The 72089-nt window shown below is 42.8% G+C and overlaps 1 protein-coding gene and 1 non-coding gene across 2 annotated transcripts; both read right to left on the reverse strand.

Annotated features, from left to right (window-relative positions):
* Nucleotides 1-22978: 22978 nt before the first annotated feature.
* Nucleotides 22979-23053, reverse strand: Trnat-ugu (transfer RNA threonine (anticodon UGU)). The gene has a single exon. It is a non-coding gene; the product is annotated as a tRNA-Thr (tRNA).
* A 31401-nt stretch (nucleotides 23054-54454) lies between these two features.
* On the reverse strand, nucleotides 54455-55657 carry LOC126335860 (CARD- and ANK-domain containing inflammasome adapter protein-like). The gene has a single exon (XM_049999332.1). It carries the CDS (start codon nucleotides 55655-55657, stop codon nucleotides 54455-54457), a length of 1203 nt encoding a protein of 400 aa, XP_049855289.1.
* Nucleotides 55658-72089: the final 16432 nt, after the last annotated feature.

Here is a 72089-nt window from a genome sequence, read left to right on the forward strand (position 1 = left end):
CACATATTAGAGTTCAGATTTGTCAGAATTCCCCTTAACCACATTTTTGAATCAATTGCAATTACAACTCCTTTATTTTATTTTGAATTATTTGCCCCACTACCACGTTCACATTTTGAACTAACTGGCCCACTAACATCATATGAACTACACACACTGGGGACTGCTTAATCACTGGAAACTCCATTCTTGACAATGGCGCTGAGTTTCATACATTTTAACACTGTCGGAGCAAGTACTCAAATTCCGGTCACGCTGGCTGCTTCGTTTGTGCCGCTGCTGCCCGAAGTGACGATGCTGATGAAGTCACCGCCGGTGGTCCATGTTGCCGTGACCACCACTGCGCTATGCCACCATCGAAATCTCCGTTGTTTGTGCCCGCTGCAGGCTGGACGTCAGTATGCCACTGCTTAGCCTCCTTCTTCTTCTTCCTTGAAGTTCTGTGTCGAACTTACCCACACTTAGCTTTTGCTACCGCTTCCCAAACAGGCAATTACTGCAAAATCGTATTCTCAAAGTCCCCACGAATACTATCATGCCATAGATTTAATATTTGTATCATAGAGTATTGTAAAGTGTCAGAATTACAACTGCAGATGTAAAGGGATTAGACTCATGTGGAGGACGGACTCCCAATTGCGACGGCACCTAAATGTTACTACTGAGTGTAGTTGCTCTTCCAAAAAGCATCCCATACGAGTAAAACAGCCACCAACTCGTACAACAATTTAATGTATATAAAGAAAATAAAATTATGAGATAAATTTGAAGCCGACGGTACTGTTCAGGATGTGCATAAGGAAAGGTCTGGCCGACCAAAGGTATAGATTTGTCCAGCTTCCAGCGCCGCTGTATCTGCAACTCAGTTCACCTCAAAAATTTGTGAAGCAGGCTGCACGTGAAAGCTGGCTAATCGGATCAAGTATGCGACGAACCCTGAAGGCTGCTGGGTGGAAAGTGTTCAAAATGGTTCAAATGGCTCTGAGCGCTATGGGACTTAACATCTGTGGTCACCAGTCCCCTAGAACGTAGAACTACTTAAACCTAACTAACCTAAGGACATCACACACATCCATGCCCATGACAGGATTCGAACCTGCGACCGTAGCAGTCACGCTGTTCCGGACTGAGAGCCTAGAACCGCTAGACCACCGCGGCCGGGGTGGAAAGTGTACATTCCCACACTACAGCATGCTGTAAACGAGAACACTCGGGATAGAATGAGTACTGCAACTGGTTGAAGGCATGCTTCGCGAGGATGAACGGTTTGCAGGGACAGTTATCTGGTCTGACTAGGCGCAATTCAAACTAAACGGTACTGTCAGCCGCCACAAGTGCTTTCACTGGTCTCCTGAAATTTCTCACATTCATGTAGACGTTCACGTTAATCCACAGGGCGTTAATGTGTGGTGTGGCCTGTAATCACGCAGTTTGACTGACCCATTCTTCATTAAAGGTACCGTAAGCTGGTGAGATGTATCTTTACAAGCTGCAAACAACGATTTTACCTGCCATATAACAGGTGTTTGGAAATGAAAGATTTTACCTATCAGGAGACAGATCTTTGCTTATTACCACTTGAATGAAAATCTACCTAGACGATGGACAGGTCGAAGAGAAGTACCTACCACAGTCTCCATACCTTACATCTCTTGGCTATAGGAAACCTATGAGGGACCTTGGAGACTCGAGTTTATCAAGAGAAGTCAGCTACACTGAGCGAGCTACTAGAAACCATTGAGGCCTCCTGTGTGAGTGTCATACCGGCACACTGACAGCCTTAAGTCGGTCAACAGTTCAGTGTCATTGACGTTGTTTAGCTGCTTATGAGAATCACTTTGGACACGTAAACTAGGCTTTCTTCATGCGAGAATTGTAACTGTATGTCATTTTGTTCCATAACATCGATTACCAAAGAGCGTTATATTTTTCTCGTCCCCACTGTATATAAAAACTGTCTTAACGAAAATGAATCTTTCACATTTCAACAAGCTGTGTGGTAAAATGAAACTTATTTGTGTAGAAGCTTAAAGATACAATTAATTAAAATATTTTGTTTTAAAGCTTTGTTTTTAAAACATGGCAATAACAATTCCACAGTTGAATAGACCTGTAACAGATGTGCAAACGTACTAATATAAAAGCTCAGTTCTTTTAGAAAAATATCGTTGAAACTTCCTGGCAGATTAAAACTGTGTGCCCGACCGAGACTCGAACTCGGGACCTTTTGCCTTTCGCGGGCAAGTGCTCTACCAACTGAGCTACCGAAGCACGACTCACGTCCGGTACTCACAGCTTTACTTCTGCCAGTATCCGTCTCCTACCTTCCTAACTTTACAGAAGCTCTTCTGCGAAACTTGCAGAACCAGCACTCCTGAAAGAAAGGATACTGCGGAGACATGGCTTAGCCACAGTCTGGGGGATGTTTCCAGAATGAGATTTTCACTCTGCAGCGGAGTGTGCGCTGATATGAAACTTCCTGGCAGATTAAAACTGTGTGCCCGACCGAGACTCGAACTCGGGACCTTTTGCCTTTCGCGGGCAAGTGCTCTACGAACTGAGCTACCGAAGCACGACTCACGTCCGGTACTCACAGCTTTACTTCTGCCAGTATCCGTCTCCTACCTTCCAAACTTTACAGAAGCTCTTCTGCGAAACTTGCAGAACTAGCACTCCTGAAAGAAAGGATACTGCGGAGACATGGCTATACTCCATACAAATACTTTCAGAAACGACTTGCTGACACTTAAATCTATACTCGAAGTTAACAAATTTCTCTTTTTCAGAAACACTTTCCTTGCCATTGCCACTCTACATTTTATATCTTCTCTCCTTCGACCATCATCAGTTAATTTGCTCTTCAAATAGCAAAACTCCTTTACTACTTTAAGTGTCTCATTTACTAATCTAATTCCCTCGCCATCACCCGACTTAATTCGACTACATTCCATTATCCAAGTCCTTTGCTCTCTCTGACAGAATTACAATGTTATCGGCGAACCTCAAAGTTTTTATTTCTTCTCCTTGGATTTTAATACCTACTCCACATTTTTCTTTTGTTTACTTTACTGCTTGCTCAATATACAGATTGAATAACATCGAGGAGAGACTACAATCCTGTCTCACTCCCTTCCCAACCACTGCTTCCCTTTCATGCCCCTCGACTCTTATAACTGCCATCTGGCTTCTGCGCAAATTGTAAATAGCCTTTCGCTCCCTGTATTTTACCCCTGCCTCCTTTAGAATTTGAAAGAGAGTATTTCAGTCAACATTGTCAAAAGCTTTCTCTATGTCTACAAATGCTAGAAACCTAGATTTGCCTTTCCTTAATCTCTCTTCTATGGTAAGTCGTAAGGTCAGTATTGCCTCACGTGTTCCAATATTTCTATAGAATCTAAACTGATCTTCCCCGAGGTCGGCCTCTACCAGTTTTTCCATTCTTCTGTAAAGAATTCGTGTTAGTATTTTGCAACTGTGACTTATTAAACTGCTTGTTCGGTAATTTTCACACCTGTCAACACCTGCTTTCTTTGGGATTGGAATTATTATGTTCTTCTTGAAGTCTGAGGGTATTTCACCTGTCTCATACATCTTGCTCAACAGATGGTAGAGTTTTGTCACGACTGGCTCTCACAAGGTCGTCAGTAGTTCTAATGGAATATTGTCTACTCCTGGGGCCTTGTTTAGACTCAAGTCCTTCAGTGCTCTCTCAAACTCTTCACCCAGTATCGTATCTTCCATTTTATCTTCATCTACATTCTCCTCTATTTCCATAATATTGTTCTCAAGTACATCGCACTTGTATAGACCCTCTATATACTCCTTCCACCTTTGTGCTTTCCCTTCTTTGCTTAGAACTGGGTTCCCTTCTGAGCTCTTGATGTCCATACAAGTGGTTCTCTTTTCTCCAAAGGTCTCTTTAATTTCCCTGTTGGCAGTATCTATCTTACCCCTAGTGAGATAAGCCTCTACATCCTTCCTTTCGTCCTCTAGCCATCCCTGCTTGGCCGTTTTTCACTTCCCATTGATCTCATTTTTGAGAGGTTTGTATTCCTTTTTGCTTGCTTCATTTACTGCATTTTAAATTTTTTCCTTTCAACAATTAAATTCAATATTTTTTCTGTTACCCAAGGATTACTGCTGGCCCCCTTCTTTTTACTTACTTGATTCTCAGCTGCCTTCACTACATCATCCCTCAGAGCTACCCATTCTTCTTATACTGTATTTCTTTCCCCCATTCCTGTTAATTGTTCCTTTATGTTCTCCCTGAAACTCTGCACAATCTCTGATTTAGTCAGTTTATCCAGGTCCCAACTCCTTAAGTTCTCACCTTTTTGCAGTTTCGTCAGTTTTAATCTACAGTTCATACCCAATAGTTTGTGGTCAGAGTCCACATCTGCCCCTGGATGTGTCTTACAATTTAAAACCTGGTTCCTAAATCTCTGTCTTACCATTATATATTGTATCTGATACCTTCCAGTATCTCCAGGATTCTTCCATGTGTACAACCTTTTTTTATGATTCTTGAACCAAGTGTTAGCTTTGATTAAGTTATACTCTGAGAAAAATCCTACCAGACGACTTCTTCTTTCATTTCTTACCCCCAGTCCATATTCACCTACTATATTTCCTTCTCTCCCTTTTCCTATTCTCGAATTCCAGTCACCGACGACTATTAAATTTTCGTCTCCCTTCACTACCTGAAGTAAAATGTATGAAATTGTGAGTAAAATTTATGAGATTATTTGAAGATATAGAACAAAATCATAATTCACTTACTGCTCACATTAAAAAAAATGGTAGAAACTCTCAACTTCGTTGCAAACTGAAGGTGATAACCCATTTCATATATTACGTTGATTTAGTTAGTAGGTCACATAGTTTTCTGTGCTGGAGACATAGCACATTCAGCCACTGTAAGTACTCGAAATTTTACAAAACGTTACACATTACATTACCCTCTTTTCCAAGCAAAACATATGGCATTCACAAACCATCATTTTATAAAGAAACAACAAAATATATTGTACATAACAGATCAGCCCACACAATATCACTAATGCTTTAAAGATCAGTAAACAGAATATACAATTCGAACTTATTATTTTTCAGTTTCTTTCTACAGCTGAATGACAGTTTATTCTCATGAGTTTTTCAAGAGCTAAGTCACCTGAATTATTGAAAAATCAGTGCTCCAGTAAAGGACTATCACTTAGAAGATATCGTGATGGAATCTGAATCAGGGTTCCTTCAACTCTGTCTTACCCTGTTCTTACCAAAGACAAGAAAATCGTCCATATCATATTGATATAAGCCTCTGTCAATCAATGTTACAAATACTGCCTCTGGCACTTTCTTTCAAAGTAACCTTCGTCGTAGTTAAATTACTTACTACAGGTAAGGAAATGCGGTCGTTCTTGATTCATGTAATGTAGGGCCAACGTAATGAAAACGAATGAACGTATAATGTGGTTACAACTGATAGTACTGTTATGTGACTGACTAAATGTAACGACTGAGTAAAAATCGTAGTATATTAAGCTTAATTATTATTAATTTTTGTATGCTGCATTCAGAAGAGAAGGTACAGATTTCTCATGCCCCTCTGTATCTATGTAAATAAGGAATACATCTGAAACCCTTATTCTTACGGAATGTTCCGACAGAATGGATACTTTGTTACTACACAAACGTTATATTGCATGTGTAGAAGTATGAAACTGAAAATTCCCTACAGATGGTACTAGCCGTCAGTGTAGGGCCCGTGAGATCGCCTCTGCAGCGACATCTCCTTCCTGTGACGACTGACGACGAATGCCAACACACAGTAACCCAAACTCCACCCATCGGTACCTCTTTCAAACCGGTAAAGAGGTCGAAGTTTGTCCCTACGAACTACGATTTGCGAACAGCGTTAGTTTTCTGTCATCACTTGAAGAAAACTACTGCAGAATCGCTTCGAATGCTTGTCGAGGCTTTCGGCGTATATGATCTTGGAAAAACACAGTGTTTCGAGTGGTTCAAAAACTTCAGAAGTTGTGATTTTGACATGAGAAACAACGACAGCGGGAAACCACCGAAAACGTTCAAAGACAACGAATTGCAGGTCTTATTTGATGAACATGATACTCAAACTCAACAGGATGTCGTGGAACAATTGAATGTGATGCAGAAAGCCGTTTGTCTTCGGTTGAAAGCTGTGGGAAATGTGCAGAAAGTGGGAAAATGGGTTTCGTATGAACCGAATGAAAGCAAGCATATCGATAGACCACTTGTGAAATGCTCCTCTCCAGATACAAAAGAAAGTCGTTTCTCCACAGAATAGTGACAGGTGATGAAAAATGGATATATTTTGAGAATCCTAAGCGTCGTCAGTCATGGGTGAATTCAGTCAAACCATCGACATCCACTGCTAAACAGTGCTCTGTGTTTGAAGGGATCATAAAAACCTGGTGAAACCGTTAACACTGATTGTTACCAACAGCAAATGATCGATTAAAATCGAGAATTACGTGAAAAAACAACCGGAAAATGTAAAAAGGTAATAACACAAAGTCATATTGCTCCATGATAACGCCCCATCAAACACAGCCAAACGCATCAGGGATACGATTGAGGCGTTCAGTAGGGAAATCCTAGTGCATTCGGCTTGTTCTTGAGACTTAGCTCTGTCTAGTCATTATCTATTTGCATCACTGGGACACGTGTCGCTGAACAACGCTTCAATTTGTATGAAAATGTACGAAAATGGCTCGCTGAATGGTTCGCTTCAAAAGAAGAACTTTTTTTGGCATGACATTCATAGCCTGCCCGAGAGGTGGGAGAAATGTATAAAAAGCAATGGAGATTATTTTGAATAAAATATTACTTATGAGTTTCAAACTACAGATGTGTAATTATTACATGCAAATTCCGGATTTTTACTGCTACACCTGGTAAATTCACATAGTAAAGCCTGTCGTTTTGTTAAAACTTTGTTTTTTCGTCTTGGTAGTCATACTTCAGCTGTGATGTGAACACACAATGTTCACATTCATTTAAATCTTTACAAACTGTCCATATAGCGACCCTTGATACTTTCCTAAATTTACAACACATGGAATCAAAATGCTATCACAATCACTGTATATACTAAACAAAGAATTACAAATTTTTTTCATAAATTTTCATCAAGTATAATTTTAATTATTAAATTTTAATCTTTGATAAACCTCAGTTTACCATGTGGCGATGCTACTTAAATATTCAACTATCCATTCAACAAAATAGTAAATTAGGAGTAATATTAGTGTAATTATTGAGAATCACAGCTGAGTATTAAGCAACATAAATGTTCAAACCAATCAACTAAAAAATAATTTTCTTAGAAGTAAAGACTGATCAATATTTTCCCATTTTCCAGTGTATCTCTTTAATTTGATATTTCTTATCATGGTGACAAACAGTTCATGTTGGCAGGAATGAAGTTCTAGGAGATGGTTTAACTAAAATCTTCTCATTTATACATAAGCCATCTTTCGGCTAAGAGCTCTTTGGCCATTGTCAAGGTGTAACAGACCGCAGTGTGGTGAGTGGCTAATCCTTACATAGCTGTGATTCCTACTGTGACGTCACCAGTACTCCGTCCATTACAGTATAAGGCTATGTTTTCATCCCGCGTCTGAAGTAACCTAGTGATTGCTGAGTGCCACGCAAACCACAAACTTTATTGAGAATTTCAATAGACAATATGATTTCTGTAGCTCTTTTATTGTTCTCTGTCAGAAATAATTACCCATCATGTTGGAAGAGACGTCAGTGAACACAGTTTTATGCCAGTTTCCAGCAACCGCCGATCCTCATGGATGGAGTAGTCGACGACTAATCTCACGTCCAGGCAAGTGTTGTTCCGTCGTGCACGTGGTCTCCCAGATGTAATACTGTGAGCAGTCACATGGTATTTTCTAAACTCCGTTACTTCTGGGGCTTGAGAAATGCATTTTAGGCTACAGAATTCCTGCGGTTTGCAAAAGGCAGTAAGTCACTGGAAAATTTCAAAGTTCGAAACAGATTCACTCGAGGCGAATTGTATGTCCACAGCACAAGCTCACATTTTTAGTCTCAGAGTTAGCATGAAAAATAATTCAAAGTCTATACGAGTGAACTACAGATATCCCACAATGCAGTGAATTCCAAGCTCGTGCCAAGTCCTTTCCTTTCTGAATCCTTTTGAAAAAAGTCACACTTGATAAAAGCGTCTAAGTCATCACACTCCACAATCGGGTATCATACTTAGTTTCACAAATGTGCGCAACCTTACTGCCACCATTTGACAGAACTTTTTCCTCTTAAACCCTATTTACATGCTATCCCTAGTACTGCGAACTTCCCACAGCACCTGAAAGCAATTTTTTTAGCTTATAAATTACAAGTGCTGCATTATATTAAAAACATCAAACGAGCATGCCTATGTGCCGATATTGGTGATGCTAGTAACGTAAGTCTTATGCACGTCTCAGTAACATTAACGTGACCACCTGTCAAATGCCTGAATAACCACAGTTTGTAGCGCCGACCGGTGTGAGATGTGCAGGAAGAGAGTGAGCGAGGTTCTGCAATGTACCGACAGCGATGTGGAGCCATATTGAATTCCAGCGCCCTGGCCATCTGAGCTAGGTTTCACGTTTGAGAATCCACGGTGCGAACAGCCCCATCGACATGGGCCCATAGTTTTTCTACTGGATTCAAGTCCGGGGAGTTTGGTTGCCACGGGAATACAGTAAACTGATCCTGGTGTTCCTCGACCCATGCACGTACAGTGCAAGCTATTGGGCACTTTGCGTTGTCCTGCAGGTAGATGACATCGTACAGGGGAAAAATAAACTACAGGTAACAGTGAACAAGATCCCGAATGATTGATGCATATTTGATCCACTGTGCCTTCAACAATTATGATGTCACCCAGAAAATGACATAAAAAATTATCCAAGCCATAACGCTTCATTCTCCGGTCTGGACACTTCGGATGGTTATTGCAGGGCCTTAACGCCAGAGGTCATTCACAGTCTAATGGAGCATAAAACGTCATTTAGGTGAAAAGATCACCTTTTTTCCATTCAGTGGACATTGTAATGCTCACCTAGTCGTAGATATTGCTAACTGCTGTAATCGCACTATTTCACTCCCATTTACGGAGCTTTTTAGCATTTGATGTTAGGTTGGCACCATTAAAATGCATTGTAGTAATCGCTGCTGCTTGCTGGATCGCTGCTGTCTCTCGATGTTGATGCTGCCTCTAAATCTGGTTGTCTAGGGGTAAAAAGATGAAGTCCCGTGTTTTTGATATGCTCTTGATGATAAATAACGAGCGAAACCCACAAATAATTAAACTTCAAATATTTATTACTCTGGTGGCATCTTAATTCCACTGTCCACCAAAGACAATGACACAACACAAAGTAGTACTTCTTTTATATGTTCTTTGCATTGTTTATCCACCTCACACAATAACACACATAGTACTCACCTTACCAAAGTGACATTCCAACTGCGCTCCCAACCCTTCTTGGTGCTTGTATTTATAACATTGTCAAAGAACTACTAAAAAGAGATATAGTTTATAAGTCACATGTACATCTGTTGTCTTAATTTGTGCAGAAAAGTTATTAATTTACATCAAGTGACATAATTTAACATGTTATTAAAGTGACAAACAGATTTGTTGACTTGACAGAATAATTCATTGTTACAAAATGACCGTTTTTTAGAAGTTTGTCAATTGACTTCTCTAATTTGCATAAATAAGTAAATAACATGAATTATTAAGAATTACATTGGTTTTCGTCTAAAATAGGATTGATTACGTGAATACTGAGTTAAAACGCTCCTAGTGAACAAACAGGTTTCACTGGGTGATTTTTATTTAAGAAGATCCAAAATACCTAAGTTGGCCACTAGTTTTCGTACTTCATATTAATTATTTAAAATGAATTTAGTGTTTTTACATGATGACATTTGCTGCATCAGTGATCAAGTGATATTAACTTTTGTGTGAGTCAGTTATTCAGTATAATTTAATGGGTTGACTGTTTATCGAGACATGTTATGCAATCATTGTTAACATACAGAATAACTTTTCTATAATCATAAATACTCGTTAAACTGGTTGAATTTGGAGGGTATCGCATACTTCGGTAAAGTAAAGCCTTTAATATGTTCCGTTAAAACATCCAGCTGTGGTTCTCGCGACCAAAATCGAGCCTTCGTCGTCGATGAATTGTAGTCATCATGTGTGAATGAAACAGACCCTTGTTGCAGAGGTCCTTACGCGTCAATGTTCGCTGATGTCCGTTGAAGACACTGTTCTTAGACCCTACGTTGAGCTGGGTGGCCAGTTGTTCAACTGTTCCACGTCCATTTGCCTGGTCGAATTCCAGCAGGTGTGGTTGACTCTTGGCCTTTAGTGCACCACAGTTTTCTCAGCGCTGGTTTTGGATAGCGCCATTTTTCCACGCCACTGCGGCACGGGAACAGTTTACAGATATCGCCGTTTCGGAAATGCTTCCACCATAGGCCCGAAAGTCATGGTCAGACCCTTTTCCCATTACCACAAGTTATATGTCACATTAATGTGACTTTGCCATGTAGTATAAGGTCTTCCAGATGATACTTAATTGCAAGTTCTCACAAGGCAGTAGACACTCGCTACACTAGTCAGTAGAGCAAAAACATACTACAGTACCTCACCGTAAGGATCCGCAACAGCTGATGAGAGTGCGATGATAATGAAGTGTCTCAGTGAATGTGGTTTCACTTTTTGATGAGACTTTAGAAGCAGCAGCGTCTGATAATAGACGGATTGCCTACAGTAATACACACCATGTTTCATCAGGGCGAGTTAGAACTAGCACTATTTCATTTAACCAGCTAACAACGCAAAAAATTTATTTCGCATAAGATAAGTGTCAGCAGGGAGAAAGCCGGTAGATAGTTACCTGTATGACTTTGAACGAAATAGTGACGTACACTATGCGGAATGTGACAGTGTTAAGCACTGTACGTGGACAACAACCGATGGAATGAGCCACGTTCACATGTGTAACTATACTACTTCGCGTCAGCCTCGAAGTGGAAAAGAGGGGGAATATGAGGCACTGTGCGGTTCTGAATGCTTACAAATCACGTGAGTTGATGGCCATGTGGAAACTGATTTAATTTGACGCTTGAAATTGTTTGTTTTACAACCGACACAGTAAGTCAGGAAATCGATAGGGTGGCAAAATGTGGTGGTTCGGAGTGGAAAGTATCGGAAAAATTCGAACAGGCTCAGCAGCAAGATGGGGTGTACGGTTACTCAATAATGTGCATTTCCTAACAGTGGCTAGGAGAGAGACAGGAGGCTGAGATAAGTAGTTCACCGAAATGGATTCCAGGTTTAGCATGGGAATGAGTCAGTAGTGGTCTTCGCTGCTGTTATAATCGTGAGGAGCCAGAAAATCACTTTTCTATGGCGTTAGAGGTAGCATTATAGCAAGAAAGCCAAATTATTTTCTCTGAACAAAGTGGAATGACTTGTTAGTGTGAAGTATTATGAGTAAAAGTGTATCTTTCTTTCACGGTTTTAGGGCGCAAAACTGCTACTGTCATTAGTGTTCGGTCTGTGGCTTAGGGAAAGGTAAAAAAAGAAACAAATTGGAAATCAGCAGCAATGGGAGCGAAACTCAAGAAGTGGGGAAACTAACAAACAGAATGAAAACTTAGAAAACCACTATAGAAGGGGGGGGACGTTGTTTTCCCCAAAAATAGCTTCAAATGACCGACGTCATCTCACTGACACTGATAAACTCGAGGACGCGATCGGCTGAGCGCGTGTCATCTGCTAAAATGGGAGATATATCAGGCGACAGCTGTAGACGGGCGCGTAGCGGAGTAAAATAAGGGCACTCAAGTAAAAGGTGTCTCACCGTCCACAGTTGAGAGCAGTGGGGACAAAGCGGGCTCCCCCGCCACTTAAAAGATGTCGATGGCTAAAAAGACAGTGCCCTATCCGGAGTCTAGTTAAAATTACCTCCTCCCGACGACGAGTCCGGGAGGAAAAGGTCCAAGCACAAGGTTGTATATTAAGGAGGTCTTCGGTAATAAGACAGCAGACAATTTTCGAGTGCGACCGAACGGCACTACACAGTATATTAGAACAAATCCATATGGCACTCCCGATTCAGACTGATAACAGTTTTGCAGAGGATCTCGCGCAGTTGTACTTTATCATTCAAAGTATCAAAATTAGCTAAGAGGTAAAATGCGTCACATCACATTATCGTCTGTGTCCAAACGTATAGAAGGCATGAAAATGAAAACATGTTTACCAGTAAAACAGTAGAGAAGCCTGATAGGCAAGACTTTGAGATCGTGCGAATACATCGCGCATGAATACAGAGGCGCCGGTATGTGGTCGAAGACCGCCTAGCGCATTCCGTCTGTACATCAGGGACCCAGTATGTGCGTCGGAGGCCTAGTGTGGGACGCAAAGAAAGGGGGGTTGTCTCCCTATAATTGCCCAAACACTTAGTGACTGAGCACGAATAACTTGTTTCAATTTTCAAAACATCTGTCGTCTGCTTGGTCGATGTACCGGGACGTCGCCCGTGCCTTACGACAGACCAGAGTGAAACTAATTACGGAATACTGCGGCAAGGAAGGAGCAGTACCTCGTTGTTGTTGGATGGAAAAGATGAGACAGTTTCGGAGATCTTGGAGCGACTCATTTTACATTATTCTGGGCAAGTGAGTCCTCGACAAAAGAAGGAAGTACAAAACAGAGTTGGTAACGTGGCGATAGGGTAAAAAATTCAGAGGGTAACTCAAAAACTTACTGCAGTTGCACGCAGTTACGGCTACGCGGCAGAATGGATACGCGCAGCGTGCACCATCAGTTGGCGTGAGGAACCGCGTTATCAGAATTCATTCCCGTTCACGCTGTTCAGCGTAGGAACAAACGAACACTCCCCCACATGTCAACTAGCAAACACGGTCTCTCCAGAATAGACCGTTTTCTCAGCATCACGCGTCATGGTCACTCAATGATGTTATGACAATCTGATCTATTGTGTATGCGCCTATAGCGCAGTAATGTTGTTAATGAAATCACCCATCATAGGTTTCGCTTGTCGTAGTTAACGACTGCAACCTCTTATAGAAATAACCCGCGCTAACTCGGCTCAATTAGAATTGTTGCCCTAACCCAAATCAAAGGGGAATATGACAATTCCCTTAGGGTGTGCGTGTTCCATTTCAAATCCAACACCCTGACAAAGTATCCCACAAGAGAAAACAGTAAATCACTGAATCAGTCACAACAGTGTAAGTGAAGTTAAAGTTAGAGGGAAGATTATCCGTAACAGTGCTATGCATAATAATCAATATTGGTACCTAGAGCAGCAGGAAATGGAAGAGGATGTAGATGAAGATGAAATGGGAGATATGACACTGTGTGACGAGTTTGACAGAGCACTAAAAGACTTATGTCGAAACAAGGCCCCGGGAGTAGACAACATTCCATTAGAGCTACTGACAGCCTTGGAAGAGCCAGGCCTAACAAAGCTATTCCATGTACTGACCAAGGTGTACGAGACAGGTGAAATACCCTCAGACTTCAAGAAGAATATAATAATTCCAATCCCAAAGAAAGAAGGTGTTGACAGATGTGTAAATTACCGAATTAGCAGTTTAATAAGCTACAGCTGCAAAATACTAACACGAATTCTTTACAGACGAACGGAAAAACTTGTAGAAGCCGACCTCGGGGAAGATTAGTTTGGATTCCGTAGAAATGTTGGAACACGCGAGGCAATACTGACTCCATGACTTATCTTAGAAAGTAGATTAAGGAAAGGCAAACCTACGTTTCTACCATGTGTAGACTTAGAGAAACCTTTTGACAGTGTTGACTGGAATACTCTCTTTCAAATTCTAAACGTGACAGTAGTAAAATACAGAGAGCGAAAGGCTATTTACGATTTGTACAGAAACCAAATGGCAGTTATAAGAGTTTAGGGGCATGAAAGGGAAGCAGTGGTTGGGAAGGGAGTGAGACAGGATGGTAGCCTATCCCCGATGTTATTCAATCTATATTCTGAGCAAGCAGTAAAGGAAACAAAAGAAAAATTCGGAGTAGAAATTAAAATCTATGGCGAAGAAATTAAAACATTGAGGTTCGCCGATGAGATTGTAATTCTGTCAGAGACAGCAAAAGACCTGGAAGAGCAGCTGAACGGAATGGACAGTGTCTTGAAATCAGGATATAAGATGAACATGAATAAAAGCAAAACGAGGATAATGGAATGTAGTCGAATTAAATCGGGTGATGCTGAGGGTATTAGATTAGCAAATGAGACGCTTGAAGTCGTAAATGAGTTTTGCTATTTGGGGAGCAAAATAACTGATGATGGTCGAAGTAGAGAGGATATAAAACGTAGACTGGCAATGGCAAGGTAAGCGTTTCTGAAGAAGAGAAATTTGTTAACATCGAGTATAGATTTAAGTGTCAGGAAGTCTTTTCTGCAAGTATTTGTATGGAGTGTAGCCATGTATGGAAGTGAAACATGGCCGATAAATAGTTTGGGCAAGAAGAGAATAGAAGCTTTCGAAATGTGTTGCTACAGAAGAATGCTGAAAATTAGATGGGTAGATCATATAACTTATGAGGAGGTATTGAATAGAATTGAGGAGAAGAGAAATTTGTGGCCCAATTTGACTAGAAGAAGGGATCGGTTGGTAGAACATATTCTGAGGCATCAAGGGATCACCAATTTCGTATTGGAGGGCAGCGTGGAGGGTAAAACTCGAAGAGGGAGACCAAGAGATGAATACACTAAACAGATTCAGAAGGATGTAGGCCGCAGTAAGTACTGGGAGATGAATAAGCATGCACAGGATAGACCATCATGGACAGCTGCATCAAACCAGTCTCTGGACTGAAGACCACAACAACAACAACGGGGCAGCAGTGGACAAGTCAGTTCTTCCAGTATTGGTTCTGATGCAATTTCGTAGTTATCTTTTATTTCTCAAACTCTCTAACTTATGAAAGCAGTTCAGAAATGACAGCCTCCTATGAGGTTACTGATTGCCATATTTACGTCTCGTGTTATCATTGCTTGTTGAGTCCTACGAGTAAAGAAAAACAGGTTTCTTGCATGTGTTTAAACTGTTACTGGTTCTCTCATACGCTCCCTTACGGACTCTCCTATCGTCCTCGACTTACCTGCGATTATAACAATCGGCTGTGCTGGACCGACGTCTCTCGTAGGCAGCGTCGATAGTTGTTCGGTGACGGTGTGTAGATCGGAAGTTTCATACCGGTCGACGAATAAAGGCGGCTCAGTCATAAACAATATGCAAAGTCGTTTCTCAAAGTTGCATTTGATTGACTTGGTGCGTACAGTGCATGTTGTGTACCTTTAATCTAATAAATCAAAGTAATTTGTATCATGAATATCTAATTCGTGTTCAAGTGTTAAGTGTGTCATGGTACTAATAATAATATATCAATCGGTTTCCCACTGTTGGGTTTAGGTGTAGTGTTGCAACATGTAATTCATCGTCAGTGTTTTCAGTAGTTACTTAAGTTTCCCAGTGTCATAAAAATGGAAAGAGTATCTCCAATGTGATGGGATACAACACTAATTATGAAAGATTTATGACAATTTTGGTGCTGCATTTGGTGGCCGAATGTCGACTGCGTCTCCGAATACATTATTGCAGTTTGTTGTACTAGTGTTCTTTTCCTGAAAAGGTCTATTTAACCTGACGTGATTTCCAGTTGGGACTGCGTAATTCCGGAGCATATGTGGCGGGCTCACTATAGGCTCAAAGTTTGTAAAGTCTCTTTAGTCACTGCCTCCGTCAGTAAATCCGGTGTAGATACCCCGAGGTACGTAGAGGTAAGCATATTAAGAAGGAATATAACGTCACTTGCGTGTTAAACAGTGTACAACGGCTTATAATAGCACAATTTTGAAAGACGATTGCACTGGGTACCTAGCGAGCTCTATAGAGCCTTGCTAGTGGCGCAGTGTGTTGCTTATCGTCGCTTGGCATGTGCTAGAGCAGGGCTTCACAACATGGGCGCTCGCGATACCGGACCAGAGCGGAGAGAGGGCAGTCACATGGGGCACACAACAGCTGCCGCCAGTCAATGTAAATCCGCGGCCACCTGCAGGGATATCGCTCGCGAATTATTACTGCGACAAATGAAACAAATAAAGGAGAATGTACTCGTGCCACATAATTTTATTAGCTTAGTATATGCCTCTACATTCGTATGAATTTGTGAACTGTTACACAATAAAAGGTGTCACTGAAGTGTGGGATTCTCTGTTATCTTGCTTTTTGCCCTTTACAATTGCGTCTATGTTCGGATTAACTGTTCTTGTGCATTGTAGGCGCAGCGTGCAGTTTAAATTTCGATCAGGCAATTCGTTTCTCAGGCGCGTCTTCTTACATTTCATTGCAGAGAACAGTTGTTCACAAACATACGTGCAACCGAACACTGATATTATTGTAGCCGCCAGTTTCTGCAAACGAGGAAATCTATCCTGAGGGAAGTGACTGTAGAGTTCCAAAATGTTTTTCTTGTTCTTAAATTTGTCTCTGTATTCTCTGTCACACTGCAGGTCAATAATTTCTAGTTGCAGCTCAGGCCGAATCTCTTCAATATTCGCTGAATATGGAGCGGAGAACAGATCAAAATCACTGTCTAGTGCTGTCAGATCCTGAAAGCGTTGATCAAACTCTTCCTTAAGGGCAAATAAACTATGTGAATAACGATGACAGTCTTTGTGAACATCTTGCATGGATGATAATTTAGGAAAATGAGCTAGATTTCCTGTTTCCAGCTGACTCACCCAAAGTGTCTATTTCATTTTAAAAGCTCGTATTCGAGCTATGAAATGAGTAATTAGCAGATCTTTACCTTGTAGTGAAATGTTCAAAGCATTCAGATGGCTAGTTAAATCTGCTAAGAACGCGAGATCACATTTCCATGAAGGCTCTTTCAATTCAGGAACACACGTTATTTATTTCCATGAACATATTTATTTCATCTAATAGGCAAAAAAATCGATTTAATAATTCGCCACGACTAAGCCAACGGACCTGGCTGTAATAAGGCAGGCTACCATACTGGCTTTCTACATCCTCAAGAAAGCTTTTAAATTGCCTGTGTTGTAGCCCAGGCTTCCTTATATAATTGGTTGTGCGAACAACAACACTCATCACATTTTCTCGAATGATACTCTTTGCACATAAGTTTTCCTGGTGGATCACACAGTGAACGCCCCTTATTTCATTCGGCACAGTCAGTTTTTTGCATTTTCTCCTTCAACAGCGCAACGAAACCTGATTTTTTCCCTGTCATCGCTGGTGAACCCTCTGTAGACACTGAAAGTAAAGAGTTCCACGACGATCCTATATTTTCAACACTTTCTTCAACACTTCTTAAAATATCACCTCCGGTTGTAGTGTTCTTCATGGATACTACATCGAGGAGCTCCTCCCTCATCTCTAATGAATATGGCAAGCTGCGCTGTTTCAGTGATATCAACACTTTCGTCCAGAGCTAGAGAATACGCCATAAAATCTTTACAGATATTTGCAAGCTGGCTCTGGACGTCGTCTGCTATGTCCTATGTTGTTGTTGTGGTCTTCAGTCCTGAGACTGGTTTGATGCAACTCTCCATGCTACTCTATCCCGTGCAAGCTTCTTCATCTCCCAGTGCCTACTGCAACCTACATCCTTCTGAATCTGCTTAGTGTAGTCATCTCTTGGTCTCCCTCTACGATTTTTACCCTCCACGCTGCCCTCCAACACTAAATTGGTGATCCCTAATGCGACGCATAATGGTCATGTTACATAATGGCACAATCCGAAACTGTTCAACTTGAGATGGACACAAACGTTCCGCTGGAACTACCAAACATTCTTTTATTAAATCGCCATCAGTGAAGGGACGCAGGGATTTTGCTAAAAGCAAAGCAATTTTGTAACCCACTCTGAGAGCTGCCTCAGTTGATTTTTCTTCGTCGTCCAGATCTTCTTCGGATAGCTTCCTTTTAAGTTTAATAACTTCCTGTGCACGATCTGGTCCATCACATTTTCGCGTGGTACGACATATAATGTCGCTGCAAATTAAATTTCCTAAAAGAATTCAGCGTTTTGTGACGTACTAAACATTTTGCAACACCATCTTTTTCTGTAAACAGATACAACTCCTCCCAATGGGGGTTGAAATGCGAAAGCATGGTTGGGGTTACACAACGGCGACTTGACATGAGTCTTAACCAGCGAAGTGACTGTTAGAGCTGATCGTAGTACTTTAAACGTTACACAGTCGGCGCGAATTCAATAGGCACGCTGCGGCCCTATTCAAACGTGCGCGCGCCTTTCCCCTCCCTCCCCCCCTCCCTTATCCGAGACCTTGCACCAGCTCGCGAGCACGTGCCTGAGCAGACGCGAGTACTCGCGCTCAAAACCGGCCATTTGTTAAAGCCCTGTGCTAAAGGCATGGTCCAGTTTTACATCCGCCCAGGCTGCTTGTGGCGGTGCCTCGTTTCGGTTCCACAGGCGGCTGTTACTGAGAATATTCGCGACTAGTAGGCGCCAATACTCCATTTCATTAGGGGGCATCAACATCTTTAGTGGTGGTGGTGGTTAGTGTTTAACGTCCCGTCGACAACGAGATCATTAGAGATGGAGCGCAAGCTCGGGTTAGGGAAGGATTACGAAGTAAATCGGCCGTGCCCTTTCAAAGGAACCATCCCGGCATTTGCCTGAAACGATTTAGGGAAATCACGGAAAACCTAAATCAGGACGGCCGGAGACGGAATTGAACCGTCGTCCTCCCGAATGCGAGTCCAACACCTTTAGTGATTGGCGGTAAACGTAGGGGGCGTACATGTAATTTCTGTTTCTGCTAATACAGATATTCAATGAAATCGACAGCCTCAATGGCTTCGTAGGTCGAATACGCAAAATCACTTCTGGAAGTTCAGAGTATTAGTATGGAACCGTAACTTTCTTTAGAAAAGTGTGACGTTTGTGTTATCAATGAATATGCAATGCGTAGCTTTCCTGCAATGCATATTTGCTATGTGATGTGTTGTTGAGCAGATGACTTAATCTGCAAAACCAAGACGCAATTTTCATAATACAATCAATCTCTCTGAGCTTTACTCGGTCTCGTGAGCACCCAGTTCTATGGCCCTGTGCAATAACTAATAAAGTTCTCTGCAAATAAACAACGACATAATTTATTCTCACCTCTGAAGTCGCAACGAATGTAACCTTGGTATTCTGTTCTCTCCACAGTAGGCACAGAAAATATTCAATCTTGTCACAGCTAAGTGCAGTGCTAGCCATAAAATAGCTTCATAAAAATAATGTCAGTAGATTGGTTGATAAGTGAATAACCTTACAAATGTTCAGTGAAAATACTGGATATTGGCTCAGCGCTGTGCAATGCTGCCCGCATTGAAGCTGTTACAAAAATTAACAATTTTCTGCTTCTGCACATTAATACTTTTCTGACTCTGTTTGAAAAATCGTTTCTTTTAAAAATGTATTCGTAAGATATAATAAACACTAAGACCGAGCGCTTCAGTTTGAAAATTGTATTCGAAATAAGGTTTCACCTTCAAAAAATCTGATGTGGTATGTTTAACATTAACTTCGAAATCAGTGAACTTCTCAACTTATCTACAATTCTCATTTACAGACGTAATTAAGAACACTTGGATTGTTACATGAGATAAGCCTGACGTCTTTTGACAAGCAAGATTCCCATATTTGACTACTCTGTATCAGAATAACAAAACACACAAAATATTACAAGCCGGTATACCTAATGAACCTATACATCAAACCTTACGCAAAATACCTGGTTCCTACATTCAAGAGTCGGTATTCTAAAATTCAGCTAAATCTACATTTCGTTGCTGCATACTTAAAACAAAATATCAAAATTTAATTACCTTACAAGTTTGTTCCAGTTGCTTTAAGTTACAGTATGCATTCATTACTCTTCTCTAATTGCCATGGACAATGGTCAATATTGTTGACGATCATTATCATTTCAATTCTTGATAATCTTATAGCCCAACAAATTAATGATACACGCATTACGTTTTTATAGAAGTAACTATGACCTAACTCTTACGGGCTCTTTGTGAGCACAAACAATACCATTCATCATTACATTCTTTAAAAACTGTATTATGCTGCGTCCAAGGACCAACAACTAAATTCTCAGAGCTAGCCACTAGCTTTAAGTTTTACATCCTAAACATAACACAGTGCAACAGCAACTGCTACTGCGCTCCGCGATTCTGCTACTCAGGCAACATATTTGGTTTTGTGGTGTTAAAAATACAACCTCTTCTACATGTGACAATTGGTTCAGGTCATTTTCGAAGAATTATATTACAAAATCGAGCTCCACGTACAAATGGACGCCTCACAGAACTAATAAATAAACGATCTGTTTCACCTTGGTCTGATCGCCAAGTTAGGGATGATAGTCGGGAATAAGTATTGTTTGGACTGTAGCCTGTATAAGGTTTTGTCATAACTCTGACTTTATTTTCAGTGCTGTTAAGGTTCAAATAGTTCATGCATGGTTCCGATATTTGCTTACCTACCACGTAACCCGCGAATGACAGGGTTGCGCATGATAGCAGGGCCTTTGTTCATACACGGACCTCCATTCAAGCACCTACACTACGATGACGAATAACAAAATTCCAACCACCTGGGGTGGGGGGGGGGAGGGGGGGTAACAATCGGGTGTCTTAGCCGGGTGGACAGAATTATACGCATCATAACAGTTTTGCATCACCCCAGTTTCTGGAACTCCTGAAGATAGACGTTGACTGTGGATATTGTATCACAGACACAGTCCCTTTGACTGTTCAGAAATGTCACTAAACCTGCCCAAGGATGTAAACAACAATGCATGAGTAGGTCCTATTAGAGGGAGGGGGTCCGACATCCGATCAGTTCCAGTCATTCCGCCAGGAAGGAGGTACACGGGTTGTGTCGTTTGTAGTTCAACGATGCCTAGACGGTCAATGCCGCGGTTCGATCGCGTCCGCATTGTCACTTTGTGTCAGGAAGGGTTCTCAACAAAAGAAGTGTCCAGGCGTCTCGGAGTGAACCAAAGCGATGTTGTTCTGACATGGAGGACATACAGAGAGACAGGAACTGTCGGTGACATGCCTCGCTCAGTCCGCCCAAGCGCTACTACTGCAATGCATGACCGCTACCTACATATTATGGCTCGGAAGAACCCTGACAGCAACGCCATCATGTTCAATGATGCTTTTCGTGCAGCCACAGGACGTCGTGTTACGACTCAACCTGAGCGCAATAGATTGCATGATGCGTAACTTCACTCTCGACGTCCATGGCGAGGTACATCTTTGTCACACGGCACCATGCAGCGCGATACAGATGGGCCCATCAACAAGCCGAATGGACCGCTCAGGGTTGGCATCACGTTCTCTTCTCCGATGAGTGTCGCATATGCCTTTAGCCAGACAATCTTAGGAGACGTGTTTGGAGACTGAACGCCTTAGACACACTGCACACTGTCCAGCAAGTGCAGCAAGATGGAGATACCCTACTGTTTTGGTGTGGTATTATGTGGGGCTGACGTACGCCGCTGGTGGTCATGGAAGGCACCGTAACGGCTGTAGGATACGTGAATGCCATTCTCCGACCGATAGTGCAACCATAGCGGCAGCATATCGGCGAGTCATTTGTCTTCATGGACGACTATTCGCGCTCCCATCGTGCACATCTTGTGAATGACTTCCTTCAGGATAACGACATCGCTTGAGTAGAGAGGCCAGCATGTTCTCCAGATATGTACCCTATTCCTGGGATATATTGAAAATGGCTGTTTATGGACGACGTGACCCACCAACCACTCTGACGGACCTATGCCGATCGCCGTTGAGGAATATGCCACGACGAATACAGGCAAGCATCAACCCAAGAGGACGTGCTACTGGATATTAGGGATACCGGTGTGTACAGCAATCTGGACCACCACTTCTGAAGGTCTCGCTGTATGGGGGTACAACATGCAATGTGTGATTTTCATGAGCAATAAAAAGGGTAGAAATGATGTTTATGTTGATCTCTATTCCAATTTTCTGTACAGGTTCCGGAACTCTTGGAACCAAGGCGATGCAAAACATTTTTTGATGTGTGTATGTTTAACCAACAACTAAACTGACCACAGTGTTAGTTCCAGGGAATTAAAGGGTAAAAAAAATTACTTGTGGGCCACAATAGAATCTTGTTATGCAAAATGGTTTCTAGAGAGCCTCGAAAGAGAATTGAACGTTTCAGGAAATGAACCATGAACAAATTGTTCGGTATACAACTGTGGTACAAGGCATTACCTGATGTGCATGTGTCGAACATTACTCTAAATATGTGACCAGTCCGTCATTAAATATTTGCATTTTACTATTTCTTTTCCATTATTTTCGAAGAAGAACAGCGGTAGCCGTGCCGTTCTAGGCACTTCAGTCCAGAACCGCGTGACTGCTACGGTCGCAGGTTCGAATCCTGCCTCGGGCATGGATGTGTGTGATGTCTTAGGTTAGTTAGGTTTAAGTAGTTCTAAGTTCTAGGGGACTGATGACCTAAGATGTTGAGTCCCATAGTGCTCAGAGCCATTTGAACCATTTTTTTGAAGAAGAACGTTACGAAGTAGCTATGACGGAACTGAAATCGTTTCTTCCTATCGGGTGGTGTGATTGGGGATGGATGACAGGTTGAGTTAGAGGCTGCGTCACAGTTTGTTTACTTCTTAGACGCACACATGCGAGTATAGGGAGTGGCCGAACAAATACGTACGTATTTAGAATTACATTGATACCTTCAGCTGCTAACGGGCATTGATACATATCAACGGCGACAGGTGGAAATGTGTGCCCTGACCGGGACTTGAACCCGGGATCTCCTGCTTACATGGCAGACGCTCTATCCAGCTGAGCCACCGAGGGCACAGAGGACAGCGTGACTGCAGGGACTTATGTCGCTCACGCCTCCAGCGAGACCCACTTTCTCACCTTGTATGTCCACACACTACATTCGTAGTGTCCCACCCTAACACACTCATTGCTCGTGGAAGACATTCTTACCAAGTCCCGTAAGAGTTCGGGGAATATGTGTGCATCCGCACAGAAGAAGAAGGTCATGGCCGGTGTTGCCAGAGCTATGTACTTATATGAATATGGTGTCTCTTCTTTCGGGCATTTCCATATAAGTAAATACGTACGTCGTCCATTGTGCCGGGATTCCGAGTAACATATATACTCTTAATGATGGCTGCCATACAATGGAGAAGGCGAGAACCCGCGCCCTACACTATCGTGCAAGTGTATGATGCCTCTCACAAAATTTATTGATGTTATCAGCTTGTGTCCTAACTGGACAACATTAAGGAGTTTTCTATGTAGTCAATCTGTGAGCAGCCCGAACACATGTTTCTCGTAATATTCCTTGTGGTGCTGTACTACATCACTCGGCACTGGCGAGAATAGACTTACCTTGGTTGAGTCCTTAGTTCAGAAACCGGTTCCTATGACATGGATTACTGTGGAAAATTAGTTCGAGACTAATTCCTTGCAAAACAACTCCTTAAAGGCGTGTAAAATGGTTACAACTATGTCACCTACTTCAGAATAGGTTTTCAAAATCATCTGAACAACTGCAATTAGCCGGTCTGAGTGGCCAAGCGGTTCTAGGTGCTGCGGCCTGGAGCCGAGCGACCGCTGCGGTCGCAAGTTCGAATCGTGCCTCTGGCATGGACGTTTGTGATGTTTTTAGGTTACTTAGGTTTAATTAGTTCTAAGTTCTAAGCGACTGATGACCTCAGAATTTAAGTCGCATAGTTTTCAGAGTTGTTAAAATAATGCAATTACTTTACGTAGTATTAATTGTTGCAGCTATTGTACTTGGATTAACTATAAGTCTTCCTAACTAACGTTGCTGTTTAGTTAGGGGTGTCTGCTTAGTTAATGAAACGTACTAGTTCAAAAATATAATCTTCTTTTCTCGATGTTCTAAAGTGTCCAATGAATCATCACTTACTTGTGTGGTAGACTGACTGTGCGGTAGTACAGTGTCAGGCTGGCTATATGTCAAGGGAACCGATGTGAAAGTTCGGATGAGTCTTATTCAGCCAGGTAATTATAGTAAATTCGTTGAGTGTCACGGAGCATTGCATGAGAAAAATAAAATTGAGAGGCTTTCTTCCATAAAGTAATTTATATCCTTTGCGTGTACACTGACATTGAAGTGAAGCTCGAATATAACGTAAGTGTGCTTGTGAAATTAACTACTGGTAAACATATTGAGAGCGACTCTGCAATATTTGAGCTGCTAATTTGTTTTGTTACATTCATCACCTCTATCTAACAACTGTCTGTCACAAAACTGCGTTGTGTTCAACTCAAAATCATTTAGTCCAAACGGCAAAAACGCAGTAGAACTTTCAGAAACCTATCTTGCGTAGTACAGAGCTTTGCTGCATACAATCAGAGTCATGAATAGCATAACAGTTGCTGTCCGTTTGACCCGACAGTTAATGCTGTCATAGGCCTAATAATACCATCACAGTTTTTTCTGACTACTTGGCACAAATTGCCACCATTGTAACAGATTCTACGGTGCAGTTCATCATCAAGTTAATCGCATTCTTCGATAATACAACACAGCTCATTTTTCACTGCTTTAGTTACTAATCCTTAACGCTACGATTTATTCTATAGCAAAAATCTTCTTCTACCATTTTGTAGGGCAGCATGAATCTTTATTACAATTAAATCTGTCTGCCTGATAAAATTCAGACTTGCACTCCAGACTTCCTCATGCCTGAACATACATTATTTCTCACATTTTTGTACTCTGCTATATGTCTGACGATATATTTCCTTTTCTGTTTACACAACAAAGCTAGTCCCTACACCTTACGGCATAATGGTGCCTATTTCATAAAGTGTAGCGACGATATGAGCGCAGTGTCTTGTCCTTTTTTTTTTGGTAACACTTTTATTTAGAGCAGGTCTAGGTGGTAAAACTAGCAGCGGCACAGCTCGGCTGTGGTACGGCTTAAGCCAGTCTTCATGCACTGTCGCAGTATAATCACACAACTGAATTTCCGCGTTTATGGGGGATTTCATTCGTAAAACAGGATAAATGTCCTCAAACTGAGGAATAAACTTTTTAGCACTTTCCTTACTTACTACTTGATTTCGGAGCAGCACAAGAGCACCGGGTTTATACTGCGGAAGCGTCACCCCTCTGTTACCACACTGTAACTGCCTTGGAGTAGTTTTGGCATTGTTTTGCTTAACATGATTCCAAATTGACTAAGACGGCGGGCGAATCCCTTTGCTTTGCTCATATTCACAGCAGGTGGAGTTTATCGAGTTCAAGCGGGGAGTTTACGGGCCTTCCATAGATTGCCTTGTGGGTTGTATACCCTACTGACTCGTGCAGACGCCTGCTACATGCTGGAGTGACTTATTTGTCGCATTCTGCGTGACTTTTCGCCACGTAATAACAGAGCTATCGCTATATGGCAGCCTTAGAGGCTGCCGTTACCCTGCAGAAGAAAGGGTGTTGTGAGCCAATTTTTGATTCTTAACAGTTTACATACTTGTACAAATAGGGCAAACATGGAGCTGGAACCCTGGTCTGTTGATATAGCGACGGGGCTTCCGAACAGGAGAACCAAGTGACTAACAAAAGTTCAAGCAATCGTTTCAGTGGTTCCTTTACTGCTTGCTCACTCCCTTAACAACCACTGCTTCCCTTTCATGCCCCTCAACTCTTATAACTGCCATCTGGTTTCTGTACAAATTATAAATATCCTTTCGCTCCCTGTATTTTACCGCTGCCACCTTCAGAAGATGGCAATGAGAATTACAGACACGAATAAAACTGTGTTTTATCTACACACCCTATTTTTCCACGTAATCGCCATTCCGTTCTATTGGCTTCCTCCAGAGCGAAACAAGGGCGTGTACGCCCTGTCGGTACCAATCCTTGTCCTGGCCACTGAGCCAGTGCTTCACTGTGTGACTCACCTCGTCATCGTCCTCAAAATGTCTTCTACGAATGGCATCCTTCAATGGCCCAAACAAGTGGAAGTTCGAGGGACCCTCCTCCAAGCAGATTACGGTGAACTGCTAAATATCTAAGTAGATGTAGTATACACCAGGCTCCAGAAATTGGAAATGATACCATATGGGTCCTGTGCAGAAAGCGGAGATGTCGCTGTACGAGATTGTCGACACCTAAGGCCACCAAAATTTAGACAGGGCTCTTTATTTCTTACTCGGAAATGATCATATCACTCAGCTGAAATCTGAAACGTTATTTAGTTTAGGAACTGTCGTTTTCTTCTTCTACAGTTGATGTACTCGCAAAGACATGACATGGCAGCTTGATTTACCAGCGAAGCTCTCTCAGAAAGAGCTATTTTCGCAGCTGCATCCACTATCTTGCTTTCACCTGCGCACGGGTAACGTTGCCAAAAATTTAACTTAACTGAGACTTATACACAGGGTGGTCTACTGATAGTAACAGGGGCAAATATCTCACGAAATAAGCATCAAACGAAAAAAACTACAATGAACGAAACTCGTCTAGCTTGAAGGGGGAAACCAGATGGCACTATCGTTGGCCCGCTAGATGGCGCTGCCATAGGTCAAACGAATATCAACTGCGTCTTTTAAACAGGAACCCCCATTTTTATTACATATTCGGGTAGTACGTACAGCAATATAAAATGGACCACTTTCTTGCTTTGTGATAGATGGCACCGTAATAGTCACAAACATATAAATACGTGGTATCACGTAATATTCCACCAGTGTGGTTGGTATTTGCTTCATGATACACTACCCGTGTTAAAATGGACCATTTACCAATTGCGGAAAAGGTCGATATCGTGTTGATGTATGGCTATTGTGATCAAAATGCCCAACGGGTGTGTGCTATGTTTTCTGCTCGGTATCCTGGACTACATCATCCAAGTGTCCGGACCGTTCGCCGGATAGTTACGTTATTTAAGGAAACAGGAAGTGTTCAGCCACATGTGAAACGTCAACCACGACCTGCAACAAATGATGATGCCCAAGTAGGTGTTTTAGCTGCTGTCGCGGGTAATCTGCACATCAGTAGCAGATAAATTACTAGAGAATCGGGAATCCCAAAAACGTCGGTGTTGAGAATGCTGTATCAACATCGATTGCACCCGTACTATATTTCTATGCACCAGGAATTGCATGGCAACGACTTTGAACGTCGTGTACAGTTCTGCCACTAGGCAAAAGAGAAATTACGAGACGATTTTTTGCACGCGTTCTATTTAGTAACAGAGTGTCATTCACCAACAGCGGTAACGTAAACCGGCATAATTTGCACTATTCGGAAACGGAAAATCCACGACGGCTGAGACAAGTGGAACATCAGCGGCCTTGGGGGGGGTTAATGTACGGTGCAGCATTATGGGAGGAAGATTAATTGGCCCCCACTTTATCGATGGCAATGTAAATGATGCAATGTGTGCTGATTTCCTGCGTAATGTTCTACCGCTGTTACTACAAGATGTTTCACTGCATGACAGAATGGCGATATACTTCCAACATGATGGATGTCCGGCACATAGCTCGCGTGCGGTTGAAGTGGTTTTGAGTAGCATATTTCATGACAGGTGGATTGGTCCGCACATTCACCGGATCTGACGTCCGCGGATTTCTTTCCGTGGGGAAAGTTGAAAGATATTTGCTATCGTGATCCACCGACAAGGCCTGACAAGATGCGTCACCTCATTCTCAGTGCATGTGCGAACATTACAGAAGGCGAACTACTCGCTTTTGAGAGGAATGTATTGCCAAATGCATTGAGGATGACAGACATCATTTTGAGCATTTATTGCATTAGTGTGGTATTTACAGGTAATCACGCTGTAAGAGCATGCGTTCTGAGAAACGATAAGTTCACAAAGGTACATGTATAACATTGGAACAACCAAAATAAAATGTTCAAACGTACCTACCTTCTGTATTTTAATTTAAAAAACCTAGCTGTTACCAACTGTTTGTCTAAAATTTTGAGCCATACGTTTGTGACTTTTTCAGCGCCATCTATCACAAAGCGAAAAAAGTGGTCCAACTAAAACATTCATATTTCTTTACGTACTACACGAATATGTAATAAAAATAGGTGGTTCCTATTTGAAAAAACGCACTTGATATCCGTCTGACCTATGGCAGCGCCATCTAGCGGGCCAACCATAGCGCCATCTGGTTTCCCCTTTCAAGCTAGACAAGTTTAGTTCTGTATAGTTTTTTTTTCGTTTGACGCTTATTTGGTGAGATATTTGGCCCGGTCACGAACAATGGACCACCCTGTAGACATCTAACTGACACAAGCAATGGGGTGACGCTGTCGCCACCTTATGGTTGCGTGCCAGAGAAGCGCTCGGTCAATCTTGTTCATATGTGATGTAAGGCATAAGTTTTCATTACTCACCGTGAAATGTAAAGTTATCCAGTTTTACAACTCTGTTAGGCATCTAGAACACTGGGTGTAATTGTTTCTAAAAGTACTGCCAATGAGAAAGTTTTACGTTTTCGCTGTTTCTGAATAAGAACTTCACTCTTGCTCAGTCCGTGTGATTTCACCAGCATTAAGAAGCTATTTCATTACGCTTGTTTTTATATAATTTAACTATAACATTCACTGGTGTATCTAACTGATTTTTGTATGGTAACTGCTCTTTGTGTAATAGGATTGAGAAATATTACGTTTCGTTCACTATAGTTTGTTGCTGCTGTTTCTCGACATGGGCAGTCAGTTTCTGTATCGTAGCTTCCTATGTTTCTAGTGTCACCACTATCGCTGGATGCCGATCTCTGTTTCTGTCCCTGTGGGTCATGGAGCGTCGTTAGCTGCTGTAAGTGGCTGCTCTAGGAGTCCAACAGGAACAAATTGCTTTGAAAATTTGGGAAAACAGAATCTTGCTTGTGAAGGCAGTCCATGCATATTCTTGATGCAAAGTAAAGTCTTAAAAGCTCAGTGAAAAACTTTTCAATGGAATACGACTGTGGGACTGTGGGGAAAACAAAATCCTGGAATAGTGTAGAGCACATGCCCGATTACAGTCATATGGTCGAAGATGTGTACATTGATTTAGAATCCCACAACACTCTCAACTTGAAGTTCATGGTATGCCCTTCCACTTATTTAATAGTTCTAAATTAGTTCCTAAATCAGTTTTTCACGTGAAGCTTTAATCTTTCCATCAAACCAGCTCATCCACATGCCATAGCCCGTAAACACATCCCGCTCTTTCTCTAATAAGGTTATTAACTCTTGACAGTTGTTTGCTCTTTACACGTCTTCCACCAATACGTCTTAATTCAGCGTCCATCAGCCACCAGACTACTCGCACTTAATGCAAAATATCTCCATCATTAAGCGTTTCCAAAATACCTTCCAGTTCTCTCCTATCTGCTTGTGGTCAATTGTCATAAATACCTCTGTCGCGCCTTGAATGCTTCAGTCCGTTTGGCTAGTATCCTTTTGTATATCCGCAGTTGTCATACCCATGAAACAAACAGTCGTACAATATAAAATTCACCAAATAGGTCTAACCCACTAACACACTGCCGATACGCAGCGACGCAACATCAAATTTTGTCACGCAACTACGTGTCTCAAATCCAACTCCACTTTGTCCTACACAGGTAAAGTACCTCTACTAAAACTCAAAGACCAAATACACTTCCTTGTTTCAGGATTCCATAATCCTTCCATCAACCGCACTTACAGGCCAATTATCTCTGTGCTCGAGTCGCACTCGTGAGTCAAGTTACAAAAATGAAAAATGCTTCCACCGGAGCACAAAAAAAAAACAACAAAAAAACCGCCAGTATACTGTTCTTTAAAATATCTGACAGAGAAGTGGGGAACCAGCTGCTTCAAACGTCATTCCACCTTCCCCACCAAAAATGTTGCCATGCGAACATAATCCTGCTCTTTTAACACAAAGAATTCGAAATCATTTTATCCAGTCACTCTTTGTAGTTAAGCTCTCATTCTCGGCATCTTTCTCTCACTGCCACTGCCTATATACGTCTCTCTCCTGCTGTATCCTTTTTCGCCCATTGGAGCTTATCTCTTTATACCACTGTCACTATCTTCATCCATTTCTCTTGTATTGTTTTAGTACTGTCTATAGCTCCCGCTGCCATCTCGTCCTTTTTCTTTCCGACTTACAGTCTGCTGTCATTCTCTTCAACCACCATTGTCTCCTTTCCCAATATGTCATTGTGGATGATTTGTTCAAGATTTTGGCCCCTTACAGCAGCAAACTGAAACACACTCGTGTAGAGCATGGGGGAAACTGGGAAAATTTTTTCTTGTTGAAGTTCGCCTTCTGGGGGATTGAGGACACCTCAAACCTATTAATGGTCGCCACCCAACTTTCTTTTATCATTTTTACTGTCTCTTCTCTTTTGCTACCACTGCTACGAACTTCCTCCATCCTTGCAACTTTCTCTCTCCCACCACCACTGTCTCCTCTCTCTCTCTCTCTCTCTCTCTCTCTCCCTGTCCCTCTCCCTCTCCTCTCCCTCTCCCACTGGCACTTTATCCTCTATTTTTCTCCGTGACTGCCTCATTGCTAGTCCCTTTTGAGCACAATGAGATTTTCACTCTGAAGCGGAGTGTGTGCTGATATGAAACTTTCCTGGCAGATTAAAACTGTGTACCTGTGTGAGACTCGAACTCGGGACCTTTGCCATCTGTGGGAAAGTGCTCTACCGACCGAGCTACCCAAGCACGGCTCACGACCCTTCCTCACAACTTCAATTCTGTCAGTACCTCGTCTCCTACCTCCCAAATATCATTCTGGAAACATCCCCCAGGCTGTGGTTAGCCCATGTCTCCGCAGTATCGTTTCTTCCAGAAATACGAGTTCTTCCAGTTTCGCAGAAGAGCTTCTTGAAGCTTGGATGGTAGGAGACGAAGTACTGGGAAAACTGAAGCTGTGAGGATAGGCTCTCAATCGTGCTTCAGTAGGTCAGTAGAGCACTTGCCTGCGAAAGGCAAAGGTCCTGAGCTCGCGTTTCGGTCCGGCACACGGTTTTAATCTGCCAGGAAAGTTTCGTATCAGTGCAAATACGCTCGCACGCCACAATTTTTGGTGAGGAAGGTGGGATGAGAACTGAGGGAAATGGTTCCCCACTTGTCAGTCAGAGCCATTTAAAGGAGACCATACTCGCCTTTTTGAGCCCTGACAGAAGCGTTTTTCACCTGGTTCCCTTCTTTTTCTTGCTAGAACAGAGTTTGCTGCCTTTCTAAAACAAATTCTGCAGACCAGTGAAGTTTTGAAAGTTTGTTTATATATTTCGACACACCTATATACTTTGACACATACAAACAACACAGAAGCACGCATAACATAAGGCTAATGCAAACTGCAAGAGACCCTTCCTTCCAAGGAAAGTTCACTTTACTCTACATTACTTAAAAGTGCACTGTATTTTTCGGTTACACTTGCAGTATATCAAAAAATGAGTTGTCTGCTTTGGAAACGTAAGTGATAGTCAAATGAAAACAAGTAAGCAAACTGTCTATTATTTCAACGAGGCAGATGGAAAAATAGCCGGCCGAAGGGGCCGAGCCGTTCTAGGCGCTTAGGCGCTACACTCTGGAACCGCGCGACCGCTACGGTCTCCGGTTCGATCCTGCCTCGGGCACGGATGTGTGTGATGTCCTTAGGTTCGTTAGGTTTAAGTAGTTCTAAGTTCTAGGGTCTGATGACCTCAGAAGATACGAGCCGTTCTAGGCGCTACACTCTGGAACCGCGCGACCGCTACGGTCTCCGGTTCGATCCTGCCTCGGGCACGGAAGTGTGTGATGTCCTTAGGTTCGTTAGGTTTAAGTAGTTCTAAGTTCTAGGGTCTGATGACCTCAGAAGATACGAGCCGTTCTAGGCGCTACACTCTGGAACCGTGCGACCGCTACGGTCTCCGGTTGGATCCTGCCTCGGGCACGGATGTGTGTGATGTCCTTAGGTTCGTTAGGTTTAAGTAGTTCTAAGTTCTACGGTCTGATGACCTCAGAAGATACGAGCCGTTCTAGGCGCTACACTCTGGAACCGCGCGACCGCTACGGTCTCCGGTTCGATCCTGCCTCGGGCACGGATGTGTGTGATGTCCTTAGGTTCGTTAGGTTTAAGTAGTTCTAAGTTCTAGGGTCTGATGACCTCAGAAGATACGAGCCATTCTAGGCGCTACACTCTGGAACCGTGCGACCGCTACGGTCTCCGGTTCGATCCTGCCTCGGGCACGGATGTGTGTGATGTCCTTAGGTTCGTTAGGTTTAAGTAGTTCTAAGTTCTAGCGTCTGATGACCTCAGAAGATACGAGCCGTTCTAGGCGCTACACTCTGGAACTGCGCGACCGCTACGGTCTCCGGTTCGATCCTGCCTCGGGCACGGATGTGTGTGATGTCCTTAGGTTCGTTAGGTTTAAGTAGTTCTAAGTTCTAGGGTCTGATGACCTCAGAAGATACGAGCCGTTCTAGGCGCTACACTCAGGAACCGCGCGACCGCTACGGTCTCCAGTTCGATCCTGCCTCGGGCACGGATGTGTGTGATGTCCTTAGGTTCGTTAGGTTTAAGTAGTTCTAAGTTCTAGGGTCTGATGACCTCAGAAGATACGAGCCGTTCTAGGTGCTACACTATGGAACCGCGCGACCGCTACGGTCTCCGGTTCGATCCTGCCTCAGGCACGGATGTGTGTGATGTACTTAGGTTCGTTAGGTTTAAGTAGTTCTAAGTTCTACGGTCTGATGACCTCAGAAGATACGAGCCGTTCTAGGCGCTACACTCTGGAACCGCGCGACCGCTACGGTCTCCGGTTCGATCCTGCCTCGGGCACGGATGTGTGTGATGTCCTTAGGTTCGTTAGGTTTAAGTAGTTCTAAGTTCTAGGGTCTGATGACCTCAGAAGATACGAGCCATTCTAGGCGCTACACTCTGGAACCGTGCGACCGCTACGGTCTCCGGTTCGATCCTGCCTCGGGCACGGATGTGTGTGATGTCCTTAGGTTCGTTAGGTTTAAGTAGTTCTAAGTTCTAGGGTCTGATGACCTCAGAAGATACGAGCCGTTCTAGGCGCTACACTCTGGAACCGCGCGACCGCTATGGTCTCCGGTTCGATCCTGCCTCGGGCACGGATGTGTGTGATGTCCTTAGGTTCGTTAGGTTTAAGTAGTTCTAAGTTCTACGGTCTGATGACCTCAGAAGATGCGAGCCGTTCTAGGCGCTACACTCTGGAACCGCGCGACCGCTACGGTCTCCGGTTCGATCCTGCCTCGGGCCCGGATGTGTGTGATGTCCTTAGGTTCGTTAGGTTTAAGTAGTTCTAAGTTCTAGGGTCTGATGACCTCAGAAGATACGAGCCGTTCTAGGCGCTACACTCTGGAACGGTGCGACCGCTACGGTCTCCGGTTCGATCCTGCCTCGGGCACGGATGTGTGTGATGTCCTTAGGTTCGTTAGGTTTAAGTAGTTCTAAGTTCTAGTGTCTGATGACCTCAGAAGATACGAGCCGTTCTAGGCGCTACACTCTGGAACCGCGCGACCGCTACGGTCTCCGGTTCGATCCTGCCTCGGGCACGGATGTGTGTGATGTCCTTAGGTTCGTTAGGTTTAAGTAGTTCTAAGTTCTAGGGTCTGATGACCTCAGAAGATACGAGCCGTTCTAGGCGCTACACTCTGGAACCGCGCGACCGCTACGGTCTCCGGTTCGATCCTGCCTCGGGCACGGATGTGTGTGATGTCCTTAGGTTCGTTAGGTTTAAGTAGTTCTAAGTTCTAGGGTCTGATGACCTCAGAAGATACGAGCCGTTCTAGGCGCTACACTCTGGAACCGCGCGACCGCTACGGTCTCCGGTTCGATCCTGCCTCGGGCACGGATGTGTGTGATGTCCTTAGGTTCGTTAGGTTTAAGTACACTCCTGGAAATGGAAAAAAGAACACATTGACACCGGTGTGTCAGACCCACCATACTTGCTCCGGACACTGCGAGAGGGCTGTACAAGCAATGATCACACGTACGGCACAGCGGACACACCAGGAACCGCGGTGTTGGCCGTCGAATGGCGCTAGCTGCGCAGCATTTGGGCGCCGCCGCCGTCAGTGTCAGCCAGTTTGCCGTGGCATACGGAGCTCCATCGCAGTCTTTAACACTGGTAGCATGCCGCGACAGCGTGGACGTGAACCGTATGTGCAGTTGACGGACTTTGAGCGAGGGCGTATAGTGGGCATGCGGGAGGCCGGGTGGACGTACCGCCGAATTGCTCAACACGTGGGGCGTGAGGTCTCCACAGTACATCGATGTTGTCGCCAGTGGTCGGCGGAAGGTGCACGTACCCGTCGACCTGGGACCGGACCGGAGCGACGCACGGATGCACCCCAAGACCGTAGGATCCTACGCAGTGCCGTAGGGGACCGCACCGCCACTTCCCAGCAAATTAGGGACACTGTTGATCCTGGGGTATCGGCGAGGACCATTCGCAACCGTCGGGCTACGGTCCCGCACACCGTTAGGCCGTCTTTCGCTCACGCCCCAACATCGTGCAGCCCGCCTCCAGTGGTGTCGCGACAGGCGTGAATGGAGAGACGAATGGAGACGTGTCATCTTCAGCGATGAGAGTCGCTTCTGCCTTGGTGCCAATGATGGTCGTATGCGTGTTTGGCGCCGTCCAGGTGAGCGCCACAATCAGGACTGCATACGACTGAGGCACACACGGCCAACACCCGGCATCATGGTGTGGGGAGCGATCTCCTACACTGGCCGTACACCTCTGGTGATCGTCGAGGGGACACTGAATAGTGCACGGTACATCCAAACCGTCATCGAACCCATCGTTCTACCATTCCTAGACCGGCAAGGGAACTTGCTGTTCCAACAGGACAATGCACGTCCGCATGTATCCCGTGCCACCCAACGTGCTCTAGAAGGTGTAAGTCAACTACCCTGGCCAGCAAGATCTCCGGATCTGTCCCCCATTGAGCATGTTTGGGACTGGATGAAGCGTCGTCTCACGCGGTCTGCACGTCCAGCACGATCGCTGGTGCAACTGAGTCGCCAGGTGGAAATGGCATGGCAAGCCGTTCCACAGGACTACATCCAGCATTTCTACGATCATCTCAATGGGAGAATAGCAGGCTGCATTGCTGCGAAAGGTAGATATACACTGTACTAGTGCCGATATTGTGCATGCTCTGTTGCCTGTGTCTATGTGCCTGTGGTTCTGTCAGTGTGATCATGTGATGTATCTGACCCCAGGAATGTGTCAATAGAGTTTCCCCTTCCTGGGACAATGAATTCACGGTGTTCTTATTTCAATTTCCAGGAGTGTAGTTCTAAGTTCTAGGGTCTGATGACCTCAGAAGATACGAGCCGTTCTAGGCGCTACACTCTGGAACCGCGCGACCGCTACGGTCTCCGGTTCGATCCTGCCTCGGGCACGGATGTGTGTGATGTCCTTAGGTTCGTTAGGTTTAAGTAGTTCTAGGGTCTGATGACCTCAGAAGTTAAGTCCAGTAGTGCTCAGAGCCATTTGAACCATTTTGGAAAAATAGAAAAAATAGTAAGCAAACCGTTTTTTATTTCAACGAGACAGATGAGATGGACAAATAGTAAACAAACTCTTTATTATTTCAAAAATAATCACCATAGTTGTTAATACATTTATGCCACTGTGCAATACTGTCACTGTCTCCATGAAAAAATATTTGCAAATTCTTTGAGCAACATGACTGTACCCAGGCGTGCACCCCATCTTCTGAAGCAGATAGCCACCGATATTTTCCTTCATGGCTAAAAATATGGAACTCTCATGAAGGGAGATAAGGGCTTCATGGACACTTTGCAGAAAATGAAACGCGCCATAAAGTCCAAACGGCCAACAATACTGACGGATGGCATTATGTTGTTGCAGGATAATGTCCGCCAAAATGTTGTCAATTTTGTTCCGACTATGCTGCAGAAGTTTAGCTACGAAGCCATTACATATACTCCATACAGTCCCGATCTCTGCCCATACGGTTTACGTATCTCTGGAGCCCTGAAGAAAGACATTCGTGGCAGTCGATTTGCTTCGGATGAAGAAATGCAAGCCAGGATACAATAATGTTTCCGTACTAAACCACAAACATTTTTCCATGGATTTACTGATTGTCTTGTCTCTCAGTTAAATAAATTTAGTAATGGTTAAGGTGAGTGTTTTTGAAATAATAAACTGTTAACTTAGTTTTTTTCTGTCTGTCTCGTTTTTATTTGACTGCTTCTTATATAACGAATTTCGTATGACAATATAATTTTCTGTAAGGCGCTTACACCGCCAAGTGGCAGCACCGAGTAATTTTCAGCTCAAGACAGCCTGTATAGGCACTTGTCACTTGGTTCTGAGCACTATACTACTTAAATTCTGAGGTAATCAGTCGCCTAGATCTTAGAACTACTTAAACCTAACTAACCTAAGGACATAACACACATCCATGCCCGAGGCAGGATTCGAACCTGCGACCGTAACGGTCCTGTATAGGCCTGAAGAGACCATTATACAGAGACAGTGCGTCATTAATTTTTATTGAAACAGTTTGCTGACCTCAGAACCCTTGCAATGATCCTAGAACCCCTACCAAGTGTTCACTATGTCAATTAAAACTACATTTACATCTCAGATCAGACATTACGTGAACATTTTACATGCATATGAACGGAAAATTTCAATCTAGTGATCTCGGTACTGGATAATGATATCGAAAAAAGTTTCAAAGTTCGCCGACAGTATCATCTTCGGAATACATGGCATAAATTTTGACGATTTGCTATGAATAGATATCAAAGAAGTGACCATCCCCGCAATTAGTACTGCTGGTATATAAAAACCATGGTTACCTGAGTGTATCTTGATAACCGAAAAAGATTTTCGAAAATGGGAGAATGCTTTTTCTAGATAAATGTCTAAAGAATGTACAGTAACAATTTGAGCCGTTTTATATTGTTAGCTATTTGAATAATTTCGGCCCACGTGCGGTAGATTTGCACCTCTGGATCTCGGTAACGGATCATGATATCGAAAAAAGTTTCTACGTTACCCGAGACCTTGATCTTAGAACATGCGGTAAAAATTTCAACGATTTACTATTAGTAGAAAGTACAGAAGTGGGCACCATCACAACCGGTACATTTGAACCAAAAAATTATGGTTTTTGGAGTTTTCTCAGGAACCGCCCATGAAGAAATGATGATTTATAAGCAGTCAACGCTCCACCCCACACCACACCAAATGCAAAAGAACCAACAGACTTTCTCAATTTGCCTGGACTGTAGGAAGCGTGCAATGTTTAATTTTAACGCTGTATTGTCGGTAGACCCTTTCTTTTTAATTTTGATCACTAGGCCAAGGGCTATCCAAAACACATGATCCTGTATCTCTGCGATCAACAAAACCCTAAATACGACCCCCTGAAAAATCGCGTTTTCGCGGGCGGATTTTTGGAACATATTAGTACCGCTCACTTTCGGGGACTGATTTAATAAAAATGTACCAACAAATATGAAAAGAATTTAAATCAGAACGAAAGGAAATAGAGAACAGAACAACACAAGAAAACATCAGTTTCCCAACAAACTCGTTACAGTACATTCCATGAAATATTATTATCTCATCTCACAGTGAACGTACGAGAGAACATCGCTGGGAAACTCAGAGAAATTCTGTCCCATGCCGTGGTATACCGACAATGATTTTTCTCTTACGTGAACCGAACATGAAAACGGGGGGATGCTAGCGTTCTATAGGTTACTGTCCACCGTAATCCGTAAGGTGGCTTCCGGAGTACAGATGTGGACTGTTTCAACAATTGTCTGGTGAGACTCTTACGACAAAAATCACTTTTTGTGAAACAATAGGGAAAATAAAACTATAGTATTACAACGGCGAGAACAATGTACGCTCAATGCATTTATTGGAGAAATATTTTGTAAACATAAAAATACAAGGAAAGACACACAAAAGAATATCAGTCAACGACATAAAGTCAGTTTACGAGACTGCGTTCAGTACCTCGCAATTTGAATTCCTGCAGATAATATCCCATTCACTTTTCCGCCTTTGCACTCACTTACCAATTTTTTGTTCAGAGTTTCATTAGACTGCACGTGACATTCACGGTCGCAGACACGCAGCAACTGGTCATCTGTACGAGCAACTAAAATGGGTTAAGTAGAACTGGCGTTAGAGTGAAATATGGCGTGAACGCAAATATTAGGCTAAGGTCAATCGGTTTCCACAATTTTCGTTTGACATTCACGTTCGTTGTCTTCGCCTACTCGCTACCAAATTATCATCTTTCAACCTAACCTATGCCTCGGGCTGCTCTGTAGATCAATCTGTCACTAAAAGTAAATCGACCTACTCCATCCGAATACCAGTTGCCGTAGGTCTCCTTATCTCAGCTACTCATTTCATTCGTGGCTTACCGAACGTGAAATCGTGCATCATTGTGCGGAGTAGGGCGAAAGCGATTCAGCCCAATATTATGGTACTAAAAACTCTCCTGAACAATTTTGAATCGTACTTGTATGTTAGTTATTAAGAAACTCGAGTGGAGTTTAGACATGCATCATATAGATCATTCTACGTCATCCTGAACTTTGTCACTTGGATTGTTTCCATATTGGTTCCCTATGTACGTAAGTGCAGTCTTGGAGTAAACCTCTGAACCATGTTCTGATACATTTAGTATAGAATTAGTAAAATGGAAGATAACAGAATTGTTTATAGTGCTGAGCCCAAACATTACGCCATATGGTGGCATTGTGCGCATCCAGGAGAACAGCTACTCGAAGAATTTCCGCACCATGGATGCTGGCAGATGAGGACACTATTATGCTATGGCGACATTTGCGTCGCCTTCCATAGGGCTTGTGGTAGTATTCAACGACTGTTGGCTACGTAAACGCTATTTTGGGCCACGTGCATCCGTCCATGCTTCATGTGTTCCCCGACGGCGATAAAGACATAACGGCGCTATAATGGTTTGAGAAGGATGATACTGAACTTATACTGATGTGGCCACAAATTCATCTTTTCGAAGAACATCTACAATGCACACTACCGTAATTTATTGCAACTACGTGCCCAGTGTGTAGACATCTGGTGTTGCATAGCTCCGGAAGCCTCCGAAGGACTTAGTAAATCCATGCCATGTAGAATTGCTAACGGATTGCGTACCAAAAGTGGATCAACATGACAATAGCCGAGTGGGCATAATCTTCTGGCCCACCAGTTCAAGCAGCAATGTATTATTTATGAAAAAATATTTAACTGTGTTGAAAGAGAGCTGTCATTATGTTTCAGACGATACACTAACTTGCTAAGCTGGCTGGATTGTATGTTGATTACTGCATCATTTGGAAACAGAAAAAGAGTATGAGACAGTCATTAATCGACTCCTGATCGTTTGCCAAACCAAGTGCGGGACACAAGAAATAGAACAAAATGAAGACCCACTTCCTTCCTGATCATAAATAAGCCTAAACTGGTTGTGCCGCGTGTGCACACATTTTGTAATATATATATTGCATCAAAATATACAAGAAAAAACTCAACTCAAGTTCTTCTTCTGCATTACAATGAACAATGAGTTCAGGCTTATATATGATTCAACCGCCCTTACTGATCTCGTTTTATACAACCCAGGCTCCTAATCACATGCGTCACTCTGCACTGAAAGGAACATGCTTGTTTACGACTAGGTTAGAGTACATACTCTACCATTTCGATGTTTAATACATTCTTTACTTCACTGTTACCTTGGTTTGAGCATTAATTTCGCCGTTTATTACACCCAGTCACTAGGCACTTCATATTAACTTAGTTACATGGTAGACGGACGTAGGTAAATGATTCAAAGCGTTGATGTTTTACGAACGGACTAGAGCACGTGCCGTGTTTGTCAGAATCCTTTGCCATAATATAAGTAGCACGCAGTAAGCCAGCAGGGGAATAGCGACGTTATGACGACTTCACACGTGTGTTGGGCTGTATCGGACAATTTTGGTAGAAGCAACTGTAACGAGGAGTGAAATTAAGGCTTAAAACGAGGCAAAAGTGAAGTAAATAATGTTTTAAACACCAAACTGTCGGGGTATGAACTCTGTTTGCAATATAAACATGTTCTCGGCAGTATAGTAGTTGTCTATGGTTAGGCTTTTTGGGTTACATAAAATGAGATCGGTAGGAGTAACTGTATGACCTGATACAGAAAAGGAAATGCTTTGGTTTATTTTTCTCTCGCGTTCGTACTGAGTCTGCTATCGAGTCAAGGCAATGGTTTATGTTAATTGCCGTAGACTTAGGTGAAAAAAGTGAAATCTATTGTTTAATAACTCGCAACGAGTCATGGCCGCGGATAAATATCAAGTGCTGGGTGCGACTGAGTTGGAAACTCTTGGAATGTCTTCCTTGATGTTGCATCTTTTAAACTCAGAGAAGCAGCAGATGAAATTATACGTAAGTGGAAGCTAAAATGGAATGTATAATGTTGTCGACCGGACATTTCACTCCCATATGAGTGCAGCAAAAATCTTAGTGGCACTAACTACATACTGAAAATGTTTTACCGTAGCTTTTATTTATCTTCAGAGTCACGCACATTAGCCCGCTCACGTGACTAGGTACCGAGATGTTCCCGTTCAAAGGAGAGTGAATTCGCGTCTTGCGCTATAAGCACGGAGGGTGATCGCAGAAAATAATACCGCAGGAGTCCGCTACGGCTGCGCTTACGATTACTGACAGTGAGAAATAAAGAAGGGTGATAGAGCTGAAAGGAAAAACAAAGAGAGATGTTGAAGTTGAACAAGTCGACAGTGTGTGAATTAGGGAAGTAGAGAGACAAAGCGAGTGGAGTGGGATTCAAGTATTAACCACAAAGATGGAGAAGCAAAGTGCTCACAGAAATATCTTCATGACCACTGGATATATGTGCTATTAGGCAGAAAATACTGCGATATTGTGAACAATACAAAGGAAATTTAACTTTGCGAAAACGTCACAGTTTTTATTTTACATTTTGAAGGGAATTATTCTGTGTGTGGGATTTGATATTAAACTGTGCCAGAATAATCCTTATATACAAATGAGACGCCATAATTTAAACGTGATACACTACATTAACTTTATAAGAAAAAATGGAGCATCAGAATTAAAACGACCAGCGACTTACGTAGACGCATAACAATGTGAATAAATGTTGCTAGTGTGAGAAGTGTACTGTAAAACTTCTGGGAAATTTATAGTTTGTGTTATGCTTAGAGTTGGCATATAGACGCTCAGGCGTACTTGTGAGAGTATCGGGGTTGTCGTTCTTATTGCTTCTCTTCCCTTTCTTTTGCTTAAACACAATGTCACCGTTGTCACAGTCCCAATGTGTTTAATGCGCTTTGCTGGGTAATGTTTATTTCTTTGAAAACAGTAGATGTCGCAATTATCTTAAGAGCTATATAACCTCTGGAATGACTGACTTCACGAACACAAAGAACTACAATGTTAATGTTTCCGTACTGGTAATCTTAATCAAATTGCATATTATCAGCTGAACAGATCGATTAAAATAACACTGGGAAAATCAATAACGACTCTTTTGTTGTCTAATGCCAGAGCGTCCACTTCCACGACAGTCAATACGTCCAGGAACATTACCCATTAAATTATGAATTACTCTTGGAGACTGAAGAAGTTGTGGCAGAAGTCGATATGTGTGGCACCAGTGCAGTGTAAAATAAGACGCTTAACAAAATTATGTATAGCAGTCTTGTTGGCGACTGTTAATAGGGTGTTCCTGGAATTAGAATGAATCGCCACGTAAATCCATCGCCCAGTGTTGCCTTCTGTCACAGGGACAATGATGCTGAACTCTTCATCGTCACGAGACCACTGTATTTATTGTGGGGGACTTTTGGTCTCATGCCGACGACCTATAAACTACTTGACTTGCTATCATGGTTCTGGTTTATGGTCGCGCTTTGCCTTATGATCATTAGCATGTACGTCACGTCACTCCAGTTTCAGGTCCTCCCGGGTGTAATTGTCTTAACTGATATGGCAGTCAGGTTCATGCAGTGGTCAGAGCCCATCGTGCTCTTCGGAACATCGGCGTTTCAGAAACTTGGACACATCAAGGTATTTCTTCACGCTCTAAGATATGTAGACCAACGTCTTCAACTGAAGAATAGTAGCAGAGGAAAGGCTGATAGTGTTATCGTATCTGTGGGCATGCTTGGTACACTAATTACTTTAAGTGTGGCAGTTTTAAGCCTGTACAATGGACTGTCACAACAAAATCGTGTGTTGAGGTCAATTACGTACGAAGTTTACTCAGTACTTTCTACACTCGTTGCTCCACTTTTTCCATTCTTGGTGATAGAACTTCTGCTGCGGTATAGAGCACTAAATAGACTACTCGTCACAGCAACTTGGCCATTTACTGAAGCAGCACGATGTGCAGATGAAGGCCTCGTAGAGATCCTCATCGCTGAACCTCAGCCGGCCCAGGAGCAGCAAGAGACAACCATCGATGACCTCCGCGCCGCGTACGCTGTTCTTCACTGTGCGGCAGAGGCGCTCCAGCAACAGTATGGTCTTGCTGTGGCGTTAATGGTGGCCAGTGCTTTCTTCGGCGTCATCTACAGTTCGTATGAAATAATTGTGTTGGTGGTGATGGATGACGTTCAAAGTATCACCGGTGCCCTGAGTCGTTCTCTGCTCGTCTCCTCGCTATGGCTGGTATACCATGGCGTGAAGTTGATGGCGGTGTCCATGTGCTGCTCCGCCACATGTGACGAGGAACGGCGGACGGGAGTCCTGCTGCACAGGGCGGCAACGGCGTTCGCTCTGTGTGGGACGCCGCTACCAAAAGCTGAGGCCTTCCTGCATGAGGTGCGGAGGGGGCCCCCTCTCAGCTTCACCGCCGGAGGCTTCTTCCACATTCGCAGGAGCCTGATCATCTCCACCTTGGCAACTGTCATCACCCACATAGTTATTCTGACTCAGTTTGGCATCAAATACTGACATGCAGTACGTTGAGTCGCTGTTGCAATGTGGGATGTGGATCCACAGGCGATCGTGAACTACAATTTTAGCTCTCATTCACGTTCACTTCGGCTATGCGGACAACTTGTCATAATGTATCCGACATACGTGCTAAATAGGGAAGTTTCACTTTTGATCATGCTTCTGTTAATAATTGAATAGATAGAGAGTGAAATAGGAAAACCCTTGATCCAACCGTACTTCATCGTTCACCATATATGCCCTAGCTGAAGGGCGTCATTGCAGAAACATCCATATTAATGATGGTCTACTATTTTAGTGGCTTTTTCACATTTTACCGTCAGCTTTGAGGACAGTTATTAAATGTGAGCAATATTAATACACAGTAAATGGATAGTTTAAAATTATTTCACTTCTTTCAGGTAACGCAAATGTAAAAGTTCTATCGTATTATAAACATTTCTTGCATAGACAAAGCAACTTGTCAGAACTATTCTCAGCAAAAAATTTCTTTGACTAGTTGTTTGTGTGCATGAAAGTTTGACACTGGTGTCATGCCATCTTTAATACATAGTTTGTACCGCTCAGCAATGTACTTTTTCTTTTTTTCTGGCTTTTATCAATACATGATATTCCGTCCAAATGCGTTCACTTTTAATTGTAAACTCTTCTTTTCCCTACAGATTTGCTTGGTTACATGTGTGACACATATGCAGCAGACATCACCTCCTCCCTCTGTGTGTTTACCTCTTCCTCCACCCTATCTCTCCTCCCCCATCTCTTTGTCCATTTCATCCCCTCCCATTTCTCTGTCCAGCTCATTCTCTCCCTCTCTCTCATCACCCATCTGCCCCTCTCCTTGTCCAACCCTTCCTCCACCCCTCTCTCTCTCTCTTCATAACCTCCTACCCCTCTCTGTCTGCCCATCTCTGCTAACCTGTGCCCATCTTCAGATGTCACCACTGCAAAGCTTGCTGACACTTCTTGCCAAACAGGTCTCCGCCCCCTCTCTTTATTTATCTCGTCCTCCCTTTCTGTATATCTCATCCACCCCGTCTATCTCTCTCTGTACATCGCCTCCAGCCCATCTATGTCCAATTCCTCCTCCTCCTCATTTTCTTTGTCCACTTCATCCTCCCCCTATCCCACAACCCATCTCCTTCCACCATATCTCTGCTTAACCAAAGCCATCTGCACATGTAGCCCCGAAAAGTAGGTCGATAAAGTGGGCGGATACTACCCTCACATAATATACCTGTCATTAAGGGCAGCCTACACATTGGGGGCTGGAAAATGGTTTTTTTTCCCTGACGTGAAGGCTGCATGTCAAAGCAGGACATTAAGACAGACAGATACTAATACCACACAAACCGCCTATTGTACAGTGCAGCTTGTAAACCTATATGCCAGGGACTGGAAAAAGCACGTTTTTACCCATATCTTCTTCCCTCCTGTTGGAGCTAGGAGGTCATAAGAACCACAGTGCTGATACTCACGTGGGCATATTAGTAGAGACATTTTAATTGTTGTTGGGATCTCTGAAAGTGCTTCTTCGTACAGTGTTTAAATTTTGGACAATTGTGCGTCATAAATGTCACACTCTTGGTTTGTACAGCATCAAATACAACAAGCATTTCTTGTTATGTGAAACGAAGAAATATTTGGAGGTTCTTAAATTTGTTTGCGCCTAATGAATTGAATGTAATTTCTGAATGGACTGTGATGCTATTTGTTATCTCATGCAACTGTCAGAAGCGGCCTTTGTGTAGCTACATTTATGAGCCAGGTTCATACTTAATTAGTATCTAGTGCAGCCCACCCATAATTTTTGCGCATATCTGCAGGAATCTTTCACTACCCTCTGTACCACATGTCATGATAGATGTCAAAATTTGATGTTTTCGTCTCACTACATGTACAATCATCTGAATACAATAAAAGAAAATAGTCGTAACAAGTGGCCACATTTAATTAATAGTGTGCTTGAGCAGCACAATTTTTTTCCAGTCCTTACCCAAAATTTGGTACTGACAAGTGGAGGGCATCTGAGGATCTTGCAGTATAATTTATATAATATTGGAATACACTCCAAGGATATAAGGCGTGAAACTCTGCTCCGTAAGTGACTTACTTGATTATTTAATACATCCACAAACCGAAATGAACAGACATCCAATTTGACAATTGTCCCTCCAGCTGCTACATTTAGTGTGCTGGGCACATTTTCACTTGCACAGTACTTTACCAATCGACTCCCTCCCATTGTTCTCCTTTCATAGTCCATGATGATTTTATTTTACAGCGCTGTGCTTCGTTTAGGCGAAACAAGTGTCAACGCATTCCATTTAACAGGAGACGCAGGTGAATCTGTGACTCGTCATACGACGATTGGACCTTATTACGTGTGAGTATTGGATGCACCGCCCACAATCCACGTTAGGGAGCAGAGGGGTTCAAAACACCGTTCACTAATCCAGATTTACCAGTTTAAGAGAACAATTTGGCTTAAACACATTTGTAATGTTGGTCATCGAAAACCAACTGTATCTCTCATAGTTTCGTTGCATCGGTTAAGGGAACTACCGGGAAGCTTTCTTTGGGAATGACATGGCCAAATTCCTTCCACTGCTTGGTCTATTTCGAGTTCGATGTCCATCATCAATAACACTACTGTCTACGAGACGATAAACATTAACTCTGTTTCCTTTTCCTTTCCGCGTTAACTGAATTTTTACTATTAGTGACCTACACTCAACACTGCGTACTTTCACAGCTGTGTAACGCAATTTGAGCGGCCCGAGACTGAAAGGCATTTGTTTTTTGCAAGACTGTTACCGCGTTTCACTCAGCATGTCTGCGTAGTACGTGTAACGTAGTTATGTTACAACTCTTTAAATATTAGTCTGCTTATCATTTGAAGTGATTTTTTTCCGGGGTTGTAACATTCGTTAACTAAGGTCACAAAATCAAAGGCGACGTAATTGGAAATTACTCTGGGAAATAAAATCAAACACACTTTACAGAGTTAGTATGGAATGGTGATGTAAGTACGCGAGGACCTCAAACGAAAAAGACAACGGTGGTCATTTTCTTGTGTAACTATTGTATGTGTATTATATTGAAAGAATCGTCTGGCACCATTTAGAATATATACTCAGTTGCATCATCTCTGGTATACTGAGAAGGATTGATTCAATGCTTTCTCTTCCGAAGCCTGTTATTAAGGATAACGTTGAAAATGAATTTCTACTAAGTGCTCTTCGATATGTGTAACATCTTTGTACAAAGGAACAGTGCAACATCTCATATATCTTTGAGAGCACATACAGCAATTAGCACTATGCAGCATATTTTTGATTCTACTTTACCTCAAAAGGCGAAACGTGACCTGTTTTTCACTGGCCTAATTGCTCGGGAAAGGCATGGGACGCTCACAATTTCGTAGCAGACCACGAGTGCCTGAGTGTTATCACAGTGACACTGCTACTGCTACTGACATGTCCCACTCACGCTCAATCGTTTACTGTATCTAAATACTTAGTTTCGTGATCTTTAATTACATGTCTTCTGGTCTGCATACATTCCGGTGCTTTCTGAATCTTTTTAAGACATGACAGGTGCTTTCAATAACAGTTAACAGTTATGAAATTACTTTTTGTCCATTCATTACAATGAAAAAGTCTCTGAATTATGGTTACCACTTCCGTTTTCGTAGGGTTCGTTTCTATGCAGCAAATAGTCACTTTTTGCCAAATGTCAGATAAACGTATTATATTAAGTGACCTTTCTAGCAAAAATATCTTTCAATGAATATACCACGTGCTACTCTGAACGTAAGAGTGTTGTGTTGGTATCAACAGGACAATGAATTTATAACTTTTCTGACGCGAGTACGATATCGTAATTTCCATGTCACGCCATTAAAGATTCCACTTTTGCTATGGACCAGGCTTGGATGTATTATTTTATGTCTCAAACACTAGTTTCATCGACACAATGGAGGAATTGAGAAATTGAGAAAAGAAAAATTCTGTCGCTGTCTTCATGTAATTGTGTAGTTATTATACACGACATGTTCTGTAGGAGTATTTAGTATGGACGAAACGAATTAATTTATTGCAACACCTAAGGTCGCAGCCAATGTTAAAAGAAATTGACTGAAGATTGAATCCGTGAGACAGATAAAGTGCCAAGAGGTTCTGATGTGGCTCCTAATCTGATTGCGCATTATTTTGGACAGTGTGAGAAAGTCATAATTTGATGTTATAAAACGATAGTTGCCAATGAGATGGAGAAAAAGTGTTCAGAGTTATTGCATGGTGATTGCAAAAGTAGGAACATCCGACTTGTGCATGGAGTCAGCGGTGGGAGTATTAGTTTAGAGCAAGAACGTTTTACGCATTTTGGGCGCAATATATTAAAAAAACGACGACAAATATTATTTTAAAGTTCATAGTAATTTTGTGCGAGAAAATTCGGTACTTTAATTAACGTGTTTTTTGTTGAAAGAAACGATGCCACATAGAAAATTATACAGTAAAGCATAGCGACCGGAGATTTGGCAAGCTCTGTTTTGTACATACAAAAGTGTTGTCTTTTCTACTTCAAATGATCCTATATACTGCACCTGATAATTTTTCTTTTCAACAACACGTGTTTATGAGACGCGACACTATTGGAATGAGGGGAAACAAACCTGAAACGACTCTGGTAAAAATAACGATAATACATTAGTAGTAGGAGGTAGGAAAGATCTCGGCGATCATCTTACCTCTGCTGTAGAGAAGGAAAAGCAGGACGCCTTTACGTACTGTAAATGTTGACTGCTTTACGACTCAATGAACAAACCGAGCTGAGTAGTAGGAATTAGTAGCGGTGAATCAATATCATTATGATGAATGAAGGGTCACAATGACAAATTGAATTTCCGGGGTCGAAACAACCTCACCAACATATGGCACCACGCACGCACCTCTCCGACCGAAGTAAATTGACGGCCACGAATGTCTTTCTTCATTATTCCCAGTATATGAAAATCTCATGGGGAGAGATCGTTACCTACTGCATAGAAGACGTGTAAGGGAAACTTCTGCAGATTAGTCGAAACCACATTGGCAAGAAGTGTGCGCTTAGAACACAGAAATCAAGCAACACGGCAGACGACTGAAGATAAGACGCTATCTATTTTCTGAATCAAAATATAGTCGAAATTCTTACAGACAGAAAAATTTCAATAACAAAAAATTCATTTTGTGGTTCGTAATTGCTGGTTATCCGTACCATAAACCACTTCCTATGGAAACTGTAAATCATTGTTGTTCTAAAACAGTTAAATATATGTGATAACGTTATATGACCGATTCGGAGCAGATGAATGAGAAACGGAAGTGGAGAGAAAAGGAAAAGTAATGTAGCACAGCTACTAGTGGTGGAGGGTCTGGTAGGGCAGGAGAATGCAGGGCTATTTTACTGCCAAATGTGTCATGACATAAACAACCTCACCATATCAACCAAAACGAGTAGATGAACACAGTGGAACGCATCTATTAACTTGTAGTGGACATCATTAAATAGAAGGAACCGACACATAACTCATTTAATGCGTTTAAAAAGAACCATGTTTTTGGGGTTAGTTTCCCTCTGACGACGAGCGTAATACAGAACGAGAACAAAGTCAAGGTGGAAGAAACAACAACAGCTTATGCCTTATGACAACTATCAAATCCACAGAGGCCACGAAAGCAAGATTACACTACTTACGGTTTGCACCCAGGATCTGAAGCAAATAGTCTTTCCGCCGTCCTAGAAAACTCTAAAATTAACATGTAAATGTACAGAATGAGACACGAAGAATTAAGAGCGCGTAGTCCAACCCAAAAGTCAGAAACAAGTAACATAATCTGAAAAGATGAAACACAGGGTGTCACATAAATAAGTTGAGATATGAAACTCCCTGGCAGATTAAAACTGTGTGCCGCACCGAGACTTGAACTCGGGACCTTTGCCTTTCACGGGCAAGTGCTCTACCAACTGAGCTACCCAAGCACGACTCACACCCCGCCCTCGCGGCTTTACTTCTGCCAGTACCTCGTCTCCTACCTTCCACACTTTACAGAAGCTCTCCTGCAGGAGCTAATAAGTATTCTAATACATTTATGTATTGCAGTTTAAAAGGTTAAAATAGTCCACATTGAAAAAATGTGATAATTTTGCATAATATGGTATTTGTAATGTGCCGATGTGCCGATCTATGTCAGCAAAATAAAATGCATTATTCCTTTCCTTTCAGACGTGTTACTTTCTGCTTTGTAAGAGTTTGTCTCGTCATCTGATGCACAAGGAGTTTCACGGACATGGTAATAACAACTCCCACAATAAATTGCACTGCAATTCAGTGAAATGAAGTTCTTCATATTGTTATTATAACCACACATTTTACGCACAGTGCCTACTGCAACTACGAATTCTGTTTGTACTGTATGCATGAAAACGAATGCTGGTGTAAACAAACCTACAGCGATTCCTTTGGCATTAAGTACGAACTGTTATATAAAGTATCTTCTTATCGTTTATATAATTCTATAGCTTTCATATGATATTTTATATTATTCTATAGGTTCCATACGACGTTAGTATCATCTTAAACGGATTTCCCTAAATATAAGAAGATTGCGTGTCATTGTGTACGCTGTACTTCACATGTGCAAAAATTGCGTGAAGTGTGAATACGTTGGCTTCTGAAACAAACTGCATATACACACTGAACACACACGTAACAAAATAGAGGAGAAGTAAGTTACAAAATAGAGGGGACAACAGCGAGCATATTATATACGTCTATAGTGTTCAACTGCAAATGTATATTCCATCCCTGGATGTGAGAACATGCTGAACGAATTGAGTGTAACAAATCAGAAGATTTAAGTAGTAAGTGATTGATACAAATCTTTCTTCAGTAACTATCGTAGTCCATATAACACTATGCGTGTCTGTTTAGCCACGTTGTTTTCACAGAAATTTTGGGAGAAATAAGAGGAGATAAGCAATTATAAAGTGTGTCTATGAACATGTGTTTATATACACAGACACGTCTACAGCAGTGCGTGTGTGGCCTGTGTGTGTTTGTGATTTGCTTTGCTGAGGATCATCACCCAATTCCAGTCATTGTTATGAAACCAATGTTCACTATAATGCGAGATCTTCAACTACATTCCTGGAACAAAATCGAAAATGTAGTTGGTTGGTAGAAACCATAATTCAATCATACAACGACTATAATATTTTCACTTATTTTATTGTATCCACAATATGTTTCTTGATTTGTCTCACAAGCAAGTAAAGAATGTGTAGCCAGTAATGGGAATTGTTTTAGTTCTAAAGAAAGCATTGTTGATAATAACTAGGTTTTAACCTTGAGGTTCGTTTCTTCTATTTCTTGTATTAATATAAAGCTGCTTTTGGCATTCACCTCTGCTGGACATTTGTTGGCCCAAGATTTTGAGTTTTATTGCACTTCTGCAACTAGGTGGTCTTTTCGTGAGCAGTTACCTAAAACGATGTTACAATAAAAGTCATTTGTGCCATATCTTTGACAACATGGTTTCTCTATTCTGACTTAAGAGGAAACGGGTCATGATATCGGGATTTATCTAATCAGTTTTGAAAATGTGCCTACCACTCACACCAGGCTCCCAAAATACAGTAACAACAGTTGTTTTCAGTTTGGCTACTGTATATTTCTTGAATACTACTTAGCTGCTAATGACTTCATTCAAAATATTATAAGACACGAAAAAACACACTTTTCCCGTGGTTCACAATTTTTATTTCGTATGACCTAAGTTGCAAGGTTCACTGCCTCGATAACATTGACTTAGTGCAGAAGAAATATGTTAAGTGAGATGCAACAAGACCCAATTTTCCTTAAAAATTTGTTTCTTCTAGCGAAATAGATACTATGTTAAGCCAATGTAAATGATAAAATAACATGTTTCACTTAATTCACAAAAATCTTTTCTTCTAAACCTTGCAGTCTCCCATGGAGCAAAATTCGGATGCTGGTTGCCTTGAAACTTTGCAAATACGTGTCACATCCAAAATACACTCTGATAACTGCAGCTTTTGTAGTCCTGTCTTCCTCATAGCAAGCATATGTATATATTCCAGGCCACTGATGATGCCTTGCAAAGAATAAAGGCGAAACGCTTATGCCATTAACATTGTGTTTTATTTAGTTGCTGTCAGACGGTACATAAGTAAATATTATCAATGAACCGTGATTATACACTCTGATACTTAACGATCGGTGCAGAACGTCTGGTTCGTTAAAGATGCTTCTATTATGTCCACGAATATATGAAAGTCATTTCTGGATCAAACAATTTAATTTCTATTTAAGGAAATGGTTCCACTAAATTAAATTTTTTAGGTCATTTTGCAGATTTTCGTTTAAAGTTACGTGGACTCCTTGGGACCACGTGAATCTAACTCCTGGTATAGTGATAGCAACTGTAAACGCATTAATGAAACTGAATACCAGGACTATATCTTTTATTCAGTAACGTAATGAATATAGAAATATAATAATTGCAGTGTGAGTTAAATAAATCCCTTTGCCAAAACTATTTTCTGTGTAGTAATGGGAGGTTTATAATTCATTCGTCTTAGCAGGATAACAACCATCTAGATCTCCTTTGTTTTGTGGTTAAAGTTAGTTTAGTTATTCATCTAATGAAGTGCAATTGGAAGAAATGCGACATATTTATGGAGCAATGTTAGAGAAAGACTGAAAATAAACTACAACAAGACCAAAGACCGAAAACCGAAAAAATATATGTTAACAAAAAGCAAACAGTTGTTGAATTCATGTACAAAAAGTGGCTCTGAGCACTATGGGACTTAACTTGTGAGTTCATCCGTCCCCTAGAACTTACAACTACTTAAACCTAACTAACCTAAGAACATCACACACATCCATGCCCGAGGCAGGATTCGAACCTGCGACTGTAGCGGTCGCGCGGTTCCAGACCATAGCGCCTGGAATTCAAGTACAGGGGCCAAATGAACGAAATAAACAGGAAAGAGTAGTTTTTGTTTCATCTTTTAAACCGAATACTGTAGTTAAGCATGAATAGTCAGTGAGCCCAAAACATCAACGGGTGGTGCCAGTGGTAACCTATGGCACTGACGTAACCACAAATTGTCTAAAGTTTGACAGTCATGACAACATACAAGATGGCACAGGAAGAATTGTACTGTACTGTATTTACCAAAGACAGAGAACAATACCAGCTGTATACAAATGAGGACTGACTCTGATTTGACTATACTGAAAAAATAACATGACAAGTCACCGTAAATGTCTCAATGGAACCTATGAAATCCTAAATCAGGATTTGAAAACCATTCCTCCTGAATATATCTAATCTCTTAGTAAAGTACCATCTTAGCCAGTTAAAGAAAGACAATGGGTCGACACAGAAAAGAGGGAAATTGACTGTGTATAGTGTAGTATGAAATTGAATTGGAAGTTGATAATTAAACTAATGGACAGTAAGCTCCAGTTATTTACTGAACTCCGCATGACAAGAAACTGCCTAAATGATGACAGGATGCAAAACGATCAAAAGGATAAATTATGTTAAGAATACAGGCTTGCCATTCTGAGATATGTAAAACAGTAGATTTTATGCATATGGGACCCTGGAAAGGTCCGTGATCTGGCAGCGAACGAAAACTTTTGATAATTTTTGTGAGTTCCTCGTTGTCACGTATGTGTGATCAGTGCATATCCTTCCGCTATTAAGCTGTCCTTCAGGTTTCGATGAAGTTCGTCAGCCTGAGCTTGTGGTATCTCTCTTAGAAGTGTATTTATTTCGTCACTGCTTGCCTGAAATTCTGCGTCCTTACAATTGAAGCTCCCTTCGTCTGAACTTGACAAATATCGAACTGCTTCTCACTCATAACCATTTTTTTCATGTAGATCAGTGTTCAGAAAACTTATTTTGAATTTTTGTTCTGTTCATCCTGGTACATTTTTAATTGCTGCTAATACGGTTTAAAATGCTTCCTCTTTTATTGCTCTGAGTTTTCATCGAGCTCCACAATTTTACTCTCTAACGGATTTTAAATCCTCAGATTTTTCGTCAAACTTCTTACTTAGCTTACCTATCTCAGTGCAACAGTTTATCTACAAGCTCCTTTTCGATTTACTCTCTAAGACAAAAAAAGAAGCACTACGAAGAAATTATCCGAATGGCACAGATATCGGTGTATGTGGTTTACATGTAGAGACAAATTAATTACTACATTTTTAGAAAAATTGAATGATTTATTCAAGAGAAAGAGCTTGACAGATTGTGCAATCTGTAATGCACTGTTCCACCACTGGCTCTAATGCAAGCAGCTATACAACTTGGAATTGATTTTTGGAGTTTTGAATGTCCTCCTTAAAGACATGTTGCCAAATTCTGTCCGATTGGACCGTTATATGGTCAGAACCCAACTTTTGTTAGCGGACCCCACCCAAAATGCTCCAAACGTTCTCAAATGGGAAGATAGGCAACGAACTTGTGGTCAAGGTAGTGTTTGGCGTACACTAAGACAACCAGTAGAAACTCTCGACGCCTGTTGTTGGGCGTTGTTGAAATTTAGAACCAGGATGGCTTGTGAAGAAAGGAACAAAAAGGGACGTAGAATATCGTCGATATACCGCTGTGCTGTAAGGATGCTGCGGTTGACAAGCCATCCTGGGCTTAAATTACAGCAAACAAATTGCCGACCACAAACCCCGAGAGTTTCTAATGCTTTCCTTGTGCTTTCCAAACCCTACCTTGACCGTCAAGGTGGCTGGATGTCCTCGCAACTGAGAATTTGGAGCATTATGGTAAGGGTCCTACACCACATCCAGATTTTGACGACCTAATGCGCCAATTGGTCAGAATATGGCACAATGTCCCTCATGAGGACATCTAAAAATTGTATCAAATTCTAATCCTTATAACTGCTTGTATATGAACCAGTATTGGACCACGACGTTATTTACATGCTCAGTTTCAGAAACTGTCACTCTTGAGTAAAGCATTCAATTATCCTGAAACTGTAATATTTGTTTGTCTGCCTGTCTACGTCACATCTACCGATTGCTGTCGCATTCAATGATTTTTTATTGCGTTTGTTAACTGATTTCGAGACTGCACTAACTGATATGTCTCTATAGCTATGAGCACGTAGTGTAGAGTGCCAACCGTTTTCACTCCCAAGAAGCTTTGCATATCGCATCTACAAGGACTTCTGGACGCGGTATGGCCACAACAGGTATTGCTTTTCGCAAGGGGCGGATGTGTGCGAGGTCCAGAAGGGCGCTGATGAGCCCGTTGTGGCCGAGCAGCCTGGCCACCTGTGCGGCAGTCCTGCCGGCGGCGTCGGCGGCGTCGGTCCTGGCGCCAGCAGCAATGAGTGCGGCCACGGCGTCGACGCAGCCTCTGGCGGCGGCGCGCAGCAGCGGCGTGTCGCCCTCGGCGTCGCGAGCCTCCACGTCGGCGCCCGCGGCCAGCAGCACGCGCGCCACCCCCAGGTTTCCAGCGCGCACCGCGTAGTGCAGCGGCGTCGAGCCGCTGGAGTCGGCCGCGTCCACGTCTGCGCCGGCCTCCACCAGCGCCTCCGCCGCCCCCGGGCAGCCCGCGGCCGCCACGGCGTGCAGCGGGGTGTCGCCGTTGGCGTCGCGGGCGTTCGGGTCGACGCCTGCGGCCATCAGCGTCCTCACTGCCGTGCCGCCGCCCCTGATGGCCACACTGTGCATGTCGCTCCACGTATCACCCCAGCCAGACGTGTACTTCAGTGCGAGGCGCACTCCCTCCACATTTCCACTTTCAGCTGACAAGAGCAGCTGTATCTTGACCATACAGCGCGACACGCCCCTGTCGAACATAACGTTCAGGATAGTCGTGTGGCCAGCTTGGGAAGCGAGGTGCATCGCAGTGTTTCCTTCTGAGTCCTGGCTCTCTGGGTCGCTGCCGGCATCCAGCAGCAGCCGGAGGGCGTGGACGCTGCCACTGGCGGCGGCGGCGTGGAGGGCCGTGCGGCCGCGGTCGTCTCTCACCTCGCAGTCGGCGCCTGCTTCCAGCAACAGCCGTACCACCGCGTCGCGCCTGTTGGCTGCAGCCACGTGCAGCGGCGTCGACCTACACCTGTCCAGAAGTGCCGACGCCAGCTTCGCGTCCACCGACAACGCCAGTCTCAGCAGCTGTAGGTGGCCCGCACTGCAGACCTCGCGCATCAGCGAGGCTGCGGTCTCTCCGATGGACAGCCTTCTCCTCGTGACAGTGAGGTCCTTTGGAGACATACCACCTTGCAGCATTTTCTCCAGCCATTCCCAGGAGCCATTCTCTTCTGCGAAGCGTACCGGAGTCCATCTGAGTACCTCCGCTACTGTCCAGTCCTTGGATGTCATCATACTGACTACACTGTCCTGGAACAATGATATTATTTATGATATGCCTAGAACCCCACGACTGTTTCGATTTATAAAGATGTGAAAAACGAAAAAAAGTAAATACAGCTAGAGTTTCATCCAATCAACCGTCATTTTCAACAGAAACTAGTTTCAGATTATATTCTCAGACAGAAATATACGTTGAAATAGCATCATTAGAGCCGCTGAGTAACCGAAAGACTTGGACTGTTGGTTTTATCTGCAGTTGACGCCACAAGCCACTTGTGTGCCTCTAGAAGAGAGAGTATTTGTATAGCTATGTAATACAATTACCTTTTATATAAATTGAAGATGGAGAGGGTATAAAGGATAGGAAGAGAGAGTGAAGGAAATACAGATATCACCTGCATCGGGACTTTGTACGGGATCAGCGACGACAAGTGAAAATGTGTGGCAGATCTGGATTCGAACCCAGGGTTCGCGCCTCAGCGCGCCTCTCGGCTGACCCACATTGCCACCTAGCGCCACTTACCCGTAGTCCCTGTCCATGTCCTCAATGCCCGCTACTTTGAGATTCGCGCAGGAGGCCGATCGTATTTTTGTACCCGCAATGGAGATCGCGGAGTCATTGCCCATCGAGGCAAATTATCTTTGTATGCTAGTACCACTTTCGGGTGTGAAAACAGTGACTCATCATCGTGTCACTGGGCTTAGACTGTAACTTTTGTGGGTACCTGCGACTGTAACATAGATAGTATGTCTGCCTGCTTGACAAATGGCAGGACAAAGTAGAGGGGTTTGTCTGTGTCTATAGAGCACCCGAAGTAGAGTAGTCGTTTTCAGTATATTATGATGGCAGCCTGTTGTCTTTGCTACTACCATCTTCGGCTCTCAAGTGCTTCAGAGCAGTGGTGTGTGGCGTATCTCTGGCTTTGGTGGTGAGTATAGGTGGTTGTCGGTGTCAGGATGTCGCATTTTCGTAATCATGGTGGTTAATGTTCTCATTTCAGTTGGAGAAGTTAACAGCGTTTCCATTATGTAATTTTCAATATTCCACAACTCTAGTAAATAAGATCTCCACGAGAGGACTTTGTTCTGATGTAAACCGCTGCTTTGGCAGCTGGGAGAGGAAAGTGACTAAGCTTGTCTAAATTTGTCCCCAGACTAAATTCATCGTGACTTTCACTACTTCACATAGGGTTCATTCCATCGTTAATTTCTAATAAGAGTCACCAGACTGAGATAGGTATATTTCTTTACGTTAGGAAATCGTACGTGGCCTATATGCTTCCGTTAGGCCCAGTTGTTCAAGTAGTATACTTAGTCTTGCTACAATCGTTCTCAAAGTTCGTTCGTCTACTTCTATATAATTTGTTTCGATTCTATCATGTTAAAGACTTTTTTCTTTGTTCAACTACTTTTCATATTGTGTTGAATGGCCCTTCCAGCAAATTTCAGTTGCATGTTCCTTCAGCACTTCTTTAACGAAGTATGTGCGAGCAACTTGGTAGCTGAATTTTGTAAATCTTCATGAAAGATGATTTCTTCTTCTTCATGACCACCACTTGTTATTATGAGTCCATCATACTCGTTTTATGTTCTAAGGTTAAGTCACAGAACGTTTCACACCTGGTTGTACTAAAAACAAAGAAGTTGTACGACACTCTATAATGACTTTTGACGTAATAATTGATCTTTCCCGTGGAATCTGTGTGATGAGAAATCCATGTACTTCTGTTTCGCAAGCAAGCACCCAGACCTGTCCATTCGGCGAATAATCCGCGGCTTTCCACTCCGAATGACTACCCAAATGTCTATATAATCTGCCTTCATTTTCCCAAAATCTGATTTAAAATACTTGACGTGTTTTTGTAATCTCATGGCAACCCCATGGAATGGGGACACTCTCTGGTAGGCATACTACAGGTATGTAGTTACCAGACGTGGTTAAGTATGATATTTTTGTCCCTCTACTGACGCATACACAGTGTGATATTTTCCACTGTGCACAAACTCTGGGGACTGATCGATAAGAGGATACGGGACAAGAAACATCTAATGAACGTATGTCCGGAAACGCATGGTTTCCTTGCTAGACACCGTTTATTCTACCATACTTTGTTACAGAGACTACGATCGAACAGGCGCTATAACATGCAGCCACTGTTACAGTACTCATGGTTTCCTCCTAAGGAGTAGTTCCGTTGCTCACATCATAAGCATCGATGCCTAAGAGACCAGAATTGTCGGCGTTTCTTGGGGGGTGACTTTGCCTCCCCTGGTGGAAGAAGTGCCATTGATGATTCCAACTATTATGTGGCTACTAGATGATGGTGCTCCAGCCCATTTAGCCGTTAACGTCGGAACACATCTCCATCGTGTCTTCCCTGGTTGATGTATCGGACGAGGGGGGTCCAATTGCATGGTCTCATCGTTCACCGGATCTCAACCCGTGCAATTTTTAGTTATGGGGCCATCTCAAAGGTATCATGTACGTAGAGCCCATTGCAGATGTGGAGTCTCTGGAGCACCGTCTTCATGCTGCCTTTGACACTCTTCAGTGAGAAAATTCACGAGTTAATGCAAAACTAAATTAATCATTAATAAGAAGTACGTAAACAGTACCACACGAATGAGAGATCAAAGACGTACAAAAAAGAGACGTCTGTTGATAATTTTTAAAGAAATGTAGAGATAAGACAATTAAAACTGGAGGCATCAGCGTCAGGGATGAATCGGCATCCACATTCAACTTAAAAGGAGCTAAACAGAAAGTTTGCCAAAGGAGCTGAAGACAACTTGTCTCAACACCAGGCTCAACTTCAAAGAAGGATTGCACTGGAACTCTTCAGTTCAGGATGTGAGGTTTGGGTGTTGTACACAATGGATATCCACTTCTCATGTAGTAAAGAACAAATAAGTAGGGAGTTAAGTACAGAATGAAGAAACAATACCGTAGAAAGTCTTGTTATGAAGTTAATTATATATACATGATACTCTAAATGACGGACTCAACTTCATATTTCTTCAAGTACAAATCCAAAATAAGCAAGCTATTTATATCAATGAAAAGAGGATGTGTGAAGTTTTTTTTCATAATATTTCATCCCACTTTAATAAATTTAATAATTTTTAATAAATTAGTTTTTAATAATTATTTAATAATTATAAATGCGATAAATGGTATAAATGTCCAATGTGGCCACCGTTGCAAACATCGACGCTGTAGCCAAACTCGTCCCATACATGCGAAAAGGTATCTGCTGTAACTGGGTGCACGGCAGCAGTGATTCGATTCCACTCATCGTTCAGGTTTGTTGGTGGAGGCGGGACGTATACAGCTTCCTTTATATGGGATTGCAGTCTTTCTCGGCGTATTCCGATGTCGGATTCTTCTCGGGTTATCAGCTGAGAGGTGGCGTCGTCTTGCTGCAAACGTTTCAATCAGTTTCGTACACATCCTCTTCTGGCGAAGACATCGCCAGAAGATAATGGGTACGAAGCTCACAGAAACGTAGCAATAAGATGACGCCACCACTCGGCTGATAAGCCGAGAAGAATTCATAAGTTTCCTTTATATAATCCCATAAGAAATAGTCACAGGGTGTGAGATGAGGAGATGTCGATGGCCAGAAGTGAAGAGCCTGATTCTCAACTGCCCGATACAGCGGTGAAGAAGGGTGTCATTCAAAAAGCCTCGGAAATCATGGTGTCAGTGGGGTGGGGAAATGAAGTCCTGGGAATCTTCAATAGCTTGAGGGAACAGCCATTGTTACAACTTGTCCAGGTACGTGATTCCCGCTACAGTTCTTTCTGCAAAGAAAAATGGTGCATAAACCTTTGTGCGGGATGTGGCACAGAACACATTGATCTTCAGTGGGCCTCTTTTGTGTTGCAATGGTGAACCCCTATGCGAACATTGTGTATGTTGAATTTGCCACTAAGGTGGAACGTCACTTCATCGCTAAAAATTACACGCTGAAGACATGCGCCATCCTCTGTCTTTGCTAGCACATAACCACAAAATGCGGGACGCTTCTCTTTGTCATTGGGTTTGAGAGCCTGCACAACTTGTAACCGGTAGGGCTTCTAGAGCAAACACTGTCTCAGATCTTTCCATAGACTTGGTTGGGTTATTCCCAGTTCTCGACTGGCTCTATTGGTAGACTTACTGGGACTGCGCACAACACTTTCTTGAATCGTGGACTTCAGCCTTTGACACACGCTGTCGGCCTGAGCTTTTTCACCGGCCGAGGTGGCCGAGCAGTTCTAGGCGCTACAGTCGGGAACCGCGCGACTGCTACGGTTGCAGGTTCGAACCCTGCCACGGGTATGAATGTATGTGACGTCCTAAGGTTTGTTAGGTTTAAGTAGTTCTGAGTCCTAGGGGACTGATGACCTCAGAAGTTAAGTCCTATAGTGCTCAGAGCAATTTGAACCATTTGTGCTTTTTCCTTTGCACACATTCCCAGTTTGTTTAAATTGCCTAAACCAACGGCTAATACTGTTGCGAATTGGTGGTTGAATACCGAATTTTGTACGAAATGCCCGAAGCACTCCAATTTGCGACTGACTTTTCACAGTCGTCATGTCACAGACATTGACAGTGTAACGGAATGGTACCAGCCGTTGTGAACGAGCGGTTCTAGGCGCTTCAGTCTGGAACCGCGCGACCGTTATGGTCGCAGGTTCGAATCCTGACTCGGGCATGGATGTGTGTGATGTCCTTAGGTTAGTTAGGTTTAAGTAGTTCTAAGTTCTAGTGGACTGATGACCTCAGATGTTAAGTCCTGTAGTGCTCAGAGCCATTTGAAACAGAATGACGGGCCTATTGGCGAGTGAACTCTACCGGCTGCTTCTCAAACCATCACCGCCCGCTGGCTGCCGCCCGTCAGACACTGCCTCTTTTCATTGGTATAAAGCTTATTCCCTCCCCCCATGAACCATGGACCTTGCCGTTGGTGGGGAGGCTTGCGTGCCTCAGCGATACAGATGGCCGTACCATAGGTGCAACCACAACGGAGGGGTATCTGTTGAGAGGCCAGACAAACGTGTGGTTCCTGAAGAGGGGCAGCAACCTTTTCAGTAGTTGCAGGGGCAACAGTCTGGATGATTGACTGATCTGGCCTTGCAACATTAACCAAAACGGCCTTGCTGTGCTGGTACTGCGAACGGCTGAAAGCAAGGGGAAACTACAGCCGTAATTTTTCCCGAGGACATGCAGCTTTACTGTATGATTAAATGATGATGGCATCCTCTTGGGTAAAATATTCCGGAGGTAAAATAGTCCCCCATTCGGATCTCCGGGCGGGGACTACTCAGGAGGATGTCGTTATCAGGAGAAAGAAAACTGGCCTTCTACGGATCGGAGCGTGGAATGTCAGATCCCTTAATCGGGCAGGTAGGTTAGAAAATTTAAAAAGGGAAATGGATAGGTTAAAGTTAGATATAGTGGGAATTAGTGAGGTTCGGTGGCAGGAGGAACAAGACTTCTGGTCAGGTGACTACAGGGTTATAAACACAAAATCAAATAGGGGTAATGCAGGAGTAGGTTTAATAATGAATAGGAAAATAGGAATGCGGGTAAGCTACTACAAACAGCATAGTGAACGCATTATTGTGGCCAAGATAGATACGAAGCCCACACCTACTACAGTAGTACAAGTTTATATGCCAACTAGCTCTGCAGATGATGAAGAAATTGAAGAAATGTACGATGAAATAAAAGAAATTATTCAGATAGTGAAGGGAGACGAAAATTTAATAGTAATGGGTGACTGGAATTCGAGTGTAGGAAAAGGGAGAGAAGGAAACATAGTAGGTGAATATGGATTGGGGCTAAGAAATGAAAGAGGAAGCCGCCTAGTAGAATTTTGCACAGAGCACAACTTAATCATAGCTAACACTTGGTTTAAGAATCATGAAAGAAGGTTGTATACGTGGAAGAACCCTGGAGATACTAAAAGGTATCAGATAGATTATATAATGGTAAGACAGAGATTTAGGAACCAGGTTTTAAGTTGTAAGACATTTCCAGGGGCAGATGTGGACTCTGACCACAATCTATTGGTTATGACCTGTAGATTAAAACTGAAGAAACTGCAAAAATGTGAGAAATTAAGGAGATGGGACCTGGATAAACTGAAAGAACCAGAGGTTGTACAGAGTTTCAGGGAGAGCATAAGGGAACAATTGACAGGAATAGGGGAAAGAAATACAGTAGAAGAAGAATGGGTAGCTCTGAGGGATGTAGTAGTGAAGGCAGCAGAGGATAAAGTAGGTACAAAGACGAGGGCTGCTAGAAATCCTTGGGTAACAGAAGAAATATTGAATTTAATTGATGAAAGGAGAAAATATAAAAATGCAGTAAATGAAGCAGGCAAAAAGGAATACAAAAGTCTCAAAAATGAGATTGACAGGAAGTGCAAAATGGCTAAACAGGGATGGCTAGAGGACAAATGTAAGGATGTAGAAGCTTATCTCACTAGGGGTAAGATAGATACTGCCTACAGGAAAATTAAAGAGACCTTTGGAGAGAAGAGAACCACGTGTATGAATATCAAGAGCTCAGATGGCAGCCCAGTTCTAAGCAAAGAAGGGAAGGCAGAAAGGTGGAAGGAGTATATATAAGGCTTATACAAGGGCGATGTACTTGAGGACAATATTATGGAAATAGAAGAGGATGTAGATGAAGACGAAATGGGAGATACGATACTGCGTGAAGAGTTTGACAGAGCACTGAAAGACCTGAGTCGAAACAAGGCCCCCGGAGTAGACAACATTCCATTGGAACTACTGACGGCCTTGGGAGAGCCAGTCATGACGAAACTCTACCAGCTGGTGAGCAAGATGTATGAGACAGGCGAAATACCCTCAGACTTCAAGAAGAATATAATAATTCCAATCCCAAAGAAAGCAGGTGTTGACAGATGTGAAAATTACCGAACTATCAGTTTAATAAGCCACGGCTGCAAAATACTAACGCGAATTCTTTACAGACGAATGGAAAAACTGGTAGATGCATACCTCGGGGAGGATCAGTTTGGATTCCGTCGAAATGTTAGAACACGTGAGGCATTACTGACCTTACGACTTATCTTAGAAGAAAGATTAAGAAAAGGCAAACCTACGTTTCTAGCATTTGTAGACTTAGAGAAAGCTTTTGACAATGTTGACTGGAATACTCTTTTTCAAATTCTAAAGGTGGCAGGGGTAAAATACAGGGAGCGAAAGGCTATTTATAATTTGTACAGAAACCAGATGGCAGTAATAAGAGTCGAGGGGCATGAAAGGGAAGCAGTGGTTGGGAAAGGAGTGAGACAGGGTTGTAGCCTCTCCCCGATGTTATTCAATCTGTATATTGAGCAAGCAGTAAAGGAAACAAAAGAAAAATTTGGAGTAGGTATTAAAATTCATGGAGACGAAGTAAAAACTTTGAGGTTCGCCGATGACATTGTAATTCTGTCAGAGACGGCAAAGGACTTAGAAGAGCAGTTGAACGGAATGGACAGTGTCTTGAAAGGAGGATATAAGATGAACATTAACAAAAGCAAAACGAGGATAATGGAATGTAGTCAAATTAAATCGGGTGATGCTAAGGGAATTAGATTAGGAAATGAGACACTTAAAGTAGTAAAGGAGTTTTGCTATTTAGGAAGTAAAATAACTGATGATGGTCGAAGTAGAGAGGATATAAAATGTAGACTGGCAATGGCAAGGAAAGCGTTTCTGAAGAAGAGAAATTTGTTAACATCGAATATAGATTTATGTATCAGGAAGTCGTTTCTGAAAGTATTTGTTTGGAGTGTAGCCATGTATGGAAGTGAAACATGGACGATAACTAGTTTGGACAAGAAGAGAATAGAAGCTTTCGAAATGTGGTGCTACAGAAGAATACTGAAGATAAGGTGGATAGATCACGTAACTAATGAGGAGGTATTGAATAGGATTGGGGAGAAGAGAAGTTTGTGGCACAACTTGACTAGAAGAAGGGATCGGTTGGTAGGACATGTTTTAAGGCATCAAGGGATCACAAATTTAGCATTGGAGGGCAGCGTGGAGGGTAAAAATCGTAGAGGGAGACCGAGAGATGAGTACACTAAGCAGATTCAGAAGGATGTAGGTTGCAGTAGGTACTGGGAGATGAAGAAGCTTGCACAGGATAGAGTAGCATGGAGAGCTGCATCAAACCAGTCTCAGGACTGAAGACAACAACAACAACAATAAAGCTTATTCATTTTGAATTTGTACTTGAATACATACGAATTTTGGAAAATGTGTCCATCAATTAGAATAACCCTGTATATGTATAATTATGATAGAAATCTGAAGAGGGTACAAGTAATAACCCTTTTTGCGCAACAAACAATCTTTCTAGAGAAAGTGATTGTTTAACGCACTTAGTTAATATCTAACAATGAAACCACCCACACTGATCTTGCAAACTAAATTACTGCATTTATTAGAAATGTTGGCTATAGGCTATTTTTCGTATTTTGTTAATATGGAAGTCGTTTCTGAAAGTATTTGTATGGAGTGTAAAAATGTATGGAAGTGAAACATGGACGATAAATACACTCCTGGAAATGGAAAAAAGAACACATTGACACCGGTGTGTCAGACCCACCATACTTGCTCCGGACACTGCGAGAGGGCTGTACAAGCAATGATCACACGCACGGCACAGCGGACACACCAGGAACCGCGGTGTTGGCCGTCGAATGGCGCTAGCTGCGCAGCATTTGTGCACCGCCGCCGTCGGTGTCAGCCAGTTTGCCGTGGCATACGGAGCTCCATCGCAGTCTTTAACACTGGTAGCATGCCGCGACAGCGTGGACGTGAACCGTATGTGCAGTTGACGGACTTTGAGCGAGGGCGTATAGTGGGCGTGCGGGAGGCCGGGTGGACGTACCGCCGAATTGCTCAACACGTGGGGCGTGAGGTCTCCACAGTATATCGATGTTGTCGCCAGTGGTCGGCGGAAGGTGCACGTGCCCGTCGACCTGGGACCGGACCGCAGCGACGCACGGATGGACGCCAAAACCGTAGGATCCTACGCAGTGTCGTAGGGGACCGCACCGCCACTTCCCAGCAAATTAGGGACACTGTTGCTCCTGGGGTATCGGCGAGGACCATTCGCAACCGTCTCCATGAAGCTGGGCTACGGTCCCGCACACCGTTAGGCCGTCTTCCGCTCACGCCCCAACATCGTGCAGCCCGCCTCCAGTGGTGTCGCGACAGGCGTGAATGGAAGGACGAATGGAGACGTGTCGTCTTCAGCGATGAGAGTCGCTTCTGCCTTAGTGCCAATGATGGTCGTATGCGTGTTTGGCGCCGTGCAGGTGAGCGCCACAATCAGGACTGCATACGACCGAGGCACACAGGGCCAACACCCGGCATCATGGTGTGGGGAGCGATCTCCTACACTGGCCGTACACCTCTGATGATCGTCGAGGGGACACTGAATAGTGCACGGTACATCCAAACCGTCATCGAACCCATCGTTCTACCATTCCTAGACCGGCAAGGGAACTTGCTGTTCCAACAGGACAATGCACGTCCGCATGTATCCCGTGCCACCCAACGTGCTCTAGAAGGTGTAAGTCAACTACCGTGGCCAGCAAGATCTCCGGATCTGTCCCCCATTGAGCATGTTTGGGACTGGATGAAGCGTCGTCTCACGCGGTCTGCACGTCCAGCACGAACGCTGGTCCAACTGAGGCGCCAGGTGGAAATGGCATGCCTAGCCGTTCCACAGGACTACATCCAGCATCTCTACGATCGTCTCCATGGGAGAATAGCAGCCTGCATTGCTGCGAAAGGTGGATATACACTGTACTAGTGCCGACATTGTGCGTGCTCTGTTGCCTGTGTCTATGTGCCTGTGGTTCTGTCAGTGTGATCATGTGATGTATCTGACCCCAGGAATGTGTCAATATAGTTTCCCCATCCTGGGACAATGAATTCACGGTGTTATTATTTCAATTTCCAGGAGTGTATTATAAGTGATGTGCAAGACGTATGAGAAGTGCGAAATACTCTCAGATTTCAAGAAGAATGTAATAACTCCAGTTCCAAAGGAAGTAGGTGCTGATAGGGATGAATATTACCGAGCTGTCAGTTTCATGTCTTGGCTGCAAAATACAAAAACGACTTATGTAAGGAGCAATAGAAAAAAACTTGTAGAAACTGACCTCGGAGCAGGTGAGTTCGGATTGCACAGAAATGTAGGAACACTCGAAGCAATACTGACTCTACCACTTATCTTAGGAGATATGCTACGAAAAGACAAACCTACGTTTATAGCTTTTGCAGATTTGAAGAAAGCTATTGACAATGTCGACTGGAATACACTCTTTCAAATGCTGGAGGTAGAAGGGATAAAATACAGCGAGCTAATAATTATTTGCAACTTGTACAGAAACAGACCGCACCTATAAAGTCGACGGACACAAAAGGCAGCAGCGGCTGAGACGGGAGTGAGACAGGGTTGTAGCCTATCCCCGATGTTATTCAATCTGCGCATTGAGCAAATAGTAAGTAGTAATAGTAGTAGTAGTAGTAGTAGTAGTATGGTATTCTGGTTTACGGCAGGGTTAAGTTACTTCCACTTTTGTCTGTCCACAGCCAGTTTTTTCACTGAGAAGATTTGTCTTCTTTGATATTGTCCAGCATTTGGTATCTTCTTTTTCCTCTTCCCCTTCTTCCCTCCACCATTCATTCTATTCCTTCCTTCAATAAATAGTCCCTCCTCAAACAATGTCCAGTGAAGTTCCGTGTTCTCTTTTTAATGACTTTTAGCATGTTTCTTTCTTCTCCAGCTCTTCTTAATATTTTTTCTTTCCTTACTCAGTCTTCCCATTTCACTTTCTCCATTCTTATACATATCCACACATAGTTAAGGAAACCATAGAAAAATCTGGAGAAGGAATTAAAGTTCAGGGAGAAGGAACAAAACCTTTCCCGTTAGCAGATGATATTGTAATTCTGTCAGAGGCAGCAAAGTACTTGGAAGAGAAACTGATCGGAATGATAGTGTCTTGAGAGGCGGATGTAAGACGAACATTAACAAAAGTCAAAAAAGGGTAATGGATGGTAGCCGGTTAAATCAGGCGTGCTGAAGGAATTAGATTAAGAGTGAGACAAAAAATGTTGCTATTGCTAATGTTTTGCTATTTGTTCGGCAAAGGAGCTGATGATAGTCGAAGTAGAGAGGACATAAAACGTAGACTGGCAATGAGAAAGAAGCGTATCTGAAGAAGAGAAATGTTTTAACATCGAATATAGAGTTAAGTGTTGGTAAGTCTTTTCTGAAGGTAGTCGCCTGGAAAGTGGCCTTGTTTGGAAGGGAAACGTGGACTACAGAAAGTTTAGATAGGAAGAGAGTAGAGACTTTTGAAATGTGGCTCTATAAATGAGTGATGAAGATTATGCAATCAATGAGGAGATACTGAATAGAACTGGGGAGGAAAGAAATTTGTGACATAAGTTGACTACAAAGAGGAATCGGCTGATGGACAATTTCTGAGACCTTAAGGGATCACCGATTTGGTGTGGAGGGAAGTTCGGAGGGGTGGCGGGGGGGGGGGGGGGGTGCGTAAAATTGTAGAGGGAGTCCAAGATATAAGTACAAAAGCGACTTCGAAAGGATGTAGGTTGCAGCAGTTACGCAGAGATGAAGAGGCTTGCATAGGATTGACTAGGGTGAAGAGCCCTCTTCGGTCGGAATGTCGCAACAATAACAATGGGAACGCCCAAACACAATACCTCTTCCCTCACATTCTGTCACGTCTCCACGTCGACCAGTCTCACTTCACTGATTCCATACAGCCTACTGACACATGCATACTATTTATGTGCCATGATTTACGTCAGCAGACAATGGTCATATGACGGTGGGGTAAGTGCTCGAGACCAACTACAGTACTCCAAAGTGACTAGTGAGCCATTTGAATGGGTTACTAATATTGAAACCGATGAGTCTGAAACGACTGCCAACGTGGATGATATGCTAAAAGCCCTTATCTTTTCTTCGTTCTCTTATGAACTTGTGCGCAGAACGCAAAGCTTAGCTAGTTGCATTAGGTCAGTGCTTGAGTTCCAAAACAAATATCCATATCTCAGTAAATTTTTTGTTGGTAGTACAACAGAAGAAAATATATGTGACGGTTGTTGTTGTTGTGGTCTTCAGTCCTGAGACTGGTTTGATGCAGCTCTCCATGCTACTCTATCCTGTGCAAGCTTCTTCATCTCCCAGTACCTACTGCAACCTACATCCCTCTGAATCTGCTTAGTTTAGTCATCTCTTGGTCTCCCTCTACGATTTTTACCCTCCACGATGCCCTCCAATAAGAAACTGGTGATCCCTTGATGCCTCAGAATATGTCCTACCAACCGATCCCTTCTTCTGGTCAAGTTGTGCCACAAACTTCTCTTCTCCCCAATCCGATTCAATACTTCCTCATTATTTATGTGATCTACCCATCTAATCTCCAGCATTCTTCTGTAGCACCACATTTTGAAAGCTTCTATTCTCTTCTTGTCCAAACTATTTATCGTCCATGATTCACTTCCATACATGGCTACACTCCATACAAATACTTGCAGAAAAGACTTCCTGACACTTAAATTTATACTCGATGTTAACAAATTTCCCTTCTTCAGAAACGCTTTCCTTGCCATTGCCAGTCTACATTTTATATCCTCTCTACTTCGACCATCATCAGTTATTTTGCTCCCCAAATAGCAAACCTCCTTTACTACTTTAAGTGTCTCATTTCCTAATCTAATACCCTCAGCATCACCCGACTTAATTCGACCACATTCCATTATCCTCGTTTTGCTTTCGTTGATGTTCATCTTATATCCTCCTTTCAAGACACTGTCCATTCTGTTCAACTGCTCTTCCAAGTCCTTTGCTGTCTCTGACAGAATTACAATGTCATCGGCGAACCTCAAAGTTTTTATTTCTTCTCCATGGATTTTAATATCTACTCAGAATTTTTCTTTTGTTACCTTCACTGCTTGCTCAATATACAGATTGAATAACATCAGGGAGAGACTACAACCCTGTCTCACTCCCTTCCCACCCACTGCTTCCCTTTCATGTCCGTCGACTCTTAGAACTGCCATCTGGTTTCTGTACAAATTGTAAATAGCCTTTCGCTCCCTGTATTTTACCCGTGCCACCTTCAGAATTTGATAGAGAGTATTCCAGTCAACATTGTCAAGTCTGCAAATGCTAAACGTAGGTTTGCCCTTCCTTAATCTAGCTTCTAAGATAAGTCGTAGGGTCAGTATTGCTTCACGTGTTCCAACATTTCTACGGAATCCAAACTGGTCTTCCCCGAGGTCGGCTTCTACTAGTTTTTCCATTCGTCTGTAAAGAATTCGCGTTAGTATTTTGGAGCTGTGATTTATTAAACTGATAGTTCGGTAATTTTCACCATCTGTCAACACCTGCTTTCTTTGGGATTGGAATTATTATATTCTTCTTGAAGTCTGAGGGTATTTCGCCTGTCTCATACATCTTGCTCACCAGATGGTAGAGTTTTGTCAGGACTGGCTCTCCCAAGGCAGTCAGTAGTTCCAATGGAATGTTGTCTACTCTGGGGGCCTTGTTTCGACTCAGGTCTTTCAGTGCTCTGTCAAACTCTTCACGCACTATCGTATCTCCCATTTCATCTTCATCTACATCCTCTTCCATTTCCGTAATATTGTCCTCAAGTAAATCACCCTTGTATAGTCCCTCTATATACTCCTTCCACCTTTCTGCTTTCCCTTCTTTGCTCAGAACTGGGTTTCCATCTGAGCTCTTAATATTCATGCAAGTTGTTCTCTTTTCTCCAAAGGTCTCTTTAATTTTCATGTAGGCAGCATCTATCTTACCCCTAGTGAGATAAGCCTCTACATCCTTACATTTGTCCTCTAGCCATCCCTGCTTAGCCATTTTGCACTTCCCGGCTCATTTTTGAGACTTTTGTATTCCTTTTTGCCTGCTTCATCTACTGCATTTTTATATTTTCTCCTTTCATCAATTAAATTCAATATTTCTTCTGTTACCCAAGGATTTCTACTAGCCCTCGTCTTTTTACTTACTTGATCCTCTGCTGCCTTCACTACTTCACCCCTCAAAGCTACCCATTCTTCTTCTACTGTATTTCGTTCCCCCATTCCTGTCAATTGCTCCCTTATGCTCTCCCTGAAACTCTGTACAACCTCTGGTTCTTTTAGTTTATCAAGGTCCAATCTCCTTTGAATAAAATAATCGTAATAGTGCAATGGCGGAAAAAATGCAACGCCCAGAACGATTGGGTTCAGGGGCGCAAAGGTGTAATATGTCCAAACAGAGCTGTTTTAGTAACCCATTTTTCGCACTCATCGACAATCAGACGGCTCTCAGGAGGCTCGTCTGTACACCCTGTGTTTCGACTCTGCCGCCAGTAACAGAGCTAAGTTTAGAGGTGATAAGTCTTAAGTCTTTACAACATTTACTCTAGGGTACGTATTCATGTTGATCAGTTTCAGCCATTTTAGTGCGGTTGCATTGTGGGCCTAAGGGGCGGTGGAGATGTTGAGCATGATACACTTCTTTCAACAGTGGTCTGCGAAAGATTCCCACACCTGAAGATCGGTTTCTGGACGTCCACGTAGTGTAGACGTACGTCATGGTCGATGAATGCATTGTGCAGGAGGTGGTGACCTGCCAAACATATTCCAGGGAAGAAATCCGGGCACACGTTGCGGTTCTGTGTCATCAGGGACAATTGCGAAACGTCTGCTTGCAGCAGGATTAAGATCACGTGTTCCTCTGGCCTGGTTACCACTCACATCAGGACACCAGCTTGCATGGGTACACCTGGTGCCGTGACGGAATTGGTTGGAGAGTGGGATGACTTCTTTTGTTTTTAGTGATGAGCGTAGGTTCTGTTTGAATGCGAGTGATAGAAGTACGTGAGTATAACTTAGGCCTGGTCAGCTGACTATTTCAGAGTGCATTCTCCTGCGACACACAAGTCCCATCCTAGGTTTCATGTCACATGGAGACTATGAGTTACAACTCGTGGTCACACTTGACATTTCTTCAGGGTAAAGTAACCAGTGCCCTTTGAATTCCACAGGCTATTATCCCAGGGTTCCTGCCATGACAGGAAGATGATGGGATTTCTAGTAGAACAATGCACGACCAAATACTGCTGCTGCGACGCAACTTGCTCTTCGTGGTGTACCAGCTCTCACCAGCTGAACACGTAAGGGACACGATGAAGCGGGAACCTACTGTTCTTCAGTGCCTGGAATAACCATTGTCGGACTGTAACAAAATACGCACAACGCTTAGAACAATTTATCGCAGATGCCATTTGGTGCTTTTATGATCATTTGCATGCGATAAAACATGCTTGCGTTGACGCTAGAGGGTGGTACACTGTGTATCGATCTACATTTACATCTACGTGGATACTCTGCAAATCACACTTTAGAGCCTGGCAGAGGGCTCATCGAACCTCCTTCTCAATAATTCTCAATTGTTTCACCCCCGAACAGCGCGCAGATAACAAATACCTTTATCTTTCCGGGAGAACTTTGACTTCCCTTGCTTTATTATGATGACCTTTTCTCCCTACGTAGGTAGCAGACAACGAAATATTTTCACAATTGGAGGAGAAAGTTGCTGATTGAAATTTCGTGAGAAGATCCCGCAGCATCTTTGTTTTAATGATGTCCATCACAATTCCTGTATCATTTCAGAGACACTCTCTCCCCTATTTCTCGATAACACAGAACGTACTGATTTACTTTGAACTTTCTCGGTGTACTCCGTTAATCCCATACAGTAAGGATCCCAAACCGCGCAGCAGTATTCCGAGATATGACGGATAAGCGTAGTGCAGGCAGTCTGTTTAGTACATCTGTTGCATCTCCTAAGTGTTCTGCCAATAAAATGCAGTCTTTGGTTCGCCTTCCGTACAACATTTTCTGTGTGTTCTTTCTTTAAATTGTTCGTAATTGTAATTATTAGGTATTTAATTGAATTTACGGCGTTTAGATTGAGTGATTTGTCACCTAATCGCAGTTTAACTGGTTCCTTTTAGCACTCGTGTGGTCAAATGCCAATTTTCACACCATAAAGACATCTTTTCTAAATCGATTTGCAATTTGTTTTGGTCTTCTCATGACTTTAGTAGAACAATAAACAACAGTATAATCTGCAAACAGCCTAAGGCGACTGTTCAGATTGTCTCCTAAATCTATTACATAGATAAAGAATAGCAGAAGGCCTGTAACACTAGCTTGGGTAGTGCCAGAAATCAATCTTGTTTTACTCGTCAATTACTACGAACTGTGACTTCTATGACAGAAAATCACGAATCCAGGCGCATTACTGAGTGTTCCATAAGCACGAAGTTTGGTTACAAGCCCCTTGTGCGTTGCAGTGTCAAAAGCCTTCTGGTTA

Source organism: Schistocerca gregaria, chromosome 2 (assembly GCF_023897955.1).
Source record: "Schistocerca gregaria isolate iqSchGreg1 chromosome 2, iqSchGreg1.2, whole genome shotgun sequence".
In the NCBI taxonomy this organism is placed as follows: domain Eukaryota; kingdom Metazoa; phylum Arthropoda; class Insecta; order Orthoptera; family Acrididae; genus Schistocerca; species Schistocerca gregaria.

Coding starts and splice junctions, on each gene's coding strand:
- LOC126335860 (XM_049999332.1), bottom strand. CDS start 55,657: ATGATGACATCCAAGGACTGGACAGTAGCGGAGGTACTCAGATGGACT.